Source organism: Cupressus sempervirens, chromosome 2, assembly GCF_028749045.1.
Source record: "Cupressus sempervirens isolate cs-2001-9-10 chromosome 2, ASM2874904v1, whole genome shotgun sequence".
NCBI classification, from domain to species: Eukaryota; Viridiplantae; Streptophyta; class Pinopsida; order Cupressales; family Cupressaceae; genus Cupressus; species Cupressus sempervirens.
Genome location: NC_143119.1, coordinates 414,641,399 through 414,713,487, shown reverse-complemented (window position 1 = coordinate 414,713,487; position 72,089 = coordinate 414,641,399). Strand labels below are relative to the sequence as shown.

The 72,089-nt window shown below is 34.0% G+C and overlaps 1 protein-coding gene and 1 pseudogene across 1 annotated transcript; one reads left to right on the top strand and one right to left on the bottom strand.

Moving 5' to 3' along the window:
• LOC149572865 (polyubiquitin-like) overlaps positions 1-28,156 on the bottom strand; it is a 34,901-nt pseudogene extending 6,745 nt beyond the window's left edge.
• Positions 28,157-60,608: 32,452 nt separating this feature from the next.
• LOC149572864 (uncharacterized) lies at positions 60,609-62,940 on the top strand. The gene is made up of 2 exons (XM_089812001.1): positions 60,609-60,962; positions 62,541-62,940. The coding sequence occupies exons 1-2, from the start codon at positions 60,785-60,787 to the stop codon at positions 62,798-62,800; spliced, it is 438 nt and encodes a 145-aa protein (XP_089668127.1). The 5' UTR covers positions 60,609-60,784; the 3' UTR covers positions 62,801-62,940.
• Positions 62,941-72,089: the final 9,149 nt, after the last annotated feature.

Sequence of the window (72,089 nt, the reverse complement as noted above, 5' to 3'; positions counted from 1 at the left end):
GATCATAGGACCACTTAAGACCCATTATGACCCCTTTGGACCCTTATTACACATAAGGTCTCATTAGGACCCATTAGGTATCATAAATGTTGTAATGGATCTAAGTGGCCCTAATGGGTCCTAAGACCACTTAGGACCCATTATGACCCCTTACAATACATTCATACCATTTATGTATCATGTAAATGTTGTATAATAGGTAATGTGTTCTATGATATCCTAAGGGATTCTAAGATGTTCTAACGTGACCTAATAATGTGTCCAAATGGATCTTAAGTTGTTGAAATGGGTACTAATGTGTCCTCATAAGTATTAATTGGTCATAATGTTGTGATCTCTTAGTACAAATTAGTTCTCAATTAGGACTCCTTAGGATACTTATTGTATGTTAGGACCCATTAAGACCCACTATAGACATTAAGACCTATTCAAACACATTAGGTCCCATTAAGACCCATTAAAACCCATTAGCACCCTTATCACACATAATGGTTCCTAACATATAATAAGTGTTGTAAGGGGTCCTAATTGAGAACTAATTTGTAAACCCCTTAAGATCCATTAGGACCAATTAAAATCTATTAGGACACATTATGGCCCATTTTGATAAATTGTGATTGAATGGGTATAAATGAGCATAATGGTTCTTAGTATCCATTATGATCCCTTAGGACCCTTATTATGCATTAGGACCAATTAGGTATCACAAGGGTCTTAATGAGTCTTAAGAGGTCATAATGGGTCTTAGGAGGACTTAGGACTCATTATGACCCCTTATGATATGCTAGGACTACTTATGTATCATAACAATGTTATACAATAGATAATGTGTTCTATGAGGTCCTAGGGTATTCAATGGTACCTAATCTGGCCTAATGAGTCTTATTTTTTGGATTCATTTTCATGGTCTTAATTTATTGTAATGAATTTTAATTTGTCAATGTGTCTTAGTGGGTCCTAATGGGTCTTAATGAGTCATAGGATTACTTAGGACCCATTAGAACTCCTTAGAACCCTAAAAGTATCATAATGGTCTTGATAGCTCATAAGGGGTCCTAATGGGGACCACTTAGGACCCATTATGACTCATTATGATATGTTAGAACCACATGTATATCACAAGGGTTATGTACATTACTTAATGTATCCTATGGTCCAAAGGTGTTTTAATGGTACATAATGTGTCTGAATGGATATTAGGACCACTTAGGACCCATTATGACACCTTACGATATGATTGGACCACTTCTGTATTATGACAATGTCATATAATAGGTAATATTTTCTATGAGGTCCTAAGAGGCCCTAGGGTGTTCTAGTGGTACCTATTGTGTTTTAATGGGTCTTAATTTGTCTTGCTAGGTCCTAATGTGCCTTAATGGGTATTAACTATTCCTACTAGGTCTTAAAGGGTCATAAGACCACTTAGTACTAATTAGGACCCTTTAACACAATTATTGTGTATTAGGACCCATTATGAATCAAAAGGGTGCTAATGAGTTTTAATGGGTCCTAATGTGACCTAATGTGTTCGAATAGGTCTTAATGCATCATAATGGGTCCTAATGGGTTTTAATGTATTTTGATGGGTCCTAATGACTTCTAGGACACCTTAAGGCCCTTATTACACACTAAATCCTAATGTGCCCTGATAAGTGTTAGAAAGTAAAGTCCACCAAGATAACTGAGAGGGGGTGAATTAGTTATACAATTAAACAACTCTCAATATCCTCATTAATTCTAAAACATGTAAATAGTAGATGCAACAACCATGGAAAGATCAACATACAGAATAACACTAGATTTGTTAATTAGGGAAACCCTTGATCAAAGGGAAAACCCTAATAGGGATGATACCCATAAAATGATGTAATAAAATATAAGTTCATTGTAAGAGGATGGACCCTGTTAGGAGTCAATTAAATACTTTTAGTACATATTAGTCCTTGTTAGGAGACTTTGAATCCCTATTTGAAGATTCTAACCCTGTCAGGAGTTGTGGAAGATAGAAGGACCCACTATCCAAACAACTAAAGACAAGACCACCAAACTCACTATCCAATTGGTCTTAGTACTGTACTTCTCAAAATAATATAAATATACAACTATCTATAGAAACTTCTTTTCCAAATATAGTCTCTTTGTTCACTCACTATGCCTGAACTCCACCAAACACTTCTCTAATAAAAACATATTCAATATTAGGTTCACTGGATCTCACTTACAAGTTCCCATACTTGTATCTCACAAATATCCATACAATACAGACTCTACCTCAAGGAAAACATCTTTCTTTTATACCAAGTTCTAAAAAAAACTATTGAGTCAGACTCAAGGATTTCCCAATTTAAAATATTAATTTAGGACCATCTTAAGATATTACATTTACACATTTTGTCACAGTATTACAAATTGTCTACTCACATTCTTCATAACTCTTCACTTATTTCTCATTGGGATGTGTGCATTTGAACACAACATCTTCATGTCTTCTACCTCTGTTCAAGTCCACATAACTAGATTATAACTCTATTAGGAGATACAATCCAAACAATAGTAACTACTACACAGGAACTATATCTAAACACTCCCTTCAATAAAACTTGAATAACTCTATATTGTCTTCTTATTTCAACATGCACTCTTAATAATAGCATCAAAAAACTCTATAGAATGTTATATCAAGTTTGAATAAGATCAGATTCATTCCTTGATCCTCGCAAAACTAATCTTTTTTTGCTACTTTATTTGTCTCACAGAATAACAAAAATGTTGACATTAATGACAAACTCTATCATGAATGCAACACACAACAAAGATACAGAGGTCCAACAATGCTAGGATACTTTCCCATAGAAATATCATTACATTCATGCTAACAAAATCCCTTTTTGGAATTGATGGAAATATAGATGAAAAACATCTAAGTTCCATGAATACCAAATGTCTCTGCTTCTTGTTCTCCCCCATTCATGTTGTCCATGAATGTCCTTTGTACTGTAATCAACATCTTTTCAAATCCTCTTCATCAATCCTTTTTCAAATCCTCTTCATCAATCAATCAATCTCTTAGGAACATCAATCCCACCTCTATTGACATTAATCAATATGCAAGGATTTTTTTCATGCAATATTCTCTCCTCCATTGGCATTAATGATAAAGGTATCATTATGGCATTTTACTTATAAGATATGTAATATGCTCAAGTGTCCACGACACTATTGAATTCTAGTTACCAAGAGTCCTTAATGACTTATCTCAAATGCAGATACTCCCGCATAGAGGAAGAATCAAGAATCCAGTCTAGATAAAAAAATATTGCTCTATTACCACTGGACTAATGTAATCTCTACATCAACTTCCTAAAAGTAAGTTGGGGCATAACCCCAATCATTCCTCTCAAGTACTCAAAAGTATCCTTCGAAAAATATTTTGTAAATATATATGCTATCTTCTCCTTTGTACTAACATACTTCAATTTGATTTCTTTCTCTACAACTTTATCTCTTAAAAGTGATACCTAATATATATGCTTTGTCTTATAATGTAAAAATGGATTCTTTGACATACTCACTATACTAGTGTTATCACAATGTATAATATTATGCTCTATAAACTCAAATCCAATGCCCTTCAATATTTGTTTCATCCAAATGATCTGATTACAATTGTTTTTTGTTGATACATACTCTACTTTTACCATATTTTGTGAAATAATGTCATATTTCTTGCTTAGACAAGAAACTAATATTCCTCCCAAGAAAAATGCTCCACCACTTGTACATTTTCTGTCATCCACATAGCCTTCCCAATCTACATTAGTGTATGCACATAAAGTAAATTCATTTTATCTAACATACCATAATCCAAACTCAAGTGTACCCTTCAAATATCTAAAAATTCTTTTCATTGTTGCATAATGTGATTCTTTAGGATCAACTTAAAATCCTTCCACAATACCAACTACATTAGTTATATCTGGTCTAGTGTGTGTTAGATATTGCAATCCTCCAATCATAGACCTATAATTTTTCTATTTAACAATAGGTGTTTCAACTTTGCTAGACAACGTAAATCTAGTTATCACAGGTGTTTCAACAAGTTTACAACTTTCTAAACCAAATATTTTCAAAAAATCTTTTAGATACTCAGCTTGAGATATGAAGATACCATCTTGATTTTGAACAATCTGAAATTCTAATAAATACTTCATCTCACCAATCATGCTCATCTTCTTCATCTTTGTTGTAAATGCTTCACTTGCTTCATCATCACCTCCAAACATTATATCACCCACAAAAACTTCAACAATTAGTAAGCCATAGTCAATCTTCTTCAAATAAATATTACTATCTGCACTACTTTTAGGAAATCTCAATTTTGACAAATACTTATCCAATCTTCCATACCAGGCTATAGGTGCTTGTTTCAATCCATACAATTCTTTCTTCAACTCACAAACCATATCTCCATGATTTTTCAAAGGTAAACCTTCAAACTATTCAATGTATACTTCTTCTAGTTCACCATTGAGAAATGTTCATTTGACATCCATCTAATACACTTTGAATTTCTTATTAGTTGCATATGCCAAAAATATTCTAACTGCTTCTATTCTAGCAATAGGTGCAAATACTTCCTCATAACCTATACCTTCTTTTTATCAATAGCTTTTACATACCACTCTTTCTTTGTTTCTCACAACCTCACCTTGTTCATTCATCTTATTTCTTAATACTCACTTAGTTCTAATAATATTCTTATCTTTAGGTCTAGGAACCAATTCCCAAGTGTTATTCTTTTCAATTTGATCTAGTTCTTCTTTCAAATCTTTAATCCAAAAGCCATCTTTACTAGCGTCATCAACATTTTTAGGTTCAACTCGAGAAATCAAACACAATTCTTCATGTACCTTATTCCTTGTCATGACTCCTTTATCTTTGCTTCCAATTATTAGATCAACAAGATGATTATTTATCAAATTCTTGTTAGGTTTCATTGGTTCAACTCTAATTTCTTCTCTAGGCTTAGTACTAGGCTCTTCTCTCTATTCCACCACTTGTATCACATTCTACAAGTTAGTGTCAATCTCACAAAATGACAAGAATGTTAACATCAATGACAAACTCTATCATGAATGTAACATAGAACCAAGATACAAAGTCCCAGCAACACTAGGATACTCCCCCCATAGGAATGTCATTAGAATTCATGCTAATAATAGGTACTAGGGGGTCCTAGGACCACTTATGACTAATTAGTTCCCATTTGGTACCCCTAAAGATACTTATTATGTAATATGACCCATTAGGATCTATTGTGTATCATAAGGGGTGTAATGGGTCCTAAGGGGTTTTAATGGATCCTTAGAGGTCCTGATGGGTTCTAGGACCACTTAGGACCCATTATGACCACCTATTATATGTTAATACCACTTAAGATCCATTAATGACTTGTAGAACCATAAAGGACCCCTTATAATACATAACTGGTTTTGAGGGGTCCTAATTTTCACACTGAGGGATCTGAGGAAAAACTTATGGGTCCTAATATACCATCAGGGTCCTAAGGAGTCCCAATACCCCTTAAAGCCCAATATGGCCCCTTATGATACATTAAGACCCATTACTATGTGTACGATAATTAATGCATTCTAAGGGGTCATAGTGTGTCCTACTAGGTCTTACTAGGTTCTAATGTGTACTAATGTGTAGTAATGGGTCTTAATGTGTCCTAAAATATCCTAGAACCACTTGGGACCCATTAAGTTCCCTTGTGATACACTAGGATCAAGTATATAACCCTTGAGGACCTATTAGTGTGTCCTACATTGGTTAATGTGTTCAAAGGGGTTATAATGTGTCCTAAGGGATACCAATGGGTATTAAGGGATATTAAGAGCCTCTCAGGGGCCATAAGAACCATGAATGACTCACAAGGTTGTAAATGGTCTTAGGACACATTAAAAGGTTATAAAGAGTGCTAAATTGTTGTATGACCCAATAATAGCTCATTTGAACCCTTAGGACTCCTTATGATACATAGTGGCTCGTAAGGGAATGTAATAAATACTAAGGGGTTCTAAGGACCCATTATTGAGGCATAATAGGTCATAAATGATCTTAGAAATCACTATTGGTTCATAAGGGGTGCTAAATTGTCTTATGACCCATTAGTGGGTCTTGTGATCACTTAAGATTCCCCATCATACATAATGGATCCTAGGGGGTCCTAATACATAGTAAGGGGTCATATGACCCATTAGTGAGTCCTTGATGGTTTTACAACTTATTAATGGGTCCTACACCTGCTAAGGATCTCTTATGATACATGATAGTATTAATAGCTTACTTTGCATACTATGGGGTACCATGACACAATGATGGGTCCTAAGGGGTCCTAATGCATTATAAGGGATTACAAGGGTCCTGAAATGGTCTCAAGATCCATTAGAACCCCTTATGGTATGTGGTGGGCCCTTAAGGGTCTTGATGTATAATAAGGGTCTTAAGGGGTCATAGGACCCATCAATGAGTCCTAAGACCCCCATTACCCATTATGATACATTATAGGTAATATGGGTTCCTAATGTGTATTAAGGGATCCTAAGGGATACTAATAAGTCTTGATGTGTATTAAGTGTGAGTGAGAAATGTGGGCCTCTGTGATTCACACACACTTCAACATGATCATTATCTGAGGAATCATCTTGAAATGAACATGGGATTGTTCATATGAAACAACCAATAGGTCAATCTATCGCCTCCTAACTAGAATGATTTTTCTATTTCGCTCTTAGATCGAGAAGCTAGCAACCAAACATCTAGAATGGAGGATTTAATCTATATGATAATGAAAGATTAATCTATATGAGAATGCAATATTAATCTAGAAAAGGAAAGAATATTTAATATAAATGAGTGCATATTTAAACTATATGAGATTAATATGCAAGATTTAATGAAATTATGAGTGCAAGAAATGAGTAATTACTCCAGCATAAGTTTGATACAATTCAATTTGCAACCTCTTAAATGATGAATTGAGGGCTTCTTAAATAGAATTCCAGAATTTGATGAACGATCAAGATCATTTTGGATGAACAGTTGAGATTAGAAATGAGATTCAGTTAGAATGGAAACTTCCTTGTGGAAATGAAGTTAATTGATTACTTTTGAGTGGAATAAAGAGTTAACTGGTTTAATTTCTTTTCTAATTTCAATCAACTCAAAATTTCCATTTCTAAACTAAATAGAGGATTTGGAGAGTATATTTAATTTAATAAAATTGAATATGACCTCATAAATGTATAACCTTTATTAATTAAATAATTAAATTCAATAAGTTAAAATGAGGATATATTTAATTAAATTAAACACAAAAGGGGTAAATTTAATTTAATTTAAGTGTTAGGACTCATAATTAAATTAAATTAATTAAAAGGTTTACCTTTGCTAATTCGATTAGACTTAGGAATTAAATAGAATATGTAATTAATGTAAATTAGGTATTTTCTACACTTGACACTTAGGTCAAGTAGTGATTATCAGGATTCAGAATTGCCTAGTAAAATAGGACTTTAAGATTGATTAATAGACCAGAATTGGTTTAGCATGGCAATGTGCTAATTTTGGGGTATTACATTTGCCCCTCTTTAAATGAATGTGTGAGTAGCACATTTGATTCAAAGAAATCAAAAGTATGAAGTATAAATCAAGAAATGAGATTGATTCCGAAATTGATGATATGGAGACCAATCGTGCACATTCGATTCAAAGAAATCAAAAGTATGAAGTATAAATCAAGAAATGAGATTGATTCAAAAATTGACGATACGGAGACCAATCAATAAGCTTTTTAAGGTTATCTCCAGAATGAAGTTTAGCCTTAGGGAATCTAGATAGAACACCTAGATACCAAAATTGATAAGTTTTTAAAGGTTATCTCTAGAACGAAGCAAAATCATAGGGAATCCAAAAAGAACACCTAGATACCAAAATTGATAGAATAAATATTGTCAAACTTCATAGAATTATTCCCAAAATGAGACTCAATTCTCAGGAGTCAAGGTTAGACTGTCTCAATACCTATCCTTTAGAAGATGATAAGATTAATCATGATTCATAAAATTATCCCTAGAATGAGACTTAATCCTTAGGATTGAAGGTTAGACTATCCCGATACCTGTCCATTAAATAGTGATTGAAAGGAAGAGTTTAGAATTATCTCCTAAATGAATCTTAATTCTAAGTAAGAATTAGGATTCTCTGCATAACAAAGCTTAATCCTTACCAAGAATTTGGAATTATCTCTAGAACGGAGCTTAATACCTAGAGTCTAGAGAGAACACCTAAATACTGGTCCATAAAAGATAACAAGACCTATCATGAGTCATAGAATCATCCCCAGAACAAGGCTTGATCCTCAAGAGTCTAGGTTAGATTTTCGTAATGCCTGTCCATTGAACTAAGACAAGAACTGTTATAAGATTGATCGACTGATCAAAAGACAAGATATATGACATATGATGGTAGATAGAGGGCAACAAGATGCCCCAAGTGATGAGATGCCTTGAGTGATGAGGACATAAGATTCAGCTTGAATTGAAGTCAGTTTTGAAAGATTCAATGATGTAACCGTCCTGCCCCCTTCGAGAGTGAAATCAAAAGATGACACACCAAAACAATGATGCAGAGCATTATATTGAGAGATACTAAAGAAATCAAAGATTTAGATGAATGTAGAATAGATTAAAAGAGTCTAAAGACAATATGGAGTCGATTCAAAGTGATTTTAAGGTCCAAAGACCAAGTTTGACCAAAGTTGACCAGATTTGAAGAGTGTTGACTTTTTCCTAAATAAAGTTAGAAATGTTGCAAAAAATATGATTTGAACATATCTCAAGACTCACAAAGCATCAAAAAAATGGACTGCATAAGCATTTGATCACGTCAGTCCTAAAAATTTAAAATGCGATTTTGATTTGTTGAAGCATGTTAGATTTCAAAGTTGATCCTGAAAATCAGTTCAGAGCAGCCAAATTAGCTAGCAGTTTGATTTTCATGCCAATTGGAGCACTTTGAAAAATTAGGTCAAAACCTATGTAAGGGCCCAAAGGGTCATTTTCAATTCATTTGTGCATGTCTTTTGTGAAGAAGAGAGCTCTGAGGAGAAAGATGGTGGTCCCCATGTGTTTGCATCAATTCAAGCGTTCCAGGTGACATAGCCAACCGATGGACTATGGATCTTCGGTGAGTAGTTAATTATCCTACTTTACATTTGAAAATTTATGCATTTTGATGTGTTTTTCATCAGTTCTTAGTTGTTTAAAGTGTTGTTGTCCATGGGTTTTTTGTGAAGGCTTCATTCTTCATGCAAGCCTGCATTCTATTTCATGCAAGAAAGTACCAAACTGGTACTTTTTTGCATGGTGTACTGGTTTTCTCACATGGGAGATACCCATCTCTCGTGCGAGAAACTGTTGCAAGAGTATCCAGAGGTATAAGGGCAATCCTGTATCACCCCAAAAAAATGTACTTAGACTTAGTTTCTGTTTCATGTGTTTTCATTTTTGGACACCCATTTGGGTCAAATAAAGGTTCCAACTCTCACAGTTCCACTATTAGTGTGCTAGTAAATCCTGAAAAAATAGGAGTATGTAATTGGGCCATCATTTTGGTGAACTAAGAGGTGTAAATTGGCTAGATGAATGTAATTGTGATTTAGAGCATTCCAGAAAAAGAATCAGGTCAAAAGGCCCCACGGTTTGAAAGTTATTGCAATTTTTTGAGTTGTGGAGACCTCCTAAGAATGCTTCAAAGTTATGTTAGAGGCATTAAATGACCTTGAAAAGGGCCAAAAAATGGGGGACAAGCAAAGCTTGTCCATAGGGCTATAGAGTGCTTCGAGAGCTTTTCGAAAATGTAAACAATTCGTCAATCGGAGCTACGGTTCAAAAGTTATGCCTCCCGAAAGTTCAGTTACCATTTCTGGATTATTCTAGATTTGCGCCAACTTCTAACACAGCTTCTGGAACCTTCTATTTGGTCGGTGGATGCCTACTAGCACTTTCTAGAATGTATTCCTAGTCCTTAACCCTCCGGGGTCTATTTAAGGAGATTTTTGGCATTGTAAAAGGCAGTTCGAAGTGGAGTTTGACAGGAGGTACTGAAAGGAGAAATTATCTCCACATTTATGCTATTGTAAGCCCTTAGGGCATGTTTTGAAGTTTATTTTCTCTATACTGAATGTACTATCTTGTTTTCCCTTTTCTGTTGTGTCCATTCGGTTCTTGGGTTGTGTCCCCATCAAAAACCCTATAAATAGCAAGTTTTTTGCTTCCCATTGTGAAATTTCTCATGCAAAAACTTTTAATATCACACAAAGAAGTGCAATCTTGCACGAGAAAGCACAATCTCATGTGAAAATTTGGTGTTGTGCAAAAAAAATTGTTTGAAAATTAGATTTTTCATTTTTGTTTTGCGCTCTTGTTCTTTATGTTTGTCTTTTTTATACTGATTATGTTCATGGTGTTTGTGTGTTTTCAGGTTAGCTTTATGGACGTCTCATTTAGATCACACTATCTCCCTTACAGAGCACTAGTTAGAAAGTTAGATGATGTAGACATGGCACACATTGACATCCTAGGTCTCTTATAGCTTTTTTGAATTCCTACATTGGTGATGAATCATAGTTTACTAATGGTACTGGTTGAGAATTTCCATTCGAGGATGAACACTTTTCACTTGCCCCTGGGAGAGATGACCATCACATTGAAGGATATATATAAGATACTCTGAATACCATTCCATAAGCCATGAGTGGTGTATGACACATAGCCACAGACAGGTACAACGACACTGAGGGCCATCTTTTAGGAGGATCTCATCATGGGTTGTGCCATCACATGGGATGAGATAGTGCATATATATGGTCCCACCCATACGTTGGCAGCAGTGCTCAGAGTTTTTATCAACTACTTTTTGATGTCTAACAAAGGCCAACACGGCCTTGAGTGCAAATGGGGATGGATGTTGTAGCAGATTCTAGATGAGCTAGTACACTTTATATAGGGTCAATACATGCTGGCATACATGTACCACAAGATGCATGAGATTGTGTATCACGAGAGTAAGAGCATGGTTGTAGGGTTCTATATTCTTTAGGTGTGGGTATGGGAGTACTTTCTCGTCACAAGGTTGACTTGTCTTGATGGGAAACAGGACCATGAGCCATACATCTATAGGTACCATGGATAGATGACCCAAATAGTTCTAGGTAAGACTAAGTAGTGGAGAGGTTGATTGGATGACCTAGTAGTTGTAGTATAGAAGCCATTTATAGAGATGGAGGCATGGGATGATGCATATGTGGAGCTAGGGTACATGTTTGCATCTCAACCACTAATTGGTTGCTTGGTCCAGGTGATCAAGAGATTCTCACTGACTCACGTGTGGAAATAGTATGATCAACCATAGGATATCCCATAAGAGTATTGCACATATGTTCACTTTTCCATAGACCTAGATCATGGGTGGTCTGTTAGATTGGACCAGGGAAGATTAATGCTCGATGTGTGTTCCATTGTTGCAACATAGTGGGACTATATGACAGCAGTTGCAAATGGGGGGATGACTCCAGCATACCAAGCAAATTTTGTGAGTCATCATTTCCCTTGATTTATAGACCTCGTAGGGATGGCAGTGCCAATGTAGCTAGTATAGGAATGATAGTCACCACCACATAAAGCATCATAGCTACCATAGCAAGAGAGACCCAGGCAATGCACATTATAGAGACAGATCCCTCCTTGTTAGATGGGAGAGGATCTAGGTGCTGGAGGTAGTGATATAGGACATAGAAATCCTTTAGGTGAGATGGGTACCTAAGGTGTAATCAGAGGAGGTGCATAGAGGGCATGTACAGAGGAGAAGCCACCTCAGTAGGCTAAGTACAGAGTGGGTGATGAGGAAATGTAGGATCAGCCTACTCCTAAGCCACAAGGTGGAGATATCCTAGCACAGACATAGGATGCCCTTAGGAGATCTAGAGATCGAGTTTGGATAGTGCAGTGATTGTTGGGAGAGCTACAAATATAGTTTGCCATTAGCAATACCAAGATATCAGAGTGAGATTGAAAACTTTGTGACTTGCAAGAGCAAATGGAGCAAGAGATTTGTTCATCATGAGAGCAGTTAGAGTGATAGCAAAATGAGATTTGGCTTCAGTCAGCAAGAGCAATGTATTACTATGCAACGTATGTTGTAGTAGTTTCATCTAAGGTAGAGCAGGTGCTAGGATTCTCCTAGTATGCAAGAGAGTCAGGAGGTGACGGCCTCTAACAAGACTAGATATGCCCCTTCCTCCTCCACCTAGAGGTGAGGGAGAGGGATAGAACTAGCTCACTTTCTTCTGATCTTGCTCTGGTTATGTATCAATTGGTGTGCCAGCATCATATCATTTTTTAGAATGACAGTGCTCGAGTAACATGCATTATTTGTACCAATTATATAGTTGACTCCACACACACACACACACATATATGAGATCTTTTGATTTGAGTATCATTGCATGTGTCATCTTTTCTCTTTCATATATTTTTGTACATGAGATGTTTAATGATATTATTAAGAATGCAAATTTGATATGATGTATGAATGTAGTGTAAATGAGATGAATAATAAAATTATTTATGTGAAATGCAAAATGTCAATGAACTAACATCTCATGCAATGTTCCATTTTGTTGATAATGACAAGTATCTCATGAAGATCAAGAGGATGAACCAAAGAACTAAATGCTTGTGCAGCCATGCAAAAATGTGATACTTTGAAGAAACCAACAATACCTTATCACAAAGGATGCAAGTAAATTAGTGATCAAACCATGTATTTATGCAATGCAGCCCTATGCTAGATGCAACCCTAGGTCTGGTTACCAAGCTTGTACAATTATCATCACTGAGTGTTTAGCTAAACCCACAAATTTCATATAATTCCCACTACCACTGCAATCATGAGAATATGAATATGACGCATGTTCTAGTTTTGTCAGGATTAAATGTAAGCATTTGAGGCACAAGAAGCCAGAATGGTGAGAACATTTGTCCCTTTTGATATAGCAAGCAAACATAAGCATCAGAGCATAAACGATAGAATGACCAGAATGTTTCTTGTGTGAAGACACGCCAGACACATAAGAGATCCTTCTTGTGCTAAGAAATCAGTAAGTATTATGTTTGCAATGACCCTTGTGTTTGTGACCTGAGATAGAAGTGTGCTAAGTATACTTGTAGTGAGCCATACATGCACTTAGCAAGACAAGTATCAATATTTGTTGTAGCATAGAAAATTCACTCAAACAAGTAAGGAAAAGAACCAACTTTAGTGAAGAGTCCATATAAAATGAGTTGAGGTACACACAACCATCCAATATGAGATGGAGGCTCTTATATTTGACACCCCTTTTATATAGATATTTCAGATCATTGGAACTAAACTAGAAAATAGAAAGAAAAGAAAAGATCATGCCACTAGTCCTTGCTTCTCTAATCAAAAGAGACATCATTGAGTTTCTCAAAGAGACATGACGAAGGAAAAAATAGATCAAAGAAAAGCTTAGCATATCCCAAACAAATTCAACATTTTTAGTTCAGTGTTTGATAAGATTGTCAAGTGTCAATGTTCAGAACATATATGCAAGAAATATGTTTAGTAGGAGGACAATAGTAGACAGACTTAGTTAGGACAACTAGTGACTAACGTCATAGAGAAATCTTGATTGATAAGAATCTTAGTAAGAAACTAAGTGACAGTAGATAGACACGGTTAGAACAACTAGTGATTGGAGTGACACAAGCGACAGTAGAAAGATGTAGTTAGAACAACTAGTGACTAAATTGAAAGAGATCTTCTTTGAGAGGAATCTTTGTAGTGACACAAGAGGTAGTTGGCAGATATAGTTAGAACAATTGGTGACTATCATGAAAGAGATCTTCTATGAGAGGAATCTTTGTAATGACACAAGCAACAGTAGGTAGACATAGTTAGAATAACTGGTGACTTTCATGAAAGAGATCTTCCATGAGAGGAATCTCTATAGTGACACAAGTGATAGTAGGCAGACATAGTTAGAACAATTGGTGACTAACACGAAAGAGATTCCTATGATACTATAGGGTGTTACCCCTCAGTTATGACAAGATTCAATCCAGGGATGAATGAGTGGAAGTAGAAAACTAAAGCAGGAAAGCAACCATATAAGAGCCAGAAGATGCACTGCAAGATGTAGCATTTGGAACAATAGGTACCTATTTACCAAGTTTTCACCTTCTTGGCAGAGATTCTTTTTTTTTGCTACCATGATTCCTATTTGCCAGGTTTTCATCAATGGTGATTTTTTTTGTTTTTCAATTTTTTTGTATTTATTCTCTTTTTTATTTTTTTGTTATTTTGTATTTTTTACTTTTTTTTGGTATTACCAAGGTGCATAATGCTAGGTTTTCACCAAGATAATTTTAGGACTTTTAAGTATGTACAAAGAGCTTTAGAAAGCATGTCAGTTGTAGAACCTCTTCAAATGAAGAGTTTTGATCAGCTCCTTGAGTGATTCTCCCTCAATTGTTGAAAGTTGGTAAGCACCAGATCCAAACACTACAATAACTATGTATGGAACAAGCTAGTTGGGTTCAAACTAACCTTTATGCACCCTTTTTTGTTGATTTTTAGGGTTCTCCCTCAAGACAAGATCACCCATTTGGAAGTCATGTGGCTTGACTTTCTTTTTGTAGCTCTTAGACATGCATTTTTCTTAAGCTTCAAGATGATCACACACCACTTCTTGATGTTCATCTAACAATTCTAGCTCTTGAAGCCAAGATATTATGTAGTCATCATCAATAATGAGGCCTTTAATAGAGATTCTCAAAGTAGGAAAATTGACCTCAATTGGAAGCACACCATTCGCTCCATATACCAAAGCAAAAGGGCATTGTCCATGTTGGATTTCTAATACTAGTTTTGTAATCCCATAAAGCTAGATTAATTTGAAGGTGCTAGTCCCTTCTAGATTTGTTGATTGTGTGATGTAAGATAGGGGTAATAAATAGAATACCAATGTTGCATGATTATGAACTTTTTGCACAACTCTTTAAGATCCTTTTTTTTCAAACTATCCTCCATTATCAGTAATAATGGAGGAAGGTACACCATACCTACATATGATGTAATTCAGAATGAACAAAGCTATAGTTTTTCCATTTTTTGTAGAGAGTGGGACTGCCTCTATCTATTTGGTGAAGTACTTTGTGGCTATAATAATGAACTTATGTCCATTTGAAGAAGATAGGTGAATCTAACCCACTAGATTGAAGGCCCATTGTTGAAATGGCCATAGAGTGATCGATGGAATTAGCTCCCTAGTTGGAGTGTGAATTAGATTTCCATGGAGCTAGCATTGTTTGCAAGACTCGGCATATTTGATTACCTCTTACTCCATATTTGGCCAATAGTAACTAACTCGAATAAGTTTATCCGCTAGTGTCAAGCCATTAGAGTCTGCAAATGCCCTCATGTACATCAATCAATGCATGTTTGGACTCATCAGGCTTTAGAAACCTAAGGAGTGTTTCATCAAAACCTCTCCTAAATAAGTCATCAATAATAATAACATGCAGCAAAGCATTACAGATAAGGTGATGTTTTTCATTTTGGGTTAGATTGTCTAGAATTGTTTGTTAGCAGGATGAATTATGTCCTACAATAGAATAGATCATTTAAGATTTAGGGGAATTATAGGTAGGGTAGAGTAACGTCTCCACCAAGAACTCATGTCCAAGATCATTCTCTAACATTTGTAGTGTGGAAGAAAGAGTATTTATTGGATCAGCCACTTTGTTGTCTACCCAAGGAATTTGTTGAAAAGTGACATGAGAAAAGTATTTCTTTAGATCATCAACCATTCACTTATAAGGTATCAACTTCTCATCCTTTATCTGATACACACCATTGACTTGGTTGATTACGAGTTGTGAATCCCCAAAGATATTCAATTCATCTACTCTCCATTCAACTACAATCTTCATGCCATTGATTAGGGCTTCATATCCTACAATATTGTTCATACAAGGAAATAGAATCTTGTACACCTTAGGCAATGAATACTTCTATGGTGTTATGAGTAAGAGCCTAGCACCAGACCCTTGTTGTGTAAAAGGACCATCAAAGAAAATTGCCTAGGTTTGATGTGTTAGTGTTAAAATGGACTCATATTGAAAGTCAATATTTAGTGGAAGAAGACTTTGCATTGGTACTTCTACTAATTGGTCAAAAACTACTGGTCCTTTGATAGCCTTTCTCTCAACATACTAAATATTAAACTCACTTAGTATCATGACACACTTAGCTAACCTTCATGTTACAGCTTCCTTGTCAAGTAAGTATTTTAGTGGATCAATTTTAGCAACTAGTCATGTAGTATGAGCAAGCATATAGTGTCTCAATTTTTGGGAAGCAAATATGACTACCAAGCAAGCTTTCTCAATGATGCTATAGTTCATTTCATAAGAAATCAATGCGTGACTCAAATAGTATATATCTTATTCCTTGTTATCATTGTCCTCCTAAGCTAGCAAGATACCCAGAGATGATTATGTCACTAAAATGTACAAAATGAGAGGCTTCTCGTAGATTGGAGGCATCAAGATCGGTGGATTAGAAAGGTATTCCTTTATCTTTGTTAAACTCTGATCATAGTTTTTATTCCAATCATATTTCATGCCTTTATGCAGAGTCTTAGTAAAAGGTTGTGATCTATTATCCAACCATGAGATGAATTTGTGAATGGATTGAAGTCTTCCTTGCAAGCCCCTCATTTGACTAATGTTACGAGGTGGAGTCATGTCCATGATTTCTTGAACTTTCTCTGGATCTACCTTGATTCCTTTTACAGAGACAATGTAGCCAAGTGGTTTCCCAGAATTTACACCAGATGCACATTTCTTGGGATTGAGTCTCAAACTAAATTTCTTCATATGATTTAGGATGGGTCCCAAATCTTGAAGGTGAGTGTTGCATTTTGTGCTCTTAACCAAGGTATCATCAACATAGTCCTCCATTATATTATGCATCATATTATGAAATATGGTTGTAACTACCATCTAATATGTGGAACCAACATTTTTCAGACCAAATGGCATCACATTTCAACAAAAAGTTCCCCATGTGCAAGTGAAAGCAGTTTTCTCCATGTCTTCTGGTGCAATTTTCATCTTATTATAACTAGAAAAGCCATCCATGAGCGAGTACATTCCATATCATGTTGGCATGTCCACTATCATATCAATTTTGGGAAGTGGAAAATCATCCTTCGGACATGCTAAATTCAGATCTTGGAAGTTTGTACAAACTTGAATAGATTTATCATACTTGGAGACTAGAAAAATGTTTGAAATTCATTCAACATAATCAATAGCATGGATGAAACCAGCCTTGAGAATATTTTCCAATTCATCTTTAACAAGTAATGCCACATGAGGATGCACTTTTTGAAGCTTCTATTTGACTGGTTTTACTCCTGGTACAATAGATAAATGATGCATTATGAGATTAGGATCTAAGCCTTACATGTCTGAGTATGTCCACACGAAATTTATCTTTCTCTCTTGAAAGAAGGAAATGAATTCATCTTTTTCTTCTACATATAAAGATTTTGTAAGGTGTATAATGTGAGGTTGTTCCTCTATTCCCAAGTTGATTGGTTGTGTTGTCTCTATCAACACTGATGATCTCTTTTGAAAATGACTAGAAGTGCATCAAATATCTCATCCTCAAGTGCCTCAGAGAGGTTTTCACCTCTGGATACATCTTTTATATTTACTATTTTAGGTTCTGATACTGCCATAATGTGGTTTTCACCATCATATCTTCTATTTCTTTTACTTTTTATTGTGTGACTAAGATATTTGATGCTATCTTCAGTCATGTTGACACTCTATTTATTGGTGGAAGACGTACTAGTTCAAAAATATTTAAGTAGCAAGCAAGAGCATAGTCATTCTAGAATGTAGGGACTTCATTAGATGCATTGGAATTCTAGTCTATGAGCTCAGGATAGGTGAGTGAAAGAGATGTGGTGGGTTCAATGGTGTCCATAGTATAGTCACCGAATGCTTGGACAAGTAATTTGAGACCTAGAGAGGCTTCATCCATAGGTGTGTTTGAATGCCTCTGAGTTATAACAACATTAATTGAGGACTGGATGACACTAGTTAGATGAGACTCATCCAACCTAACCCTAGACAATTTATCTACTTCGAGCTGATTTTCATAATCATGAACTTAATCTATATCTTTGTCTTTAGTTGCTTTTGAGAAAGAATAAAATTCATACTCTCGAGAATCTATGCTACATGGAGACAAATTATAGAACTCCCCAGTAGTAATAGGGACCCATTCTCCTTCATCATATGGATTTTTAATAAGTCACTCAATGACTAAAGCATGACTTGACTCTCCTTGTTCTTGTTGAATATGGGGAGAATCAGTAGTGTTCTCAGAAGAATCACTACCAACATCCACAGTGGTGACAAATGGTACAAAGTCATCTAGTTCTATGAAGAATGTAACAAGATCAAAAGGAATTGGATAAGGATAAGGATCCTTATCATCAACATCATCCTTAGGATCATCTGACTTAGTGTGTGACTCATGCTTAGATGAACTCTTAGATTTTGGTATAAATATGTTAATCCCTAGATGAAAGGGAATCTTCTTAAAACCTAGGCCTATTGTATCTCGAGACCTTCTAGAAATTGCTTTGATAGGATCAATCAAGTCATTTTTTTTACATCCAATTGGACCATTCCCCTTGTATCCAAAGTGTTTCATGAGTTTAAGACCTGAGCCATACTTTTCAGGAGTAATCTCACAAGACTATTCTGTGAGGTCCATTGGAGTTTCCTCTCTATATATCCATGCAACGATAGCTCTGTTTTCTTCTTCCTCCTCCATAGGTATAGTAGATTTGACAAAGGTACTATTTTATTTAGTTTGGGGTGATAGTACAAAAGGCCTCTTCATTTTAGATAGTCTCCCATAATGATGGGGAGACTTAGGAAGAGATTTCAAAGATAGAATAGGTTCTATGTGATAGTCACCCATCCCAGTTTCTTTCAACTTGAGTGACTTCACAATTTCTTTAAGTTTATCATCATGATGATCTGTGCAAAGCTTTCAGTAGATTTTAGCATGTTACAAGTATAACTACTATCGGCAAGTATGGTGACTTCAGAGCCATCGTATGGAAACTTGATGCATTGATGATACGTTGAAGGCACAACTTGCATCTCATGTATCCATGGTCTCCCTAGCAAGATATTGTACACTAATGGAATTTCAAGGACTTGACAAGTACCATCCCTTTCTTCAAGGCCAACTCAAAGAGGCAACACAACAAGACCTAGGGATTTATGCTCAACTTCATCATATGACTTGATGGTTATTTTGTGATGCAAAACAATAGACTCTTCAAAATAGCTCAATTTCCTAAGAAAATTAGTAGAGAATATGTTTAAACTAGCTCCATTATCAATGAGGACATCATAGACATGCTTTTTATGTGTCATGACTTCAATGTGAAATGGTTGATTATGTGGATGACTTGGTGAAGTATCATCCTCTTCAAAAAAGGAAAAGTAATGAGGTGAAGTCAGGTGACCCACTATAGATTGAAACCTATCAAGATCAAGATCTTGAGGTACATTTTCCTCATTGAGGGCTTTTTTGAGAATCTTCCTATGAGAATGCAAGATTTTGAGTAATTCAAAGATCATTATTTGAGCACTTGTCCATTGCAATTGGTCAAGGATACTATAGTTGGTAGACACGAAAGGTGTTGTAATTTTTGTACCTTTGATAGATGGACCAGCAAGGGGTTTGTCTTTGTATTGATCTAACTAAGGAGTAAAAGGCACAGGGCCTTTGAGTACTATCTTGGCATGAGAACACGTAACAACATTAGCAGAAGATTATAATGGCTATTTATCAGATAAAGTAGATGTAGCACCTCTCAAGACAAATGGTGTCTTAGGTTTCATGTTATCTTGTTTTCCCTTAATTGTGAAGATGTCATAATATTTGAAATCCACAAGTTCAACAATGTTGATCACATCATTTTCATTAGTGTATGTATAGTTGACCTTGTTATGAGCTTTCGGTTTAGAGTTTTCTCCTTTCTAGTAATGTGGAAATGGATCCTTAAAAGCCTTGTGGTTTGAATTCTTGTTGTTGTCATCCACAATGATTTCACCATCGTCAATTAAGTCTTAGACTTTGTGACGTAGATTGATGCAATTATTGGTTTTGTGACCTTTGTTCTGATGGTATTTGAAAAATTTAGTCTCATTCCACCATGAAAGTTGTGGTTTTAGGTCATAAGGATGAGAATTATCCAATAGAGAAATGAGCTTGTTTTGTAGCAAGGTCTTATAGACCACATCCAGAAGTTCACCAAGAGGTGTATATTAACATTTTTGGTGTGTAAACCAAGATGAGTTCATCATTTTGTTTCCAAATGTCTTGTCTTTAGTAGGAGGTTTGTCAACATTTTTAGATGCTTTAAGATTGCTTGTGAGATTGAATGTTGTTTTGACAGGTTTAGGATTAATGTTATCAACTACTCCATCATGTACTACCTCTTGATTCTTGTTCACATACTTGGATTTATCCTTACTAGAGGTTGATCCTTGCTTAGTGTCTTTTTGAAGGGATATCTCACCCTTTTTTACTATAAATTCCTCTATTTAGATAGCTTGTGTAACCATGTCTTCAAAGGTGCATGTACCTTGAAGTTGTACTTTATACCTAAAATCAAGTAAATGATTATCTATGATAATGTCAAGTTTTTCATTTTCAGGAATCTTTCATGAGTATTTGGTGTATAATTGTCACTACCTGTGAAGGAATGTGAGGAAAGGTTACCTGACTTTTTGTTTGAGGTTACACAAGTCACGTATGTTAACTAGATGTTGTATGTTGTGTAAGTGTTGTTGAAAAAATAGGTTAGCAATCTCATCAAATGTTTTGATACCAGAAGGAAACCATGAGAACCATTCCATGGCCTGACCACTTAAACTTTGTGGGAATAAATGCATAAGATATGTTTGATTGTGCATGAACTCCATAGACAAAGCACCGAATTCCCTCAAATGATCTTGTGGATCAGAGGTTTCGAAGTATTTTTTGTATTTGGGCAACTCAACTCCTTTTGGAAAAGGAGGCATGTCTAAACTCTTGTCAAAAGGAAATGGACAAAGAGTGTCTAAGGTGTATGTTTTGGTTGGTTTGTCCTCATCACGCATCACTTGGGTCAATTGCTCTTGCATGACTTGAAGTTGTTTGCACAACTTGGAAGTTTTAGTTTCTTCTTCTTGTGTGACAATTGTTTCAACATTAAAGTGATGAGGTAGTTTTGCTCCTTCTTGAGCGAGTTTGAGAAAGTATTTATCTTTCTCTTCATTAAGCATGATTTCCATGACTTTTTGAAAGTGTTTACCCTTTCGACATTTTTCTATGTCTTCGTAAAGTATTTCTTCAGTTTCCTCATTCTCATCAGTAAAGGGTCCTTTATGTCTTTCATTTGCTTAGTGATCTTGTCTTCTACTATGTTCTCCATTTTCTTGGTCTTGATCATCCATTTTAGGAATGCGGTAAGTTTTAGTGTACATTGGTTGAAAAGGTCTTATGAATAAGAAGTCAACTATTTTTCTGGAGATTTAGGTATTCTACTAGTTTCAAGATTCTCTTGATACAATGGATTCTAAGTTTGAAGAAATTTTATGGAAATGTTCTTTGAGCATGAGGTGGTCTAACAGGGGAAGGATATTATGAAGCCTCCTCACTAGTTTCACTGGATTCAAATAGTGTATAAGCTGGGCAAAAACCTCTACCATGATTCTAATCCCTAGCTCTACCTAATCTAAGTCTATGGGGAGGAAACACATTTCCACTCCTTGTTGTAGCAATCATAGACAATGATGAAAGGAAAATTTTAGACAAGGACCACACTAGGACATAGCCTCAAAGTGAGATAAGCATGATGCATACCTAGGTATGAGTCATCTGAGAAATGGATAGAAGAGCCAAGAGTTATGACTATCATGATGCAAGGTATGACAAACACAAGAGAATAGAATAAGATAACCAAGTGAGGAGACTAGTTCATGTGTAAATTACAAGTTGTCAACTAAGAAAGAAGTCAAAGTTTGACACAGTTGTAGACAGAGGAATGACCAAGTGTTCCAGAGATAGATCAAACTTGGATCAGATTTTGAAGAGGGAGCTTAAAATAGCTCATTACCTTTGAAATATTTTGATAGACTCGCACGAGGAAATGACTCCAAGGCAACAAAATACAGATAACCAGGTGAGAAGACACAACTGGTAGAATAGGTTTGACAACTTTAGGACATGATCTCACATGAAGTTTCTCACAAAGCCATGTAAGGGAGTACAAAGAAAAAAGAAAAATTTTAGAACAATAATTTTAGAGTAGCTTCCTCACGCGAGAACTTGCACAGAGTCGCATGAGGAAATAATCGTTTGATTGAAAAAGATGGGATTTTGACTCAAAAGATAACAATGTTTTGGAAATGTCTCACACAAAGATTTGTAGATAGTAACACAAGGAACTACAAAGAACCCCATGAGGAAGTACAAAGAGACAGTTTTCTTGCATGAAGTTTTGTAGAACTAGACGTGAGAAAAGTACAAAATTGACAGGTTTTGACTAAACTTGAAGATATTTTCAATGGTTTTGATAGTTTTTGAATAGAGGACGAACAATGTTTACAAGTTTCAGGTAGATATCAGCATTATTTTCAAATTTTGGATGACATTTTGGTTTACAAGTAGATAGTTATTTTCAGACACGAGAAGCAAGTAGTAGTCACAAACAATCCAATCGAGGAAAAAGCAACTTGGAGGGATGGGGGAACCTTGACCTTTTTTTTGTTTGAAATATTTGGATAAGTTTAAAGACTCAAAAAAGACACTCTTTATCCCTATAACCAAAAATGTTAGAGGAAGAAAAACATTTGTCTCACAACTTATGTGCATGTGTTCACCTCACATAGTCTTGTCACTCCACTAGAGAGAACCCATTTTTTTGGTGTATTCTAAGGACTCAATAACATATACATTGAATGAGAACCCTTGTGGTAGGGTTCAAGTGCATATACCACCTTCCAGCATCCAAGTACATGCCTATGGTGAGTATCTATAGGAGAGATTCTTTCCCCTCCTTGCACAAAGATTATGCCCCCTTTCAGAGATGAATCAGGTAGCAACTATCTAAAAAAATTTACTTGACTTTAGTTCACATTAATCCATGGTGGCTTCATGAATGAATTTGAGGACAGCAGCCCACACCAACAGCTGAAAGTGCACACACTTGACTAGCAAGACTAGGGGCAACATCACTCAGTGCAATAGATAGAGCCTCCTCTTGACATACAATATTAGGAATCAAGAGGAAGAAATTGACATGGATTTGGATTTTTTCTCTACAAAGCTTCTCTATTATAGTGAGTTGGAATCATTGGTGAAACATGTGTGCTCACTTGGGTCATTCTCAAAGGTTGGATCACTCTGGTAGGTCCTTTAAAGGTTGACTCAAACTGGTGGTTTGGATCTAAGGGTCCAAGTTTTTTATTTCCCTCAAAGGGAAAGAGCATACTCCTCTATCTCATCACCTTATCCAAACACACAGAACATGTTCATCACCAAGTTAGCTTATCAATACCAACTTGTCTTTTCTCAAGATTTTGATTCCCTAAAAGGAAACCATCATATCTTCATAAAAAAGACTCATACAGGAGAACCACTAACTTTCTTGGCTCCTTCAGGTACCATCTTCCAAATGCATCTAGGTTTTTTATTTACTCTTGGGCATCACTTCCAAGTAGCAAAGAGCATACTCTCATATTCATTTTTCCAAAGCCCTACGAAGTTCATAAGCTCTATTAAACTATGTGTAAGAAAGCAGTAAAAAGACATGTTGTTTCAATGGGTTTGAATTCATTCTTTGACATGTGTATCTTTGACTAAGCATCCTACAATCAAACGGTCAATATTGTTTATGAGTTTGTAACAGGGTGTCTTTGACAAATGATCTACATGCCATTGTTAGGCTATTGAAAATTAAAAACCAAAAATAAAATGTTTCAAAAAAAAACATTAGATCAAATCAACATGATAAAAATACAATCTAAAAAATTTATTTTACATTTATTGATGCCAGATATCATGCAAGATTCTTCATAGGCTTGCATGAGAAAATTGAGTATACCACATGAGAAATTGTGCAATTATATAGTTTTCGTGTGAGCAAGTACAGAAGAGGGAGCAAAATTTCAATTTCTTTGTGTGAGAATGAGATTTTTCACGTGAGAAATTAAGGAATTGTACAAATCGGAGTGATAGAACATTAAAAACTTATAGAATAAAGAATAGATGAGGCCAAAAACTTGATTTCTCGACCCCATAGTGGGCTCCAGAAATGTGAGTGAGAAATGTGGGCCTCTATGATTCACACACACTTCAACATGATCATTATCTAAGGAATCATCCTGAAATGAACATGGGATTGTTCATCCAAAACAACCAACAAGTCAATATGTTGCCTCCTAAATAGAATGATTTTGTTATTCACTCTCATATTGAGAAGCTAGCAACCATACATCTAGAACGAAGGATTTAATCTTGATGAGAATGCAAGATTAATCTAGAAAAAGAAAGAACAATTTAATCTAAATGAGTGCATATTTAAACTATATGAGATTAATATGCAAGATTTAATGAAATGATGAGTGCAATAAATGAGTAATTATTCCAGCATAAGTTTGATACAATTCAATTTACAACCTCTGAAATGAGGAATTGAGAGCTTCTTAAATAGAATTCTAGGATTTGATCAATGGTCAAGATCAATTTGGATGAACAGTCAAGATTAGAAATGAGTTTTAGTTAGAATGGAAACTTGTTGAGCTGTCATTTTGCATGATGCTTAACAATGGGAATCCTTTCGAACTCCTCTCTTGAAAAGCTAATATAGGATCAACTCCAAGGTTCTAGGCAATCTTGCAACCTAGTAGAATCCACTTAGTAGAAGATAAATGTGAGTGTTCACAAAGAGGCATTTTCCTAGTTTGACCAATTTTGAATAAAACATTGAATTTTCTTGCTATCTCAAAAAGTAACCACACAAAAAGAAATATATTTTTTTTATTTTTCTATTTATAATGAATGCACTTTTAACTGTGCAACTATATGAATTCTTAAATTACCCAAGTGTTTGAATAGAAAATAACAAAGATAGGGTAACAAGAATTTTAAGCAAATGACTTGAAAAGTAAATCCCTAACAGACATAAGCCATGGAAACAACACGTCTATGAATTAAGCCATTCAAAAGATCGAGAGGTAACCAATAAAAATAGGAGCATGGATTCCTTAATTCTATTGATGCAATCATCAATGGGAATTTAGTAACTATAAGATGTTTCACTTTTCATCAAATTGCAAGGCCACCAAAATTGTGCTCGTGCAAGATAAAAAGCTATGTAGGAATAATAGGTGATCTCTTCTCCAACTAAGTACATCAATGGAATTTGTAAACATGTGGAAAACACCAAAATTAAAAGATCTTTTAGTCAAATCAACACAACAAAACTATTGGTTCCATTACACTCCATGAACATATGTTCACAAAATATAACACACTCTAGCAACAATATCTATGCTTAGAATGAGAGCACCAATAACATATATTATTGCATCAAAAGACTTGGAATACATATTCAATTCCTCAATCTATAGGAAATCTTCTCCTCAATTTTTTTTGAGAGTGAGAGATTCCTTTATGCAAATATATGCTTAAAACTAATAAAATAAATCCAAATATATACAAACTAACTCTCTAAGAGGTGTTAAGTAGGACTCCACCCTTGTTTATATTATTTAATGGGTGCATGAGCCTTTACATGTCTTAGAACAAAAAAAGCATGAGAAAACAAGAAGAAGAAAGTTTTCAAATGATGTAGGAGTCTCTAGAGATGCCAAAAATAGAAACTCAACCTTCTCTAGATGTTTGCAGGAGTTGAACTACCATCATAATGCATTTCCTATGCATGGAAAGCTCTAAATTTGGAACTAGCAGTTAACTATCAACGCACCTTGGGCTTCTTCAAAACTTTTGACACACCTTTGGAGAAGTGCACCTTGGGAGTGGTGCACCTTGTGCACTGCACACCTTTGGAGAGGCTGACCTTAGTGACAGAGCTCAAAAAATGCAAAATTTTCCCCCAAGTGTCAAAATTGAAATTCTAGCTTCTGGGTTTTGTTCCCCTTTATACCAGAGCTATGTCTGGATGTTTTCTCTTAAATTTCTCTATAATCTCCATCACTTGGGTTGCATCTAGAAAATATAAAGTGTCATACTTATCTTTTACTACTTGTCAATAGTTTCCCACTTCTATGCGAGTCTCTGCAAAGTCTTCAAGCTTTACATCCAATTCTAGTAATGCCTCCTCCATCTTAAATGCTTGTCTAATATCTTCATCAGTAGAAGTTTCTTCAAAGACCTTTCAAAACTGTTCGACAACTATTTGCACTTGTAGGATTTTATCTATTGACTCATCTTCAAAAATGTCAAGGCACGCATCACTATAATATTTCTTTGCTTCCAAAATTTGCTCTTGGGTTTGATCCTTGAGCTTACGAATATCTGCATGAAATTTCTCTATTACTTTATCACCATCCCTAATCTTCTCAATCTAATTATCTATTTTATCTAACTCATCCCCCGTACATACATCCATTAGCATACGATACCTCTAACCTTTTATTGACTGCAATGCTCGAAGGTCGTTTCCTTAGGTATGTACCTCGTCCATCAATCCAAAATCCCAGTTTAAAATAGCAACCAATTTATTTGCATTATTAAGCATATGGTGCAATAACTTGAGGTTCCCTTTTATTATCTACACATCCTCTTCCTCAAAACTTTCTTGCCATGAATGACAAGCCTTCAAAAATAGATCCACCTATATAACTGCTCCCTCTTTATTTTTCTTATTTAAAGCTACTTAAAGAGTGGCCTCTGGATTATCTGGGTCAATATGACCTATTAACTCATGCAAAAATCCCCTCATGACTTCATTCTATTTTCAAAGTCTCAACAATTCTTTTTCCAAGTGGTTAAACACTTCTTTTATTACTGTGGTGACCATCAATTTAGTTGTGTCCATAGTTGGCTTTCCAAGCAAGACCTCTTTAATCTAATCATCTTTTGTGATCAAATCTTTAGCATCTGCATGTAGAGGAGGGATGGAAATGTGAGCAAACAAGTCTTGATTTTGGTTCCTCATAATAAAGGCCAATGTGCATGCATCACCCTTAGATAACCCAAGTTTCTTGAGGGCTTCAACTAATTCTCTCGTTTCCTCATCCTCACTACAATATATCTACCTTTTATGCCTAACCATCACATCTTTATTCAACCATCTTGGAGTAGTTTCCATCAAAGACTTAGATGAAGAGGGGGTTTTTTCTACTAGACCCTTTCCCTTATCACTCCTCTCTAGAATCATTTCTTTCTATGAAGGATCTACATCAGGCATCTTTGTGTCTATTGAGTCCATAGTCCTCACCTTTGTATCTTGGGAAGTTTACTAAGATTCTTCATATATCTACCCCTCTTCTGGTACTTCATCAGTGGATCTCTATTGTGGTTCTTCTTCCTGCACTGGTTGCACCTGTTCTTCATTAACTGAAGGGAGAGGAGTGGTTGAACCTTTATCCAAGAAAGATAAATCTTGACTTGGTGATGGCAAGGCACCTTGAAATCCTTGTGTTTGAGGTGGTGATTGACTCCAATCCCCTCCCAAAGGTTGATTTTTTTGTGTATCCCTTATCTTATCACCAACAAATTCAATGGCCACAAGCATGAAGTCAAAATCTGATATATTGAATTCATCATTTCCTTGATTCTCTTGCTCTTCAATCCATTGGTGTAGCTCATCCTTAGAAGTAGTAATCTTAATAGGTTGTGTAGGAATGGATGGTGGTGTTACAATGGAGCTCCTTCTCTGCTCTTCCTCCATGGCTCCTTCTCTGCTCTTCCTCCATGGCCCTAGAAAGATGAGTCATTTGACTCAAGGGATGGTCATCCTCTTTATCTTCTTCATCCTCTTTGGGAATAGTTTTTGGAACTAAGGGAATAGTAATAACCCTTCTTATCACCTTTTGTCTCCTAGTTCTTCTTACTAGAGTCTTTTTCTTCTTAGCTTTCTTAGCTAGTGATGGGGAAGCCTCTTGACTAGGCAGAGACACTTCTTGTGCTTCTTCTTGGTTAACTAGAGATTCTTCTTGTTCTCTTTCTTCTGATCCTTACCCTTGTTCTAGTGGTGGAACTTGTGGATTGTCCTAGACTTGTGTAGCTTCTACATTTCCTAACGCTTGATTCTTAGGGGCTTGAATTGCCTCCTAGGCTTGAGTCCCTTCAGCTCTAAGCTTAGCTTGTTGAGGAGAATCCCTCTTCCTCTTATTCTTTCCTTTTTGTGCCTTGAAGTATCCAACTTCCGTATCATGTTGATACACCATTTTTGACCTAATTGGAGATTGGGCTATAAATTTTGGTACTATAAACTTCACCCTCTTCCCTTTACTAGGCGGGTTGTGGCCTATAAAACAATTGTTTTAGGAACCGAGTCCAACTTGAAAGGCTTCTTGATCCAATCTTTGGTTAATTAGATAATATGTCTTTCCCTATAGTTGATAGTTGTGTTCTCCCTATCAATCTCTACATTCATGATCGATTGATCAAATATCTTATCTTGATTGTACAAAGGATCCAAGACCTCTTTTGTATCTTGTTGAACTGATTTCAATGGGACTTTAACCTCCAAGACCTTCTCTAGCAGATAAAGAGTCATCCTACAATAATCCTTGATTTGGTTGTCATAGTCATCTACCACATTCATCCAGTGATACTCTATGGCATCTTCATGCTCCAATTTTTTTCCTACCAAATATTGGACTCTACCAATATTGTCGAAACATGGACAAGGGGAGTTATAAGCCTCAAAGGGATATTGATCCCATTCTAAACCAAAAGTCATTATATCCTAGTTTTTCTTAACTCCAAAAGGACCTATGGGGATGGGCCATACCCAAATCTTCATATGTAGTTTTCTCACTCTTCCATACATAGATGTGAGTTGCCTTACTATCTCCAACAAAATGAGTCTATCAAACAGATACCTAAGTAGCTTCTTAGGATTTACCATTGTGCCCGTTACCCTTAGGTAAGTGAATGTCTTAAATTGGATGTAGTAGGTGCTTATTTCTGCAATTCTTGTGGTTTCCTCTATTGACATCCTTTTTGCATAATCACCTTCAATGAATTTGATTATTGCAAAAATAAAAGCATCATTCACAATACGATACTCTTTACTTTGATCTAACAATTTCTTCTTTACCATCTCAGGGTATACCACATATGGCCAAGCATTAGAATCTTGCATGCTTCCCCTCTTAAACAACCCTAGATAAATAGTAGTCCTTGTTGCTAATAGATATACCAAGTATAAGGTCATATAGAATCTTGAATTAGTTTTGATGGCCACCAGTTGTTCATCCAAGTTCTCACTAAGCATTATAGCCTAGTCAATTGGCATCTTTGTTGTTCTAATGGTTTCGATGAAGTGTACCATCCATATTTTTAAGTTTCCTACTAGTGGTAATCCCATGATCCTGCTTAGGAGCACTATGATGATAACCTCTTTTCATATCTACTTTTCCAACTTTTCTTCCCAAAGGTGTCCTATGAATCAAATATGATGATTGAATAATTTTTGTAGCTTCTTGTTCATGATCCCTATACTGCCTTTCTGCTTGATGATATGCCATTCTTATGTATTGATCTTCCCTTGGAAGATGGATTAATTTCTCTATATTCTTGGGTCTTAGATTGAGAATGATCTCTCCATTTATGCTTTTGACTACCCTCTCCTCTGAAACATAATTCTTAGCCAAAGCCATGATCAACTCATAAGATTATACTAAAATTGGGTGTGAAGCTGCATTTACTAATCCTTATCTTATAAGTGTACACACCATTAGGTACCTCTCATTTGGTATTTTGTATAGAACCAAGAATGCATTCTATTCAATATGACCCATTTCTGTATCTCTAATCTCAGAATGTGCATCCTGAAAACGTGATTTGGATGGTACACCCTAGAACTTGAAAACAACTGGCTTAGGAGCAATCTTTTTTGTGAGGGAGGACAAAGAATAAGCCATTATATATTCTCAAAAACAAAAACCTATTAGTCTAGAAGGTAGAAAAATAAATTTTAAACAAACCTTAATTGCTAAGAAAACTGACCCAGAACCATAAAAACTCATAAAACATCTTAAAACCCTATTGCTAGCTTTGTTATGAAAAATGTGGCACACCTTGTGCACCTTGAAGGTGTGCTAGGTGCACCTCAACTCTTAAATAATTTTAACAACAAAGGGTGTGCATATTGTGCACCTTGCGGGGTATGCAATGTGCGCACCATTATATTGTAGAAAAATTAAGGGAATGAATAATAGGGTTTGCACCTTGTGAGGTGCACAATGTGCACAACCTAATACTACTAAGTTGAGAGTTGTTTAACAAAATGATGCACAAGTGTGTACCTTGGGAAGGTGTGCACCTATGCACCCTTCACCCTTAGTTTAGTCTTAAGTGATTTAAAATGGTGAAGATGTGCAACCACGCACCATTCTCTCTTAGTTTTTTAGAGTTTAGTATATGTGAAAGGTGGACATATGCAAACCTTGTATAGGTGTGCATTTCAAGTTTAGTTGAGTTTTAAATTAAGTTTTACAAAATAAAAAGGCGCACACCTTGGGCACCTTGGATAGTTGTGTAATGTGTGCACCTTTATTCTTAACTTAGTGTTTGTGTGTGTAGGTTGAGGTTTATAGCACACCTCTATGGGTGTGGAGGTGTGCCGCCAGAGTATTGAAAGCATGGAGTGTGAGGAAAGGAGGTGAGGCCCCAGGCTTTTATAGGCCTAGGGAAGAGTGCACCCTTTCAAGTGCGCATGTGCACACTTCCAAAGGGAAGTGCTTGCCACTTAGCCACCAAGCACACTAGCATACCTTGGAAGGTGTGCATGTGCACTAGGTTTGCTAGTGTGAACTTGTACTTATAAAAAAATCACTATTACAATCAAAATATTTAGTTTCTAGGATCTGGGTTTCTCAGGTAGAAGGCCATGCTAATCCTAGACACTGCGTAGAGCCCTGAAAAAGACTCAAACCCCAAACTAGGGATCTGGAAAAGAAAAAATTAAAATTGGGGATCCCCATTCCTAATAGAAATGGGGTGTGTGTTGTAAAAACCACAATAAAAATTCCTTGTGAAAATGAAGTTAACTAATTGCCTTTAAGTGGAATAAGGAGTTCACTGATTTAATTCCTTTTCTAATTTTAGTCAACTCAGAGTTTCCATTTCTGAACTGAAGAGAGGATTTGGAGAGTATATTTAATTTAATAAAATTGATTATGACCTCATAAATGCATAATCTTAATTAATTGAATAATTAAATTCAATAAATTAAAATGGGGATATATTAGTTAAATTATACACATTTAATTCCTTAATGTGTATTTTAGCAAAAGGGGTAAATTTAATTTAATTAAAGTGCTAGGACTCATACTTAAATTAAATTAATTAATAGGTTTACCTTTGCTAATTCAAGTAGACATGGGAATTAAATAGAATATGTAATTAATGCATATTAGGGATTTTCTACATTTAACACTTAGGTCAAGTAGTGATTATCAAAATTCAGAATTGCCTAGTAAAATAGGACATTAAGATTGATTAATAGACTAGAATTGGTTTAGCATGGCAATGTGCCAATTTTGGGGTATTAGATTAAGGATTACTAATGTGTACTCATAAGTGATTAATGGTCCTAGGATATATTTTATGGGTGCTAAGCTAGGGTCCTATAATACATTATGAGCCCTAAAGGGGTAGTAAGGGGTGGACATTAATGGGTTCTAAGGGGTCATAGTTGTTGACTAAGGAGTACTAACATGGTTCCTAAGATACATTATAGATCATAAGGGGCCTCAAATACATAATAGATCCTTACAAATGGTAATTAAAAATTGTACAATTGTAAATGGTCTGAGGACACATACCAAATTTCAACTATACAAACCCTCTATGATATAAAAATTTTATCTTAAGATCTAATGGTTGGTTTAATTTGACCTCTATTCCTAAAGTTAATTATTTATTTTATGTCAATTTGACATATAAAGGAATTTAATTCTAGATGTTAGGTTTCTATATTGTTGGTCAATTATTGGTTTACAATTTCTATATTTAAAATTATTCAATTCTAGGGTTTCTAGTGCACAAGTTATTTGTTTAGGCTTTCAATTGTGAGTTCTTAATTTAGGGCTATGATTCCAAGTTTTTAGTTTATGGTTTATATTTTAGGTTGTTAATTTTTTATAATTATTTCATTGTCAGTACATACATGCAACTATTACATTTTTCAAGAAAAAATTGTAATAAAAATTACATCTATATACACACAAAAATAACATTTTAACATTTCTATAGTAAAATTATATGGAAAAACTAAATACACTATTTTTTTAACATTTCTATAATAAAAATAAATGATACTTCTTTTCCCACATTTATAGAATACAAATATATGAAAGAACTAAATAAAAGGAGAAATCTATTTTTTAGTTTTTTTACAATACAAATATATAGAAAAATATATATGAAAAAAACCTAATTTTTTTTTGCATATTTCTACAATAAAAGTAAGAAAATCTAACATGAAAATTCAATCTTTTGTAATAAAACTGAAAAATACAAACATAAATAAAATTTATTTAAACATTCATCCCACATTAAACAAAACACATTCAAAAAATGGGGCCCCTCTTATGAACAAGGTCAGCTATAAATGTCACCTTATTTGTAAACACGGTGGCATTTACAGCGGGGCCCTGTTTTCAAAAAATATTAGTTTGGAGTCTCATAGTTCACAGAGTCTTGTTTAAATTTAGACTAAAGATCCTCACCCATAACATCACCCTATTTTTTGGAAGCGAGGCCCCATTTATAAAAATCCCTTTTCACCAAATTGACCAAGTGTAAAAGTTCCATGAAAAGTGGACTCATCTTCTTGCTTTTATCCAAAATTCTAATCTATAGGCCTTCATCTTCTTGATCTAATCTCAAGTTTATGTCTTATAAACTCTCCACATACTCACAAAAGAGAGGGAAATATTGGGTTTATGGGTATTTGCCTAGGTCAAACCCCAAATTTGAAAGTAATCATATAATGAAATTGAAAGTGTATTGTAGTGTGACAAAGGCTAGATCTAAAATTAAAATATTTGAATCTTATGCATTACTAATGTGCATCTTTGAATGTGATCATAAGTGTTGATGCAAATAACATGACTTGACCTATAGGAAATCTATGATAAAAACATGTTTTTATGGAGGTTGTAATTGTAACTTGCCACAATGCTTAGATCTAAAGGATGTGGTTGAATGAAATGTCACATTAATTGTTTTGTATTGATGATATAGTTGGATAAGATGATGTTAGATGATGACATTTCAAACAAGAAAGGTGAACTTGTTTTTATACCTCTCCCTATGAAATGTATTCAAATTTTCCAAGCCAACCAACTTGGAGAAAAATTACTTTCTCTTGTAATGTAGTTGTTAGATTATTTGAATTGGGTATTTTTTGATGAGCCAAGGTTGCCTTTAGCATCCCTACCTTGGGTTAAAGTCACCTAGAGGCCTTAACATAGGCCAAGAACACCGCAATATGCCTTGACCTGCCAATGTTGATAGAGTCAAGGATGAAAATTCCAAAATGTGACAAAGATACAATTCTTGAGAAAATGTAAGCAAAATTAGAGGCGATCACTCATGAAAGGCCAAAATTTGTCAAACAAGGCTTAGCTAGGCATGAAGTTGTATAGGGATATGATTTATAATGTTATATTCAGCATCCACTTTAGCGAGAGTATGAGTCTACATACATATGGTAAATTGTGAGAGAGAAAGAGAGAGAGAGAGAGAGAGTGAGAGGACTACAAAGCAACAAGACATCATTGAGATGAAGGGAAAAGGGAAGATGAAAAAGACAAACAAAGATAAAAGATAAAAGAAAGAGAAACAAAACTTTAGTACTATAAATAAAAGTTAGAAGTCAAATAGTTAAAAATACCTAAATATTCAAAATGTTTCAATTACTAATATCATTCTTAGAATGTTACTACAAGAGAACAAGTGGTCACATGGAAAGTGCAAGAGAAGATTAAAAAGATAAAATAATAAATTGTGATTTAACCAACTAGAAACAAGATCAAGATCTAGTCACTAGTTCTAGTCTTGTTTAGCTTAAACTAGTCATTAACACTTTAAATGTAAGACATGTTGAACACATAAAATGAGCTCTAAAAGAGAGGCACACATATTTGTGTGTGTGTTTACACATCAAAGGGTATATTTGATTAGAGATAAGATGGACACCACTTTATAAGCAATTTTTTCCATAATATTGTAATATTGTTTTACGAGTTATTGCATTGTATCTACTATATATTGTGTGCAAGATGCAGAGTATGTGTTAAGGGCATGAGATGGAAAGCATCTATAGAAATTGTATAGTTTTTTCAATTGTTTCTAGATCTTTGGTTTGTAATACTCCTAAGAGAAGCTTTATCAGAAAGTATATTGGTTATTGATTTTTGAATAACAAATTTGGCAACTTTTGGAGTGTAAGATTTTTCTCTTGAAGGATTTTTCCCCACATAAATCATTATTTTGTGGTATGCATGTTTTTTTGGATTCATGTTAAAATAGGTATTGAGGGGACCCAAAACCCTATACAAAAACCATCATGAAATAAGCATTTAGTCTATATTATCAAAGTAGCAAATGAAACCAGATTTTACAAGGACCTAAAGCCTTAGTACATAAAACATTAGAGAACATATCAAAATCCCACAAAATGAGATACCCAAAAAAAATTTAAAAAAACAAGGACTAGCAGACATGACCAGGACCAAAGACCAAAACCAATGACCAAAATCTAGACAACTAGGAATAGAAAACCAAAAAGCCAAAAAAAAAAGCAAAGAACTATACTAGCTCTTTTACTACCTTAGCCAGATTCTTCCCAAGGTTGGCCACTTCTTCAATCAATTACTTCATAGTTGAGGTAGGAGTCCCCTCAATCACCCTCTTTGTACTCATTCTAGTACTCTTTCTTGGACCTTTGCTTAAAGAGACAGTAATAGGGGACACAATTTCCTCTGCACTTCTCTTACCCAAACTAGCAGCAGCAACACAAAGACTTGAAATCACCATATCAATATTTTTCACACTATTTTTAACAAGTTTCCAAAGTTTGGAATCATTATCTAGAATTTTACCTCGTATGTCTCCAATCTTAGCCTCCAACTCCATCCTTTTATTTTTCTCTATGTCACGGCTTGCCTACATATCCCTTACCATTCTTTCCAAATAATTTACTTTTTTATACATATAATTATCAACCATGATATAAATATTAGCTCATATTTTAGCTTTTTGAAGGAATTCAAGGTTTTCCTCATGTTCCTCCCTAACCATTTCATCAAGTTTATCAATTACATAGTTACCCTACTCTGGGATTTTCTCTATACTAATTTCTTCCATCCTAGTGTCATCTGGAACCATAAATGGATTATTTTTCTCCATTGCATTCATGCCTTCATCTAGCTCACCAATAGTTTGGTTCTTATTTGGTGGGTTTTCATTTTGTTTGTCAAATTGGCCAACCAAGATTTCCTTCAACTCTTTGTCCTTGTCATTACATAGGGCCTCCTCCTTCCTTAATTCATTCTCCATAACAATCTCCTTCACATGGCCCTCTTTATTATATGTGGTCCCTTCCTCCTCCACTTTTCTAATATTTTTAGTTGAACATTATCTTTTTTACCCTGGCTCTTAGTCTTCTTGAGGTTTTTTTCCTCATTAGCTTCCATTTTCTTTTTCTCAATTTTACAAGATTTAGTAGTATCATCCTTTTTATCAAATATCACCTTCGAACCCTCACCAATTTTGTTCATAGATCTAGTAGAGGTATCACTTTGGATACTAGAATAACCCTCATTGTTGGAGTTACACCCTCTACTATCAGTAATATTTTTTGGTGGTATCTCTAAATTTTGTTGTCTATTTGTGTTAAACACTTAGTCATATATAAGGCGAAGTTAGTTGGTCATCACTATGGCTGAGTTACTCTATATAGGCCAAGCCATGTAAAGACTTGCAAATAATCATGTATAATCCAAGCTCTATAGGAGCTGAGAAAGTCTTTGGGTGCTGAGTACTTCCATACAATATGATTTCAATGAATGGCAAGAAAGAAGAGCACATAGATGTTGAGTTATATAGAAGGAGTTGAGTCAGTTAAGGCTAAGCAACAGCAGAAAGAAAAATTATGACTGAGCATCAGAAATAGCATGTGTCAAGTAACACAGAGAGAAAAAAAAAATGTCTAAAATGCTATAAAATTTGAGGTAAACCATTTTGAGTTGACACGTAAATAAAATTTAATGATCGTAGAGTTTTTTGCAATGGTTGTTATGCATTTTAACGTGAACCATTGATCCCTATGAAGAGAGGACAATCAATCAAATGAAGAGGCAAAAAGGGAAATGTCTAGAAGACTGTATAGATTTCTTTAAATATGTAGATACAAACCCTATTTTCATACAACATAGATGATAATGTGTATTGTGTGAAGGAAGCAAAGTATTATGCAAAGGAATTAGGTTTTGGAGGTTGCATGCAAAAGTTGTGAAGCAATAAAGTTAGCGATCAAATGAAGCAATGAAGGGAAAAGTAAAGACATATTAGATAAGAGATCATATCAAATATTGGATGGAGGAGATCTATAATCATCAATTGTAAGTGTAGACTGAAGGATCGGGTACTCAATTAGTTTTGACATATTGAATCAAGGTAAATCTCTTAACAAAGAGGTTTTAACAGACCTTTGTAAATATCTTAATAGAGTCTTTACTTCATTGTATGGGTCAAATCCTATAATCAAGGTAAACCTAAAAATCTTATAAATATTTTAATAGAACAGATCCCTCACGAGGTAGATCATCATAAGTGATCAAATTTGTAGTCCTAATAGGCTAACTTTGTTACTACAATAATGAAGATTTGCAGGTGTCATCCCCACCCCTATTTTACCTTCAACTTGGAGGGTTTCTAGGTTACCAAAATCTTATGTGTTATGTGTTTATATTTTATGGATGTGATGCATAGTAGATTTATTTTAGCATTTGATATTTCAAGTTATGGTATGCATAAGCTAGATAAGAGATGGTTAATATGGTGAATGCATTCAAGATGCTTTGAAAGATAAAAGATTTATAGATCTTGATTGACACTCCCCCCCCCTCTTACTATCTTAGTTTCCCACTAAGACTTCAAATAACTAGTATTAGAGCATAGTTCTCATGAAATAAGTTTAACATCTTAAGTGTTCAGATCTTGGAGGGAGGCTTACAAATTGGGAAATATTATTGACATCTATCTCACACTGCAATAACTTGAAGCAACAAGAGAGGAACTGAGGAAATCCCTATGAAAGAGAAAATATATGGTCATTCAACAGAATGACACACTTTATCAATAAGTTGATACACAAGGATTGCTTGACACTTGAAACTCAAATGAAAGTGATGCAACAATTGCAGATCTATTAGAGAAGAATAATATTCAAAATGAAGAAGTCAAAAGATTGAAAAGAGAACATGAAATCCAATTAGTAAGTCTATGTGACGTGATCAAACAAAAGAAGAAAGCTAAAGAATACAAAGTCATGGCCAAAGAAGATAAAAGAAAAATGGCTATCAGACTTGAAGAAAGGTTGTCTGATGTACAAAATCTTACAAACACTCAGCTAGACATGATGAATCAACTTATGCTTCCAAATTAGGATCTTAATAGAAAAGACATGGAGATAGAAAATTTGAGATCACAGAGTGACCTACTAAGGAATGAGTTAAGATTTAAGAAAGAACTTGTGGAAACGATGAACAAGCCCAGTAGAGAAATAAGAAATTTTGAAAAAAAATTGAGATCACCTAGATCATTTGGTAGCACCTCTAGAGTAGGACATTGTTGGTTATTTTCACCACCATTCAGCCCGACATTGATAACCAATCCGAGAGATTTTTCAGTGGGCTAGATTTTTTACAGAGGGTTGACATATCATGTAGGTTTAAAACTAACATTTCATGTTGGTTCAATTTATTTATTGACCAAGTTGACTCAGTTTATTGTTTTACTAAGCTATAGTTTCTTCTTTTTCTAAGTTGTCTTAGGTTTTTCTTGGTCAGGTTGACTCTAGCTTGCAGATCCGATGGCTCTCATGTTTTTGTAAGCTATCTACCCATCTTTTATGAAGATACAAGATGATACCATGTGCCCATTCTTGGGTTGGATCATGCTGTGAAGATTTAACAACCCTCATATTTTTGTGATATACTTGCTCATCTTCATGAAAATGTGAGATTCCACTATACGCACCCTAAAATGGTTGCCTAGACTATGGGCCCCAATTCTTCAATTTATCAATTTCCTGAATCAATGCATCACAATATTTTATTGAATCAATTCAAAACATTTTCCTTGATCAAATTGCAATTAATTTAATTATTTCAATATTTCCTAAGGTTTGATCATTTCATCAATAATCTTATTTAATTAAAAGAAAACATCCATTTTAAATAAATAAAATAATCTTATTTAATTAAAAGAAAATATCTCTTTTAATTAAATAATTTTATCTTATTTAATTAAAATCTCTCTTTTTATTAAATAATCTTATCTTAATTTTTAAAAAATGTCATTTTAAATAGATAAAATAATCTTATTTAATTAAAAGAAAATCTTTCTTTTAATTAAATAGTTTTATCTTATTTAATCAAAATCTCCCTTTTAATTAAATAATATTATCTTATTTAATTTTAAAAAAATCTCTTTTTTAATTAAATAAATAAATCCCCACTAAAGCTCTGTTTTTGATGAAAAATGAAATAAATCAAATCAAATCTTATAAAGATTCCTTTTTTTTTGCACATATCTCTAAGTGGTGGGTTTTTTTCCTCTTACTTGTCTTTTTAGGGATTTATCCCACATTTCTCTTGAGGGTGCATTCCTCTCCACAGTTTCCTTTATAAGGAGCCCTCTCCTTCTCATTTAGATAGATGTTAGTTGCTATAGTACTGTTATGTTGCAGGTTTGGAGAGCAATTTTAGAGAAGGAATTTGAGCATTAGCGTTTGGACATTGGAGCTTCATTACAATTTATCTCTCCTTGTCTTCTTCTCTCATGCATCCATGACTTCTATCATCATTCTTCAACCTGGCATTTTCATATCATCTTAGAACTTCATATTTCCTTTCATAGATTAGATTTCATTTCTTGCATTTCTTTGCATTGTTATCATTTAGATTAGCTTGCATCTTTATTTGGATGCATAATTGATGATCATGGAGACTAGCACTCTTGATTTTCCTCTTTGAATCTCTCATTTTATGGTGTACTTGCATGGGCACAAACTGGATCAAACTGAGGGCGTCTATTACAAACCCTTGCACTCCATGAATAGAGAGCTATGAGTCACCATTTGAGATCTCATTCTTGAGCAATCTTGGATAAAATGACTCATAGAAGTGTGTCAACATTTTAGTACACATGCACCACATATGATGAGTGCTTCAAATAAGTTGGCTCTATGGATCCATGGTTAGCAAAGTTGTGTCAATGTTGATTCATCAATGTGTGCTAGTTCAACTTTGTGGTTCTATGGGTTGCAAAGTTTTGTTTTATGTGATTGGTCAACGTACTTCCAACATGATGATGTCATGCATCACCTTTCTAAAGTTTCCTCACTCCGCAGTGTCTCCCTGAGGCTCTGAGGTTGGGAACTGTGTAACATGGAAGGGGTCCCCACCATTCATACTATTTACTTCCTTCATTAAGAAGAATCTCTTTGTTGCATCTCAGCCATCCAGTGGGAATAAAGGATCTACATCAATGGCCCACATATTTTTGTGAGATGATCTTCTCATCTAACAAAAGTGTGAGATGTTGGCATGCATCACCATTCTGGCGCTTCCTCATACTGCAAATCTTTCTTAGGCTCCAAAATCTATAATTCTACCATGTAGTAAAGGGTCCCATCTCTGGTGCTTAAGTTTTCCCAATATGCACATGCATAGATCGACGATAAAGATTCAATAGAAGATTAAAAGATCACTATTTGTTTTATCAAACAACAAAACACATCGACAACTCTCACATTTTTGCAAGAAATCTTGCCATCCTCCTGAAAGTGTGAGATGTCAACACATGTCACCATTCTAGTGTTTCTTCATACTATAGAGTCTCTATGAGGCTCTAAAGCTCAAAATTACAAAATAGTCATTGGATCCAGCACATCTTGGGGGTTTCCTCCCTGCATCTTAGTCATCCATCTCAGAGAGAGGATCTGCATCAACGATTGCATTTTATTCCTTCATTGGGAGATTCTCGTTGTCTCTAGGCCATTCATTTGAAAGAGAAGATCTATCTTGATAGCTTGCATTTGTTTTCAGGGAAATCAGATTTTCCCCTGTGGTCAACCCTACATGTTATGGGCGAATAATATGTCATATTATCTCTTCCTATGGTTTTCTACCAATGGCATGAATCAGCTTCATGTGGCCATGACACACCATTAGGACCTATTCTTTAATGTCCAATGACTTCTTGGGCCTTGTTTCCACTATACCAATGCACTCAATGCCTCTTTAATGCACTTCATGATCAAATCCTTTTGGATTTGACCTCTTATGGTTTGATACACCATTCTTGTCTCTTCCTGTCACTTCCAGCATCAGATTGCACTCCATGATCAGAATTCTTCTGATTCTCTGTTATTGTTCTCGTCTGTAACTTGACTCCACCCTAGTTGGGGTTTGAACTCAATGTAAACATTAGACTTATGCCTGAACTCTATAAAGACAAGTTATAAATATTTTTTACAAGTTCTTCTCTAGTGGTGTCTTTGTAGTAGCCTTATGCTCTGCAATTGTATTCCTTTTTCCTTCCATTAATGAAATTCCTACTTTTACCTCTTCTTGCCATTCATGATTTATGCATGTCTCTTGCCTAGTTTTGAATGTTTCTTTCCTACTACTTAGAGTTATATTTGTGTTTAATCTATTTATAATTGATGTATTTTGAAAATATCCTTCCTTTCAATGCCCAATCAATTCCAAACTTGCATGTGAATTCTTAGGAAATAGAATAGAGTTGAGATCTATGTTTTTTGGGTTTTCATTGAAGGTTTTTTGCAGTTGTAGGAAAGGTTGTAACCATAGTTCTATCTTGTTCCATTATACCCCTTTCCATTTTTTGCATATTTAATTCTAGTTCTCCTTCTCCCTTTTCCTCTCAAGTTGTAGTTTAGGTGCACCCTAATACTGAGGAATCAGCCTTCTTTGGAGACTCAACCTTAAAGTGCAAGTCCTACACTTGGAGGTTGTTTCCATGTAACACAAGGTTGATTTATGGTCATACCTCAAGCAAGGGTGAGGAATTTTGTGTCAACAAGTTTTGGCACACTCTATGGGACACAGATTCAACTACATAAGTTCATCGGTAATCTAGTTAAGAGCTATTCATTGAGAAATTGAGTGTTTTCTCAACATAATCAGCCCTTCGAGGCACTCATTCAACACCGTGGTGACTCTATGCATCTTTTGGTTCAAGAGACCAAGTGATGGTATGATTTTCAATTTCTAATATTTCTTCAGGATTTCTACGAAGTTGTTTGTTTAAATGCTTTATCATGGACCCACTGCATAGAGATTCCTCCCACTTTCCCCCATATCATGAAGAGGCCAATTTTACCATGAAACTTCGTATTATTTTTGGCCATGAATGTGTTGAGATTTCCCCCTCCAAGCTCATCTCAATCTAGGAGTTTCAAGAGAAATAAGAAAGGAAGAGAAAATTAGGCCCATATGTTGATCCCTCCTTAGGTTCAGTCTCCCCTACAACATCAAATGACTAGCCTACTGAGTCTTCCATAGAACCCTACAATGATCCCAAGGCAAAGGTATGATATCTTTATGACCGCATAAATAATTTGGGCCTTGGATTTTCTGACATAGATAATATTTTTTAATACATTAATAATCCTTATGAGGATACAGACTCTGGGGGGTTTTGTTTATGTTATTCTCATTATGACTTCTTGGCTTAATGATTTGCATAATGAGAGAGAGATGTGGAAGAATGATCCTCATGTTTGTAGCATGGTGTCTAAGGCCCTTGATATTTTTAATGAGGCTCACCAAGCCCTCCTCAAGTTACAGTAAGAGGAAGAAATAAGATAGAGGCAATTTGAGGAGGATCTTAAAAGAAGATTGGCTATTGCAGAAGAAAAGACAAGGCTCAAGTTTGCTCAAGTGCAAGTAGATGAAGCACAAGATCCTCCAAGGAGAAAATTTTCTAGCTTCAGACAAAGTAACCCTCCCGTCCTACAAAGTAGCACACAAGATCCAAAGGCCCACTCATAAGAAAAATTTCCAAATCCATATGAAGAAGAGCCACCCAAACACAAGTTTGCTAGCTTCAGAAGGAGTGAGCCTCCCCATATTTTCATTCCTTGTTGTAATAATAAAGAGCCTACACTTCCTCAGCTTACTGTTGACCAGATGCCAATGGAGAGGAAGGAGATAGAGGACAATGAGTTGCTTCCTATCCTTGAGGGACCAAAGATAGTTGATGAAGCTTTAGATGCGGAAGAAAGATTGACCTACTGTAGGAACAAGAAAAGCAAGACCATGAGTTGCAGCAAGAAGATAAGCATGAGCAGAAGGAAGAAGAAAAAATAAATGTCAGTTATGATCTAGAGGATGATTTTTCTACCATCATAAAATATTTCTTCTCAAGGATTGACACCATATCGGCAACTCTTGAGGAGATGGTTCATAAACATTGTCGAGATATTTTCTTCACAACAAAAGGAGGAGCCACTTTCAAACCAGTTGGATACCAAGGTTACAAAACATAATAGCATGGTCAAGGATGACTACTTAGACTAAGTTCCATCAAGAGGATGCCCCTTAGGTATCTAGCTTTGCAGTAATGCAAGTTGTCCCCAGTCATGCTTATTCCAGAGCCTAAGGGTGAAGATAACGAGAAGGAGAAATGATGACTTGCTCAAAAGGATAGTGTCCCAATGCTAGAGAGATTCTTTTTTCTCAGCATTGGGAAGGTGTTCCAAAGTGGAGTAGCATGCTTTTTATGCTTGCTGCTATTTTTAGTTACCCATGTGCATAGAAGGAGAAATCAGCTTGTCAATAGATTTGTTAAATTTTTTGCATTGAAAATGCTTGTACATAGTAGATAGGTGTCTTTTGTGATTTCCAACAATTTCACAAGCACAACTATTCCTTCCTGGATATAACAATTTTTGTAATTTTGCAAGCTGTAGAGGTAGATTTTTTGTCAAGTTGCAGGTGGAATGGCATCTTTTTCTTTTGGTGAGTCAATGCCCAATGGATTGCTTAAGGCAACTAATCTATGCTTAGCAAGCAAGCATCCCGTTGAGTCACCAAGAATGTTGGCTATTATCGCCCCCATTCTACCTAGCATTGATAACTAATATGAGAGTTTTTTTAGTGGATTGAATTTTTTGCAGAGGGTTGACATATCACGTAGGTTGGTAGCTAACATTTCATGTTGACTCGATTTCTTCATTGACCAAGTTGACTTGATTTTTTCCTTTAATGAGCTATAGTTTCCTCTTTTGTCGAGCTAACTCAATTTATTCTTGGTCAGGTTGACTCTGGCATGTAGATCCAATGGCTCTCATCTTTTTGTGAGCTATTTTCCCATCATTTACAAAGATATGAGATATCACCACGTGCCCAGTCTTGGGTTGGCTCATGCTGCGAAGATCTAATGACACTCGTATTTTTATGATATAGCTACTCATTTTCACAAAAATGTAAGATCGCACCACTTATGATGAGTGCTCCAAATGATTTGGCTTCATGGGTCCACAGTTAGTAGAATTATGTCAATATTGATTCATCCACAAATGTCATCTCAACTTTTGTGGGTCTACAGGTGGTAGAGTTTTTTTGTCTATAATTGGTCCACATAATTCCAACATGATGTTGCCATGTGTCACCTTTCTAATGTTTCCTCACTCTATAGTGTCTTTGTGGGGTGATGAGGTCTAAAACTATGCCATGTGGTGAGGGTCCCTATCCTTCATGCTATATGTGTCCTTCGTTGGGAGGAATATCTTCCCTCCATCTCAGTCATCCATTGGGAATAAAGGATCTACATCAATAGCCTATTTGTTTTTGTGAGATGATCTTCTCATCTCACAAAAGTGTGAGATGTTTCCATGAATCACCATCCTAGCACTTCCTCATACTACAAATCTTTCTCAGGCTCTGAAATTTGGAATTCTTCCATGTGGAAAAGGGTCCCATACCCACTGCTTAAGTTATCCCACTATGCACAAGCATCGATTGATGATAGAGATTCAATAGAAGATTTAAAGATAACCATTCATTCTATCAAATAGAAAAACACATTGAGGACTTGTGAATTTTCGCATGATATTTGTCCATCTTCCCAGAAGTGTGAGATGCTGACATGTGTTTCCATTCTAGCATTTCTTCATACTATGGAGTCTCTATTCTCATAATTGCATGATAGTTGTTGGATCCAATGCATCTTGGGGGTTTCATTGCTACATCTTAGTCATCTATCTTGAAGAGAGGATTTGCATTGGTAGTTGCATTTTATTCCTTCATTGGGGAGATTCTCATTGCCTCTAGTCCATTCATCTCAAAGTGAAGATCTATCTCAATGGCCAGTGTTTGTTTTTAGGGAAATAACATTTTCTCCCACGGTCAACCCTACATGTTGCAGATGGATAACACGTCATGTTATCACTTCCCGTGGTTCTCTACTAGTGGCATGAATCGGCTTTGCACAGCCATGACATGCCATCGAGGCATGTTCTTCAATTCCCAATGACTTATTGGGCCTTATTTCCATAGTGCCAATGCACTCTATGCCTCTTTATTGCACTTTATGATCAAATCCTTGGGAATTTGACCTCTTATGGCTAGATGCATCATTCTTAGATCTTTTTTGTCACTTCCAGCATTGGATTGCACTCCGTGATCAGATTTCTTCTAATTCTCACTTATTTCTCTCCTCTACAACTTGACTCCTCCCCAATTGGGGTTTGAACTCAATGTAAATATCAGAGTTATGCCTGAACTCTATAAAGGAAAGTTGTAAATATGTTTTCCAAGTTCTTCTCTAGTGGTATCTTTGCAGTAGCCTAATGCTCTGCCACTGTATTCATTTTTTCGTCCATTAATGAAATTCCTTCTTTTACCTCTTCTTGCCATTCATGATTTGTGCATGTCTCTTGCTTTTTTTGAATGTTTCTTTCCTACTACTTAGAGTTATATGTTGTGTTTAATCTATTGATAATTTTCATATTGTGAAAATATTCTTCCTTTCAGCACCCAATCAATTCCAAACTTGCATGTGAATTCTTAGGAAATAGAATAGAGTTGAGATCTATGTATTTTGGGTTTTCATTGATGATTTGTGCAGTTGTAGGCAAAGTTATAATTACTGTTCTATCTTGGTGCATCACCCCCCTTTCCCTTTCTACATATTTAATTACAGTTCTTTGTCTCCCTTTTCCTCTCAAGTTGTAGTTTAGGTGCACCATGATAGTGATGAAGTCAGCCTTCTCCATAGATTCAACCTTAGAGAAAGTCCCACACTTGGAGGTTGTCTCCATGTTACACAAGGTCACTTAAGGGTCATACCTCAAGAAAGGGTGCAAACTTTTGTGTCAAAGGGAACATAAAGCAATATTCTTCTACTAAAATAGGAGAATCATCCAAGAGTGGAGAGCTAAGGAATGCAAAATCAAAAGGAAAACCTACATGTTATCATTGTGGTAAACTTGGACATAGTGCAAACATTTGCAGAAGCAAGAATGGTATGCAAAACCCTAAACCTAGGTTTACTAGTAACTATTTTTATTAAAATAAGTAAGGACATCAAGTACATGAGTGTAGATCAAAGATGACCAATATACCTACTGCGCCTAGATTTGTGGGATATTGTTATAATTGTCAAAAATATGGACATAGAGCATATGAATGCAGATCACAAGCCAAATCTAACAAGACAACTAGACGGAAGGATAATGCACCTAAGAAAGTTTGGTCTATCTATTACAAGATTGGACATGTGAGAAAGTATTGCAGGACCCGAGCACCAATACCAATCAATGAACACATCAAAGGTAAAGGCAAAGTGAATGTTGAACACATAAATAAGGAGATGAATCAAACATGGAAGAAAAAGGTGGAAGCTGGAAGCAGTGGAATAAATGAAGTTAAGATCACCCAATCTAATAGAGAAGGTGATCACACTACCTCAAACTGATCAAGAAATATATGTAAGGAACTTTATATTTAATGACTTATCTTACATCAGTTCCTAACATAAAATGTGTAAAAGTTCATATCTGCATGAGATAAGATGCATCAGAATAGATTTATGGAAAGAACAGTACAACATAATTAATTACATTTTGGGTATCAAGCATTAGTAAAACTATCTATATTGACTGAGTATTACAATATGGACTGAGTACCCCAAATGACCAAGCTGATGTATAAGTCAACTTAGATGGGATCGACCAAGTTGTATCATTAAAACTAAGTTTAAAATTTTAATGAAGAGCGAGATAGCTAGATTCCACCTAACAAAGGACACAATATTTATGTGAACCCCAATTTGAATGAAGGTATGTATCAACAATTTAAAGGCATTTTACAAACTTTGCATTTAGATTTTGAGAGCAGAGAGCCATTTGAGCATTTTGTGAAGAAATTTTAAGGCAATTGAAAGAAAATCTATTGTTGGAGTGCGATCAAGTATTGGTCTTAAGTGTTGTCGAGTTGTTCAAAAAGAAAAGTTTAAAAAAACCTAAATACGAAAATGGCATCATCATTATCATTAGTAGTGAAGAATCAAGAAGAAGAGGTAAGAAATGCTCAATTGGTGAAGAATGACACTTGTCCTCCACCTAATTATTGTGTTATACCTAAAATTTCTATGAAAGGAGATTCAGTGGGTACATTATCATCGATACCACCTAAGTTTATAATTATTCAAGATTTACAAAGTTGTTAATGTGTAAGATTGGCAAAGTTGGAGATTATAAAATTCATGTGGCATATTAGAAATTATGTGATGAAGGGGTACTAAAAGATGAATTAAAGATTATTAAGAGGAAAGGGTTAACCTGTGCCCTAGACTTTTTGAGAAATTTAAAAATTGAATGGATCAAGGTTATGTTAAGCAGAATTCATGATATGGAATTATGGCTAGAGAATGGGCCGCTCAAGATTACAAAGAAGATGATTCATGTTGTTACTAGTTACCCAACATTTGACAAGAAGAAGACCATGTGTTATCAAGGAAAGAAGCTATCGAGGAAAATACCAAGGCCGAGTGGAATGGACGTGGCATGTCTATTTCAACCATCACTGATCCATTGATTGAGTTTGTAGTGAGAGTGATTTTGCATAAATTCTATCAATCAAGTTGACTAAATAGTGTGTCATGTATGGTTGTTTATAAGAGGTGGAAAATTGTGATGAAAGATCGTGAATATGATCTTTTTGAGCTACAATGCTTGCAACTGGTAGAGAACCTAGTATCAATCACAAAAGTGAAGAATTCAAAGTGTAAGTTTGGATCATTGATCATGTGTATTTTATTTTACACTCAGAGTTATTTTTCTACTATTGAAAATATTGTATGGGAATAAGGAAAACCTACTACAAGGCATATCAATGAATATATTACAAATTTGGGAGAGAATTTTGAGAATGTTCTAGATGGATATTTTGAAGAATTCAAGCAGAAAATGAGAAAGTGATTAAGGATTCTTGATTCTTTAGTTAAGAAGCATTATAATGATGTGTGTTTTCTAGTTGACATAGATTACACATATGTACAATTAGTTAATTCAAGGGTAGCCTGGCTTAAACCTTTTGGTTACAAAATTGAGATTGATGATGTGAGTGTAGCCATTACTGCACTACTTAATGAATAAATTAATGCAAAGGTCAAGTCCTTAGGAAAATATGAAGAAGCAAAAGCTAGAATAATTGTATACATCAAGATTTCTTCTACTGATAAGAAAAGAAAGAAAATGATTGAAGACCTAGAAGGGAAACTTAGCACATAAACCAAAGGAAAAGAACCTTTAATGCTAACATAAGGTCTTAGAGAAGATCAAGACAATGACAAAGAAGGTGAGGAAGGATGCAAAGAAGGTAACATCTAAGCCCCTCCCTCCTTCTACACCAAAAAGACTAAGAACTAGGGCAACATTAGAATCAATCAGTGTCAAGCCACTAGCGAAGAAATGTGTGGGAAAGATTACAAAAATGAGTAAAATTTCAAGTGGTACAAGTGTAGTTAAGAGGAAAATGCTAGCCACTAAAGATCAAGCAAAGAGAAGAAGGTTAGTGAAGCAAAGAGATGTTGAAGAGGAAGATGCAGAGAGAACCAAATTTGATGAACCTAGTCACCACCGAGTCATAGTGCATACAAAGCACAAAAATATTGATGAGATATGTGACAACATTAGGAATTCTACAGGCTTGTCAGGTTTTAGATATGTCAAGTATGAAATATTGAGTGATGTTAAGAAGTATAAGGTAGAAGAGGCCATGTTAGAAATGATGGCTAAGACCAAGCTAGCACCTATAGAGTTGGAAAATAAGATTTCAAGTGATTTGTATAGTAGACTTGATGGCAAGTGGCAATAGGCAATTGTAATTGAAAGACAAATAAGAGAATGCACATTAGCCAAAATTATGCCTAAGTTAACAAATAAGAAAAAGACAACATTTTTGGAGAAATATAGGAAATGATTTGTTCCTAAATTTAGAACATTCATGATTTTATAAAATAAAGTTGAGCTTGTTGTACAGCAAAATGAATTGTTGTGGAAAAGAATTTTTGGACTAACTATAGGAGGAGATAAATAGGAGAAAGAACTGGACACTGTAACTATTGAAGATAATCATAGTGATGAAGAATATTTAGGTGTGTCAAGTCCACAAGGCAATATATCTCATATTAATGCCACCACATGTAACACTCCTGTAATACAAAAGATAAAGGATTATCCTAAGGAAGGAGAAACACAAGCCCAAGTGGTTGATTTTAATGAACAAAGAAAAGAGATGGAGCAACAACTCCAACAGCCCTCACAAATAAAAACTTTGTTAATAGAGGTCGAGGAATCAGAAAAGGAGGCAAAATAGGATAAGCAAAACAAGGAATTAAATGTAGACAAATCTACTACAATTAAAGAAGGACCACTAGTCTTAGGACCTCTAAATGAGGGAAACAAAGAGACTATATAGACATAAGAGGAGAAAGAAAGAGTGAATGTAGATTCACAAGCAATGCTGACTGTACTAGTGCACACTCTAATCCCAACATTGATAGATTATGCACAACAGGAGTAGGATCCTTTAGATAAACTTATGTCAAGTGCTACTATTTTTGTTTCTAGCAATGAAACACAAGTTAGACCAAGTGGTGAAACCCCTTCACCTACTCTAACTCTAGATTGGCCAAGTAGCAACACTCTAAAGAAGGGAAAAACAAAGAAGAGGAAGAAGGATAATTCTCAGGTACTATTGTTACTCTAGATGAAGTTATTGAGATGTCAAATTGGGATTTAAGAAATCTCACATTTGAAGAAACTATCATCTTGCAAGATATATTTGTTGACACTTTTGATATAAAAACAATTAATGAGAAAGGCCCCATTATCTCTCAATTAGTACAAATAGTTTAAAAAGTTTAACACTAAGAATATTGAAGCAAATGAAAAACTAATGGCCTTGTCTAAGAAAAAGTTTGAAAATAAAATATTGGAAAATTTTGAAGAACTTGTTTAGAAAAAAATATATGTACAATACTCTTTGTGACGTGCCAAGATTTACAAATGAGTTTCAGACAAACATTCAGATGGTCCAAGATGATATGAAATTATTAAGAAATTGTATCTCTTAGTCAACTGAATCAATCTCAATGCATTACAATAGGTTATATTTTGGATAAGGAAGTTTGGTCAAGTTACATAAAATAGACAACTGAATAAGGGCCAAGCTTATCTTCATCCAGTCAATGTTGATACCTCACTTGGAGGTTATGCAATGAGAGATGACTTCAACAAAGGATCTAGTTCATAGAGATCACAATCTTTCTTTTGTTGATATCTTAATTGACTTAGTTGCAAATCTGGAGATCAAGATTCATATTTTGGAATCAATAAGAACCACATGGGATCATGCTCTTGCAATGATTATTCAAACCCATAAACCATTCATTGACAAATATGGTTTTATTCCATCAACTCAGCCCCAACAACATACATAAGTGACAAAATTAAGGGGGATAGATGATGTAAAAGAAAATTGAAAGAGGATAAGATGATAAGCAATTGATTAATCAGAGATACAGAGCTAAGAATGACAAAAGTCAAAACAAAGGTATGACAAGTTACATCAAACTATTTTGAGTCATGTCAAATATGTATTATAGAATATGTTGTAAAAGAAATTTTTGAAGTTCTATAAGAATAGAGTCATGGGCATAGGGGGAGTACTATTATGTAAAGATGTAATCATGACAAAAAAAATTCACCACTAATGTCAAAGGAGGAGGTTGTTGGTATCTCTATTTTGAGTCATGTAAAATAGTATTATAGACTATGTTGTAAAAGAAAGTTTTGAAGTTCTATAAGAACCAAGTCATAGGCATATGGGGGGTACTATTATGTAAAGATGTAGTCATTAAAAAGTGTTTTTTCCACTAATGTCGAAGGGGGAGATTGTTGGTATCTCTAAGTTTTGTTGTCTATTAGTTTCAAACACTTAGTCATATATAAGGAAAAGTCAGTTGGTCATCACTACGATCGAGTTACTCTATATTGGTTGAGTCATTTAAAGACTTGTAAATAATCATGTATAAGCCAAGCTCTATAGGAGTTGAGAAAGTAATTGGTCACCGAGTACTTTCATACAAGCTAAGTTCATTGAATTTTGCGAAAGTAGAGCACAGAGATGTTGAGTTATATAGAAGGAGTCAAGTCAGTTAAGGCTGAGAAACAGCAGGAAGAACAATTACAACCGAGCATTAGAGAGAACATGTGCCAAGTAACATAGAGAGAACAAAAATGTCTAAAATGGTACAAACTTTGAGGTAAACCGTTCCAAGCCAACAAGTAAATAACATTTAATGATCGTAGAGTTTGTTACAATGGTTGTTATGTATTTTGACGTGGATAACTAATCACTATGAAGGGAGGACAACTAATCAAATGAAGAGGCAAAAGGGGAAATATCTAGAAGAATCTATGTATGTGTTTAAATAGGAATATCCAAACCCTATTTTTATATAGTGTGGATGATAATGTGAATTGTGCAAAGGAAGCAAAGTGTTATGTGAAGCAATTAGGTTTTGGAGGTTGCATGCAAAAGTTGTGAAGCAACAAAGTTATAGACCAAATGAAGAAGTGAAGGAAAGAGTAAAGATATATTAGATAAGAGATCATATTAGAGATTAGAAGGAGGAGATCTGTAATCAGCAATTTTAAGTGCAAATTGAAGGATCAAATATTGAATTGGTTTTGATAGATTGAATTAGGGTAAATCTCTTAACATAGTGGTTGTAATAGACCTTTGTAAATATCTTAACAAAGATCTTACTTCATTGTAAGTATTAAATCCTTTAATCAAGGTAGACCTAACAATCTTATAAAGCTTTTAACAGAGCAAACCCCTCACAGGGTAGATCATCAGAAGTGATCAAATTTGTAATCTTAACATGCTAACTTTGTTACTGCAATAGTGAAGATTTATGGGTGTCATCCCCACCACAATTTCACCCTCACCTTGGAGGGTTTTTGGGTTACCAAAATATTATGTGTTCTGTGTTTACATTTCATGGATGTGATACATAGTTAGATTTATTTTAACATTTGATATTTCAATTTATGTTATGCATAAGCTAGATAGCAGATGGTTAATATGGTGAATGCAGTAAAGATGTTTTGAAGAATAATTTTTTTATAGATCCTAATTCACCCCCCCCCCCCCCCCCCCACCCTCTTAGTATCTCAGTTTTCCAATAAGAATTCCAACAATTTTCTTTACCCTAACCACCATTGTGATCCTTCTTCTTGTCTTCTCCATATTCTAAGTCATTCTCTGATTCAATTTCCTTTTTCTTCTTCTCGACCTTCTTCTCTCCCATACTAGAAACCAACTTCCCCTTTTTCTGAGGCCTTTTCCTACTCATCCTCAATTTCAAACTCTATCTCCATGCCCTGAGCCTCCATAAATTTTTTGCCATCTTTGGATCCCACCTTTCCCTTTTTAACATAATTCTTCTTCGTCAAATCCTTAAGGGATTTTTTTTTATTCTTTATTGAAGACACCAACACCCCCCGAGATGTATCCCTACAATACTCTACAATTAACAAAATTGAACCTTCCTGATGAACAAGCTGACTTTCTTTTTTGCAGTGAGCCCAAAGCCCTTGTAAAAGGGAATTCTTGAGAGAGTAGGGAAAAGAGATCTTGCCCTTCTACCAAAAATGGTTAAGAAAAACAAAATGATAATTATGCACCCTTTTAGATCCATTATCCAAAATAAAGTACTCCCTAACACAAGACAAAAGTTCTTGCCATAAATCCTTCATCTGCTTTAGGTCAAGAAAATCCCCCACACATACTAATTTCTTCTCCTCCTTCAGTGTCTTAGGAAATTTCTTTTATGTTGCATTTGAAATCTTCATTTCCTTGTTAAATTTTATACCAGTATTAGGAAGCCCCATTATACCAGCTAAAAATTCCTCATTAATTGTTATAATAACCCCATAAAGACAAACTTTACCTCCAATCTAGCTCCTAAAGAAATCCACAATAACATGATGTTTGAATCCATGGAGTTTCTTGTGGTAACAAGTAACCTTAACCTCTTTTTTTAAAGCCAAAGTGGACTGGCCACCATAATTATATTAATAATAACTGATTCAATGACTCATCCGTGGAAGAATTAGGAAGTAACCCTGGAATCATTGTCGTATACATGTATAGTAATGATATTGATCTTTACATTTTACAAACAAAAAAACCCACTTATAGGGTACATACAAAAGGGATATCAATTTCTAATCTTTCCCACAAAAATTTGTTGTACATAATACATACAAATGTAATGTACTTAAGATGGGATGAAAACTAACAATGGTGATTCACAACTAAAAATTGTTGATTCAAATTAATGATCCTATGATTTCATATTCACATTATCACATAAATCCTCCACATTCCTAGGCATAAGTAGTACCCTACCATTTGGACAATTGTTGTGTTGTAACAATATCTACCAAGTGACAAGCACATCACAAACCAATGAGGGCCAATATGACAGTTTACATATGGGAGTAACCAGCAACATCCTTTCTCAAATCTACAAATTTGAACATATCCCATCACTTGTTGTCTTGTCCAAACAAGTAATTCGTGTAATTTTGCATCCTGTTGAATGATTTTGTTAGGTATAAACATCGTCTCCTCATGAACATCACACCCCTTGTTGGCAAGGTGGCCTGCCAACTCATTGCCTTTCTGCAATGTGTGGGAGATGAGTACTTCTGGAAAGGAATCTAATAAGTGCCATATTTGTTGAAAGATATATGTTAGCCTCCAATTATGTGATACACAATTGATACATGCATTAATTATTACCATCGAATCACCTTCTATATGGATATGGTGAAATCCACTAGTTTTAGCCAATACTAAGCTTTTTTGTAAGGCCTAAGTCTTTGCCATATTATTTGAACCTTGTGGGAGTGGACAACACTTTAATGCCAACAGTGAGCCTTGGTGATCATAGATGCACAAACCTGCTCCTGAATTCCTTGGATTGCCTCTAGAAGAACCGTCAAAGTTTATTTTAACAACCCCTTGAGAGGGTGGAACCCACTTGACTAAAGCTCTATTTTGTGCCTTATTAGATATGGTTTGTTGACACCAACCAAAAGGCACATGTATGTTTCCCCATCCATGCAAGATAGAGTTGTCCCAACTTGTCATGACTAAATTATATTTGAGCTTTTTGTGGCTAGCATTCACTATTTCAGATGTTGATCTTTCCAAGTCCGAGGTAACTACTTGAATGGGTGAGGATATCCTACGAAAAATTCTTTTGTTCTGTTCCCACCATATTGCCCACACTACTAACGTTGGGATGCATTTCTAAAAGTAGAGAAAATAGATGTGGAATAAAGCTCTAGGCATTACTCAAATGAGTCCCATAATTTGGATGGAAGTGGTGTAGAATAATGCAATTTCTCAAGGAAAAATAACCAACAATCCTGTGCAAATGGGAAATTTAAAATAAATGATTTGCATCTTCCTGCTGGCTATCACACACTAGGAAATTGAACAGTTGTGCAATGTTTAATATGTATAATTGATCATTGGTTAGTGTATTGTTCTTTAAACCTATTCGAGCAAAACATTCGGCTTTAGGCAGAGTCAAATGATTCCAGCAAAATGAGTAAGCATAGGATGGTTTTTTATTGGTATCCCACTGATGGATAAGTTTGTATCCTTCTTTGATGGTGAAGTTCTCATCTTTCCTTGGAGCCCAAATTAGTTTATTCCCCAAATCTGAGAGGTAGACCATTTTTTTCAAAAACATACTTTCCAAACGTTGTATTTCCCGATGGGATACTAGTAGATCATTAGGATCTTTTCAGATCACCTTCCTTAAGAATAAGCATATTGCTGAAACGTAGTCACACAAAAAAGAACCCCATACATTTTCCAAGGTAGCAACAATGATCTCTATATCATCCAGTTTGGATAGGGGTGGTGCACCATTCCATGAGTCATGCCAGAATTTAACTGACAAGTCATTATTCACTTCCCAAGTTATGAAGTTAATTACTATTTCTCTAGAAGAAATCATGAAATCCTAGATAATTGAACCTTTGGGGGGGGTCTAATAAAGTGATAATTCTCTTTAGATTGGCATCATCTAGGTACTTCTTTTTCATTATTTGGCACCAAGTGTTTTGAGGTTTGGTGTACATTTGCCACATTAATTTTTCCCCAAAAGCCTAATTTCATTTTTGCAGATCATGAATCCCTGCACCACCTAATTGTTTGACCTGAGCCACATTCTCTAGAGAGACCAAAGGTATTTTCTTCTCTCCATTCATATTACATGTCCATAAGAATTCTCTCAACAAATTTTGAATGCTTTGGATTACTGAAGGTGGCACTTTGAGAACTGATAAGTAATAGTTTGGAATTGCAAACAGTAGTGTTTTAATAAGTAATATTCTGCTTGGTAGAAATAGCCATCTTCCTTTCCATGCTACTACTCTGGATTTGATTCTATCGGTGATTGGTGTCCAATAACTAATTTTATTTTCCCCCATGAAGAATGGAATGCTAAGATATACAGATGGAAGAAAGTCAACTGTGAATCCTAGAAGGTTGACAATCCTATTGGATATAATCTGATAGGTATTAAGCAAATATATTTTTTATTTTAGGGGGTTAACTTTTTGGTTTGAGGCGGTCGTGTAAAGGCCCAACATTTGTTTGATGTGACTAGCCTCCAAGATTTTGGAAGCTCCAAAAAGAAAAGTATCATCTACAAAGAAGGAATTTGTCACTGAAATGTATGTCTGATCTATCTGAACTCCTTGCCAGTTGCCTAAAGCCTGCTTTTTCTACATGAGGCTACTAAAAGATTCTTCCATGAGGATGAATAACACTGGTGACAAGGGGTCACCTTGCCTAATCCCTTGTGTGGATGAAAAGAAACTAGCAGGCAACCCATTTATCAATACTGAGAATCCAGCACCCAATATGTAATCTCTTATCCATTTACACCATCCTTTTGCAAAGCCAAATTTATGCAAGACTTTGAGTAGAAAGTCCCAAATTTACCCTATCATATGCCTTCATCATGTCCATCTTGATGACAAAATGTGATGATTTGCTACAATTAATAGAATGTAGTGCTTCATGTGTCTTAAGAGCCCCTTCCATTGCTTCTCTTCTTGGGATAAATCTACCTTGAGGCTATGATACAAGTCTTGGAATCAAATGTTGCATTATGAGATATATAGCCTTTGTGATAATCTTATAAATAATGTTGCATAAAGAAATCAGGCAGAATTCTACAATTGATTTAGCTTTCTTAACTTTAGGAATGATGGTTATGTTTGTGGTGTTGAAATACTTTAACATGGATTTACTGGCCCTAGATTCTTCTATTACACCCAGGAAGAATAAATCAGTAAAGCCATCAGGGCTAGGTGTTTGTCTGGAGGTAAAGAAAAGGCTACCTTTTTGAGTTCTTGAATTGTGAACGGAGCCATTAGTTTCAAATTATTAGCTTCTGTGACTAATGAAGGAATTGCCTCTAGGAGTTCATCCATTAGAGGTTCTACTAATCCAAGCATAGATGGGAGGGCTAGCAAACTTTGGAAATATCTGACTCCATCCTCTTGTATGCTTTGAGGTTCAGAAAGTAGAATGCTAGTTTTAGCATTAGTGATAGAGAAAATGCGAGTAACAGTTGTTTTTTATTTTTCTAAAGCATGGAAATATTTCATATTTCTATCCCCTCCCATAGCCATAATTCCCTCAATTTTTGTCTCTAGTATTCCTCTTCTCTGCTACATATTTCTTCTCATTCCTACAAGAGGTTCAAATAACAAGTAACCTTAACTTTAGAAAGTTGTTCCCATATCTATTTCTTCTTCTTCTAGAAGTTGTAGGTCAATGACTCATGTTTTCTTGGCACACCCCACATCATAGGCAGTTGATTCAAATTGATCTTGAGCAAAGAAATGAAAAAACTAGAGGTAGTTTCATTCATGAGAAGAAATAACCTTTTCAACCCACAAAAAGCCCTCAGCGAGACCTAGAATACATGCCAAATTAAGATGGAAATTATGGAAAGGTACCACCTCAAAATTTGATATTTCCCCTAATAATTACCACAGCACCCACAAATTAAAAGAAAATAATTAACAAATCCTCCCCATAGCTGCATTAGTCACATCAATATTAATTAACTCTTTAAGCTTCAATCGGACACTTATGTCATCCTCCCATGTCATCTACTTACATGAGCTAACAACCACGTTGGCAATCGAATCTGTCATCCTATTTGTTTCCTTATAATTATGGGAATTTTGAACTTTATTACAGTTTTAGAGGTGCTCCTTAATTTCTGAGATAATTAATTATATAGTCCAAGAGGCAACATTTTTATTATTTAAAGTGTTACTAATATTCAAAGAATCCCCTTCTAGCTAGAGATTCTCATAACCAGCTTTCACTACCATTTTGACTACAAACAACGCACCAGAGCCCTCTGCAATGTGGCTAGAAGTGATACCAAGGGGCACTACTTGTGGTATGCATGTTGTTTTATGTTACTTTTGTTAATTTTATATATCTAAAAGATCTAATAAAGTTTTTACATTACCTTTCCCTCAAGGTTCATATAGGAATTTTTTTTGCTACTTATACTTTTTGAGACAATATTTTAGTTGTTTCACTATTTACACTCTTTTTTTGACTTTATAAGCCCTAGGATGGGCACCTATCATTCTCTTGTGTTGTACAATTTTATCATATATATCCGAAAATACAAAAAAAAAAAAGTGTTTCCTTTCCATGCTCATTAAGTTTTAGGTTTGTTTTAAGTTTTAGTTGAAGGTTAAAATTATCTTCACTCAAGTCTCTAATGTCTAAAAATCAAGGGATATAGCCAAATCCACTTGAAACTTGGACGTTCTTCTAATTTCATATGTTGAGAGCTCATATGTTTCAAATACCCATTTGAGAAGAATTAGGATGACAAGGGTATTGATAAGGATGCATCTACCTATGTTAATAAAGCCTAGAGTGTAGAGGATTTTGATCAATTTAGTTTCATTGATCAAATCTTGTCAAGTTCTCCATTGACCTAAGTGTTTGTTGGTTGAAATTGCCTACTTCATAGAGATAACTTGGAAAATTAGTTGGAACTAATAATAGAGGTTTGAGGAAAATTAATAAAATTATACATTTATTTGAAAAGCTATAAAATTATCTATGTACATAAAAGCCACAAAGTACATGGAAATGAAACCCTATACAATATATTTGGAATTAGTAGAGCTAAACAAAAACCTATTCCAAATAAAATTGTAATTATTTCACAACATAATGAAACCCTACACATTCCTATAGTGATTCAAAAATGACAAAGTAAGTAGATAAAAATATATTTAGTTGTATCATTGAATGCAAAAATGTAAGACAAGATGATGGGTCAATGTTTTTAGAAACCTAGAGAGCATAGATGATGTGTAGTCCTGAAACCACTCAAAACTTGAGACATTAGGGGAAAGGCACCAATAGTGGCTTGAGGCCAGATAACCTCCCACTTTTGTCATAGTGACCCCCTAATAATTGTTCACTTAAATACTCTGGCACATAGCAATAATGGATCATTTATGTACAAATAGTTGATCATTCTTTTTCTTTTCTATGCTTTTTTATTCATGATTGTTGGAGATTTCTGAACTATTACTAGGACATTTGTGCACCAATACTGGGACATTTTTCCACAAGTACTAGTATTTTGAGTGAATGGCTATTGGTGCATTGGGGGTCATGTATCAGTCAACACTTTGAAATAACCACTTTTTGACACTGTCACGCATAACACCTACAACATGCATTGTTGGTACCCGGAATATGAAACCTTAGTTTTAGACATACAAAGTCAACTAAAAAATCATCGTAATCCAAATATATCCTTATATAAATGCATGAAGTTAGCCATAGTCACCACTAATGCCTTTCCCTTGATCATAATGCCCATAAAACATTAGAACCACGTATTCATAATAAAACACACAATGTTCTATTTATTTCATATCTATATAATGATTTCATAGTATAAATTGAAACAAAACATTTCAATGAAATGCTCAATGTCATACAACTAAATGATGAAAAATATAATAAAGTGCAAGAATGACAACAAATCGCTTATTGTTGACAACGAACTACAAGGAAGAAGGAAAAGTCAACATTGCCTACAACCTAGAGAGAATGTCGACTTCGAGAGGATGAGTGTAGAACACAAAATGGTTGGAGAGGAGGGTGACAAGTTGGTTACATGGAAAATAATTCCAAAACATGATGAGAGCAATGAAAATTGGGACAAAAAATGTCCTTTTGCCTATCTAAATATTGAAGTTTATTAGGCCACTAGCTCCACATGTTGCAACACACTAAATTCAATATTTTTATTTATTTATTTAGTTCTGATTTGGTTATTTTGGTTTGATTTGATTTGACTTTTTCTAACCAAATAGGTAGTAGTGCAAACGATGTCACATTTTGGGTGACATTTTGAAATGGCCACTTTTGTTTTTATGCTTGAGTACATATAGATCCCAAAATTACCACTTTTGACTGGTGTGTATATGAAAGATTGCACAACTTGTATTGTTACTATCCAAAAGTCAAAATATTGATTATAAGTAGTTAAGTTGCATATAAAGACAACCAAAAGAATCATTGAAATCCAATTTACCATTTACAATATATAAATACATAAAATAAGTTATAATACTTTTAATGTGCTTTCTAAAATTGATAAAATCGAAAATACAACAGATTTTGCTGAAATTTTCAACTTCGTGATCTCTATATGTTTAGTAATCGAAAACAACAACAAAAATTGAGAAAAAAGACCCTGAAGAAAAAGGAAAAAAAAAATTGACTTATGATACATTCTGTGCCCAACTTATATGGCATTGGTAGGTGGTTTCGATGCGTTGCAATTAAAAACACTTGTCGTAATTCATTTCTTGAGCTCTGAAACAAAGATTGAATGCATTCACATGTAAGAAACAACTTCTGTAACAGTGCATTTATAAAATTCTTTGAATCTGCTTTAAAAAATCTGAAGAAGTTACCCTATTAAATTCCTTTCTCCGCCTCATCGCTGAATTGAGCACATACATGAACACCATGTGACCACCTCAGTTCGACTGACACAAACAATTATAAAACACCCCAAATTCTGCTTCAGATTCCAACGATATATTGCTTTTCACCAAATAATATTATCCTTGAAATGAATGCTTCTACTGCAAATCTGTTAATTTTAAAACACCCCAAATTCTGCTTCAGATTTCAACGATATATTGATTTTCACTGAATAATATTATCTTTGAAATGAATGCTTCTATTGCAAATCTTTGTGCCGTTAACGGAACGTAGTCCGTCATCTGGGATTCTGTGATCTGATCTGGCTGATTATGCCCTGCAAAAATTATCTGAAGAGGGGAGGGAAGGTGTATAAATACATGGATTGCCCTTTGATTTCTCTGTGACTGAAAACTGCAATGGGAGGTTTTGAGGGCTTTTTCTGTCTGTTGGCGGTGATCCTTCTCTGCTCTGCGCATGTTGAATCTGGTGGTGGCAGAAACATCAGTGTGGGAGGAAGTGAAGGATGGCGTTATGGTTTCAATTACACCGACTGGATCTCTAAGGCCGGCAAGATTTATGTCGATGATGTGCTTGGTAAGACTTCCATGGCTAACTTTCATTTTTAGGGTTTGGAGATTTTGTTCTTGGTAATGTTTTTTGGGATTTTATTCTTTGAAATGGTTTAGGGCGGGATACTTTATAAGTTATTTATGTTTGTGAGATTGTGATAATTAGCTGTGTAGTTAAATTTAAGTTGGGAAGAAGATATTGTCAAATGTAACATTGTTAAGAAGATTTAACTCGAAGTTTTTTTAATCAAATTCATTGAGATATGTTTTATGAGTAGTCGTCAACAAGAATTCATTTCTTATGGGCATGAATAGAATAGTTAGCACTCATTGTATCTATGTGATGTTCAATTTACCAATATCGCATTATGTAATTCATCAATATTCTTAAATTAGAATGTTTTGTATTTACTTGTGTTTTGGTTAACTTATAATTGTAGTACCTCAAACTCAATGTTTCTGATTATACAATTCATCAAATATTCTTAAATTAGAAGGCTTTGTATTTACTTGTGTTTTGGTTAACTTCTAGCTATAATACCTCAAACTCAATGTTTCTAAAATTGAAATATCTTGTCTTTATTTGTGTTGGAAGTATGTTTAGTTGCAATATGGAAAGCCTATCAATGTTTTGGATCATATTCCATAATCTATAGAGGCTTGTGAAAATGGAATACTTCTTGTTTTCTTTTGTTGTAATTAACTTCTAGTCACAAAATTTTTAATTTTTAATTTGAAGCATTTGAGTCAACATTTTAGAATTTCAATATTTTGTATGTGTCTGTGTGGTAGTTAAGTTATAGTCACAACACCATTTAATCTATCAATATTTCAGATCATACCCCAAGATTTTAAGATTTTGAAATACTTTATATTTGTTTGTGTTTTTAACCTCTAGTCATGACACCACAATATGTCAATGTTTCAGATCAAATCTTATAATTCTTCAACTTTTGTCAAAACCAAATACTTTGTCCTTTTTTGTGTTGTAGCTATGTCCCATTCATGACACCATTATCTATCATTATCTCAAATCATTTACATCACACTATTATCTATCATTATCTCAAATCATTTACATCGTCATTTTACAGTCATTTGTAAAATTTGAGAACAATGCACGTGTTTGTATAGTAGTTAAGTTCTAGTCTCAACATCATTAATCTATCCATGCTTTGGATTGCATTCCATAATCCATCATTATTTGTGAAATTGAAATACTTTATATTTGTTTGTGTTGTAGTTAAGTGCTAGTCATGATGCAATTAAATCTATTAATGTTTTAAGTCATATTCTATAATACATCATCATTTATGAATTTTAAATACTTCACATTTATGTATATGATGATTAAATTGTAATCAAAATGCCATTAATCTACAAATATTTTGAATTATATTCTATAATCCATCAATATTTATAATGTTAGAATACTTTATCATGACACCGTTAATTTAGAAGGAAATTTAATCTTAGTAAAAAAACACTTGTTCATTATAATGAGGGTATCCATATTAGATTCTTCTCCAACATGTACATTGACTAAAACTATATGAATTGTTATGTCATTTATAGCTGATTTTTTTGTTATGTTTTTTAATAGTGTTCAAGTACTCATTTCCAACATCAAGCTCGGTGCCACACAATGTGATGTTGATGAAGGACAAATCGAGTTACAAGAAATGCAATGTGAGCAGTGGAATGAAATTGGCAGATCCCACTCAAGGAATTGGAGAGGGATTCTCTTTTAAATTAAAGAAGGTTACCAATTACTATTTTGCTTGTGGTGTAGGTAATGGAAGGCATTGTGATGTTGGACTAATGAAGTTTTACGTTAAGCCAGTGGTTAACAAAGGATGTTAATCATTGTGTTTGGGGATAATGCCAGGCAAGATGTAGTGCAATATGTTTGCTTAAATATATAAGTGAACGATAGTTTTTCCTACTATTGAACGAAACTTTTTTTTTAAATAAATAAAGCACTTGTTTTATGTCACTCCTAATATGGGGTTTGCATTCATGATAAAGATACATCTATTTACAATATTTGAGGAAATGGTCTAAATTACTTTTTCACTTCATTTTAGAAGAATAAGTATTTTTGAGAAGATATGAAGCATGCCCATCATGTCTATAGTAATTATTATTATTTAGCTTTTCTCAATTGTAAGTGATTGGTTCAACATAAAGATCATTCACATCTAAATAGAATGCAGTTAACTTCACATCTCGTTAGAGTTCAATGTGGGAAGACCTCTAATATTGTCATGGTATATATGAAGAACCACTTATATTTTCTTTATTATAAGATAGTACATTATGAATGTTAAAGCCTATATACTTCTTTTAATTATTACAATTACATTAATAAGCAAATATTTTACAATTTTCCTTTCAACTATTCATAATAACAGTGTAACTCAAAGTGAGCACCAAGTCACAAGATATAGAGCCTGAGAACCCTCAAATGGGAAGATTTTAAAACCCTGGTTTTGTTCATAGAAGACTAGGATCAATGCTTGCAACTGAGTCAAATCATGTGAAAACGATAATGCATGAAGCTTGGACCATTAACAAGACCTATATTCTATAATAGGTCTACCTAATCTCTACTTGGGTGGATGTGTGCAGACTGCAAGGGATTTTTGGATTTTCGAAGGAGCATAGCCAAGGCATCCCAAAGAAAAATGCATCTTTCTCAAATTACATCTCTCTTAGGACTTCTAAAGGAGTGTTGAGTACACACCCTTCTTTCTCTCGTGCCCTTTGTTTCCCTTCTTCCTTCCCTAATGGTATCTCATTCTCAACTATCTTCACCTCATCTCTCTTCTAATCTCTCTCTCATCAAGAAAGAGAGTTTAAGGGGAGTTTGTTTCTATATTCCTTGGCAACATACTAATTTACTCTAAGACTGAGGAGGAACATCTACAACATCTACACCATATCTTACAATGTCTCAGAGAGCATTAGTTATTTGGTAAATTGTCCAAGTGTGCCTCTTCCATAAGGAAATTTAGTATTTGGGCCACATAATCTCTAGAGATGGAATAGTAGTAGACCCTATGAAGATCAAGGCAATATTTGAATGACTAGTTCCCAAAGATGTTCAAGAAGTTAGAAGCTTTATGAGATTGACAGGATATTATAGGAAATATGTCCTAAATTCCTCATGTATCGCTCACCCCATTACTTCATTGGAGCACAAAGAGAAAAGGTTTGAATGGGCTAGTAAATTTCAACAAGCCTTTAAGTTATTCAAAGAAAAATTAACCACAACACTAATTCCAAAATAACTAGATACGAAGGGACGATTTCTAGTAGGGCTTGATGTGGTACTAGTGCAACATGGGCATGTGATTGCATATGAATCATGAAGGCTCAAGAACTATGAGATAAATTATCCCCCGCGTGATTTAGAATTGGTTGCAATTGTTCATGCCTTGCAAAAATGGTATTACTGCCTACTAGGAAAACCATTTAAACGGATATATCAGATCATCAAGGGTTGAAATACATCTTCACCCAACCTAATTTCAATGCTTAATAAAGAAGGTGGTTGGAGTTGATATCAGATTAAGTTTTTGAGATCAACTATATTAGGGGGAAATAAAATCAAGTAGCTAATGTATTAAGCAAAATAGGACATATTGTTGCAATAACAACTATGCATACCAATTTTAGATAGGGTGAACCCACAATAATGGGTTCCACTTTAGTGGAAGGAAGAAACTTGAAAAAGCTAGCAAATTTTTGGATCCCGATTTACCATACGTTCGCTCAAACATGTACAATGCGCATGTTCGTGCGAACATATGTGTGTGTATGCACGTATTGTAGTGCCTGCCCCTGGTTTGCATTTTGTTACCATTGTTGAACTCTTTTAGAGCTAGTTTTATGTTGTTGGTTAGCAGCATTCTTTTGAGATTATCAAATATTGTGCTATGGATTCAGTTTATTATGTGATGAGATTACTTAGATTTTGCATTTCATGTATGCATGATGATTATTTTCAGTGTTTGCAGTTATTAATGATGATTAGTAAGATGATTTATTATCATATCTGTTTTCTTATGGATACTTACCCCATACTTGCATGTGTATGGTGTGTGTGTTTTCTTTTGTATGGCGTGTCTGATGTGGTTAAAGAAGGGAGTCGTAGTCACCTGCTAGTCGAGATCTACACGATGCACCACTTCCTGCCATTGCCTATTTAGTTTAGTATATATTGTGTTTGTACATGCATGGTTTTTATGCAGGTTGCAGGTACCAGGTATCGACTTCCCTGAATTGTCAGGATGAGCGTACCCTATCACATCATCTCAATGATAAGAGAGGGGAGATAAATTCTCAAGTCCAAATCCCAACCCTTTAAGCCATTTGTCCTAATTGAAAAATTAGGACAAGTATCTGAGTGGAGTACCTTCCGAATATATTGGATAACGTAATTCGTGATATAAACCCTTGGTTTGATTTTGTATGTATTTTGGCTATGATGGGTTTTCATATTTTTACCTTATGAGTCTTTGATGTATTTTCTATTAATTAAGCCTAATTAAAAGATTTAATTAATGGTTTAATTTAATGGAAAATTAATATGCTATTTTAATATTTATTTTATTTAATTAATTGAAAAAATAATTAAATTTGAAAATAAAAGTTAAAAATTTAAAGTTAGTGCCAATAGTGGCATGTTGTGATGGTTAAGTTGTTGTGTTGTTATCCTTGCCATCAAGGTTCAAATCTCATGGGGATGAGGTCCCCCATTTGTAGCCTCACTGATTCATAGCTCCAGGTCAAAGCGTTTACCCCTCTTTAAAAAAAAAAAAGTTTAAAGTTAGAATGTGACAATATTTATTTTAATAATAATAATATATTTGGAGCTCATTTTTAAATAAATGACTAAATAATATTATTATTAAAGCTAATAAATATTTTAGCAATAAAGTTTTGGAAAATAAAATTTAAAAATGAAAAATATATTTTAAATTATTAAAAGATTCTAAATCTCATGTGATTAAAATATAAATATATTAAGATTGAAAAGTGGAATTATAAAAATTAGTGCATGAGATTTAATAAATAAATGAATTAAATTGGAAAGAGTAAATTAAATATTATATTAATTAATGTGCATTATTTTTATTATTTGCTCACATAGGAGTTTGCAAATTTTCGAGAGTTGTCATGTAGACAACACTGGAGTTTGCACTCTAAGAATGCACTAGTTGTCTACACTTAGAAGTTAGCATTTTATTTGAGCGCATGGTGTCTACAACTTTAAGACTTATCTAGAAGGTTGGAGAAGACCCATGTTTGCTTGTCATGCTTCTCTTCCAGTTGTTTCTAGAGACACTCTAGATGCATCTTAGAGGCCTCTAAATAGAGGCTCTCCTAGTGTGTTTGGACAAGCTTAAATGAAAGCCTCAAGCTTAAATGGAAGTTACAAGCTACAAGCTTAAAATGGAAGCTTCAAAACTTACATGCATTGGAGAAGTTCATATGCTCATATATTTTCTACATGCTTCTATGTTCCTTCCAGCTCTTCTAGTCAGTTGGAAGATTTGGTTGACTTGGATCTTGGAGGAATTGCGAATGATGGAGAAGAAAGGGATTTTCTATGGACTTCTAAGGCATGGCAGATTAGCATCAGTGTCCAGATGCACTCGTGATATTCGCATATTCTCTTTGCACAATTTCTCTTCCTATCTTCATCATGTTTGTTATATGTGTCTGAATACTCTTTGTGATTGAATCTACAATTAAATTGGAATCTACATATGTATGGTTGCAAAGAAAACAATAGAAAAACCCTAGATCCAATTAAGGAAGAAATTAGATCTAAACGGGTTTGGGTTCGAATTAGAATCAAATTGAAATAGATTTGAAAATGGTTTCAAGATTTATGGCCAAATCCATTAGTGAAATTATTGGATAAATTTAGAGAACAATTACCTTTTAAGAGAAAATTTTTAATTCATCACAAATTGTCCTGTCGCTGCCCCTTGGATAGACCCGAACTCAGTCATTCATAACTTTTTATCGAGAACGAATTTATTTGATCGCTCTGGTCAGAATTGGCACAACTTGGCCCTCTCCAACATATTTCAATTTCAGCCTGATCCAACGATTCATTAGGGAGATATGGCCGTCGTACTAAGACTGTTTTATTCAAGGACAGATATTTTTTCATTTCCCATAACCAAGAGTTCTTTATGCTTAAACTTCACAAAAATAATATATATCAAAGCATGGAATGAATTAAAAATATTATTGTAATCTTTCCTTATTAGAATCTTATTAATATGCATTAGTTTTATATGGTTTATTATCTAATCTAATTAAATCAAATTTAATTAAGATTAGTTAATAGTAGAAGAAGTGTAATTAAGAGAAAATTAAAAGAAAAGAGATTTTAATATAGTTTATATAGTGGAATTTTTATAATGTATATTAAATACTATTTAATAAATATTAAATAATTTAGATATGGTAATTTTATATTACGTTTTTAAATGAGGAGACTTTAATGATAATGGATTAAGATTTAATTGACATGGAGTCACTGTTATAACATTGTTATAATTTGAATTACTATGGTATTATTAATACGTTATATATTATTAACTAAATTATTGATATACCTTAATGGTATTAAGAGTTAGCTAATGAGGCTTATGTAAAGTTTTCTAGATCGATTAATAATAGTTTTGATGAGTTTATTATTTATTAATGTTTGTTGGGTCTAACAAACTATTAATAAATAATAGTATAAATAGTTTAAATAGTTATCAATTAATACGATCAGAGTTAATCTAGAGAAAATTAGTTAATGATTGAAATACTGTAAAAGATATTAATCAAATTAAATTGGTTAATAATTTGGAGGAGTATCAATTAACTGAATCAACGTACATAGGGGAAACTTATTTGAGATAATAATATTTGGTATTGGAGATTTATTATAACTTGTTATTATTAAAATATAAATGAGAACATTGTTGCAGAGTGACGAATGTGGTCATTATAGATTCCTAATATACCTTGTTATTAAATATTAACAAGTTATTATTGAACTATGAATGTGAATATTTGTGTACTAGATTATAGTTGGCTTTTAACTTACAAAATTATAGTTAGTTATTAGTCAACTGATATTAATTGGAACGTTGTCATGGATATGTAATTATTAATTAAATTAATTAGAGTTAATTAGATTTAATTAATAATTAAGTTATGTAATAAAGTTTTAATTGATATGCTAATATCGATTCCTCTAGAAAAGTTGTGAAGTATGTATATCAAAGTTGACAAGTCGAACTCTCATGACTTGAATAATGACTTTAGATATTATATGGTTGTCAACGATGATAACGAATTAATTAAAAGGCTCAAACTTTAGTAATATTTAATTGAGAACTATTAGAATGTAATAGGTCATGGATGGTGTACCTATGTTAATTGAGTTTTTTAATAACGTTACAATTTTCTTATTCAAAGATTGATCATTGGTTCTCTTATAAACGAATAATGGTCCTTTGATTATCTCGAAAAGTTGAAGTAACATTAAAGAAGAGTCATTCAATTTGTAACATTGATCTTAGCAAAATAAAGAGAACAATTTAATTAAAGGTCAATAATGATCAGTTTAGTGAATATTTATCCTTAAGTTATTCATAGAATGTAATTCTTAATAATGGAAGGATAATGCTATCGGAGAACAATTGGGTTGACTTGTAGGTCAAATGATGAAACTTAAGACACTTGAAGTATACTTGAAATGAAAACTGGAAGCCTCTACACTTGATTCAACTATGAGATTTTAGCAAAACCAAAATATGTGTTTGCATCGTGTATTCTCTATGCTTCTTGTTTTGAGTTTTGGGTTGACTAGTGTTGACCAGTTCTAAGTTGTTACCAGAGGCTCAGGGGTTATGAGATATGATGGCATGTTGATCTTATTTGGTCTCGATCTTTATAAGCCCAACCATGGTAATGTGATTGTATGCTCTATGAAATGTTTGTATTTACTAATTGTTATAGTTGAGATTCTTCTGTATTTGAGACATTTGAGCTAATCATTTTTGAGTCATCCATCAGTTATCTTTGGATTATTTTCTAGTCATCATGATGGGACTGAAATGTTGATTTATTTCTTGATGATGTCATGTTGTGACATGTTTGACTCAACCATTTTGGAGTCTTCGATCAGTATGATTTTAAGATATTCTTGGTTGCTTGTTCAAAACCAATGGATATTGTGATATATTTTGAGATATATTTTGGTTATTGAGAACCAATGGATACTTATGATTATCAATGATACCTTCAGTTGCCAATAGAGAACTGTTGTGGTCATAATTTTTTTATGGATGCTTTTCAGATGCTCATGGAGATTTGATGATTCTTATCTTGGAGATTTGATGATTCTTATTATGGATATTTGATGCTTTTATCATGGATATTTGATGATTCTTTTTATGGATTATCTTTTGGATTTTCTTTACAGTCGCTTGTACAGGACTGTGGTGATTTTATGATTCCATGAGCTTAGGGTTCCATGAGATAATTGTTTTGATGTTCTCACCCATGCCTTGAGCGCTTGTATAGGCTAGGATGGGAGTAGTGAGAACGCATGGTTGCGACCGTGCATTCCGTAGTATGCCTCGTCAGTATGAGAGGATACTAGTGGCCGCATGAGATCAGTATGGACCCGTGGAGTTTAGCTAACTGCCAGGGTAACTTGTACGTGATAAATGCGATGACACTTTTTCGCTTGCATAGTAGGTTTTCTACATGTCATTGTGTGCCTCTAGGATTTAGATGTCAATTTTGTGTGTGTTGGAACCTTTGAGTAGTATACTTTTAGGATTCCTACACTATAGAGATTTATGCTATGTGATTTTGATATCTTGTTTGGGACTTGAGATTATCTCCTTAGCACAATGGGAGTGGACCACTTAGGTTCCACGCGATCGGGTGGTAGTGTATTTTTCACTCTTATCATTTGAGATCCGTCTGAGACACCGTGGCTGATGCTTTTTTGGTTGGTATTTATCTTCATTATGATCTTGGAGCATTATGATAGATGATATACCTTATGATGGATGTATTTATTGGTATGTTTCTTATATTGATGATTTGCATATGTTAGATGATGGTATCCTATGCTTTACTTTGCATGTTAGTAGGATGTTTTAGGAGTGACATTCCTACTATGTTAATACCGATGATCTCTTCGGTGCTTTGGAATGTTATGCACGGAGGGATGGCTAGGATCCACGATGGTCTAATGATGCTATTAACGGTTGGGAGGAACCGTGCACTTAGTTAATTATGTTTGTGATATATGGTTATCTTTTATGATGGATGTTTATATCTTTTGTGATGATGTATCATGTATGATATGTGGTTTCATTTATGTTACTGCATCATGGATTAGAGTTATTATGATGATGTAGTTTATTTACACGGATGTATATTCTTTTAAGCTTTTCATACCCTGTGATATGTACAGTAGACGATTGAGCAATCGAAAATGTAATTTATGAACATTGGATGTATCATTGTTATTTCATAAGGATGTGATGTTAGATGAATAGTTAAAATTAGATGTGATTCAACATTAAGAGATCTTTAAAGAATGTAATCTGTATGTATGTTATGTTTACTTTTAGTTGGATGTTACTAATGCTTCCGCAGATGTTATGAATGGTTTTACTTTCATGTTTAAAATAAAAAAAATGTTTGGCAAACTTAGTGATATTCTTTGGATCCTTTGGTGGGGCATTACACGTATGTTCATGCAAACATGCGCATTGTACATGTTCACGCGAACCCATGTTGGAACGATTTCCGGCGGTTTAAATCAATTTTTTAACTTTTTCAAAGTCATTTTCATGGTGAGTCCTGTTCATTGAGTGTTCGGGCGAACATGTGGTTTGTGCTACTTATGGTGACGTCATCTTGTCATTTTTCGTTATCGAGTATGTCAAAATATCTTTAATTTAATATTTTCAATGTTTTTGAAGTATTTTTTTATATTATCAAAGTAGATTTTAATGTTTTCAATGCATTTTTTTTATGTTTTGAAAATATATTTGAATGTTATTTACATTTGTAATAGTTTTGAAAACATATCTAATTGTTAATTTAATATTTTTATTGTTTATTTATATTAATTTAGAAAACAGAAAAATATTATATAGAAAACATTAAAAAACATTAGCAAAAATAGTAAAAAATTTAGGAAAAATATTAGAAACCAAATTTAGAAAAAACATTACGAAAACATTAGAGAATTTATAATTTAATATAAAATTTAGAAAACAAATTTAGAAAAAAAAAAGCAAAAAAACATTAAATAAATATTTAAAATTTTAGAAAAAAAAATAACAAAAATATTAGAAAATTTAGAAAAAAACCATTACAAAAACATTAGAAAATTTATAATTTAATATGAAATTTAGAAAATAAATTTATAAAAAAATATTTTTAAAAATTAGAAAATTAAAAAAAACATTAAAAAAATTAGAAAATTTAGAAAAAAACATTTTAAAAAATTATAAAATTTAGAAAAAAAAATATTGCAAAAACATTAGAAATTTTAGAAAAACAAATTTAGAAAAAAATATTACAAAAATATTAGAGAATTTATAATTTAATATAAAATTTAGAAAAAATATTTTTAAAAATATTTAAAAATAAATTTAAAAAAACATTAGAAAAAATATTAGAAAATTTATAATTTAATATAAAATTTAGAAAACAATTTTTTAAAAAAAATTGCAAAAACATTAGAAAAACGTTAGAAAATTTATTATAATATAAATTTTAGAAAACAAATTTTAAAAAACATTAAAAAAAATTAGAAAATTTATAAAAATATTAGAAAAATATTTTTAAAAAAATAGAAAAACATTACAAAATTTATAATAATATAAATTTTAGAAAACAAATTATATATATATATATATATATATATATATATATATATATATATATATATATATATATATATATATATATATATATATATATATATATATATATATATATATATATATATATATATATATATATATATATATATATATATATATATATATATATATATATATATATATGTCAAATTCACTTTAATGTCTTTATTTCA

Bases quoted from the DNA above. Each gene is read 5' to 3' on its own strand.
- LOC149572864 (XM_089812001.1), top strand. From the start codon at position 60,785: ATGGGAGGTTTTGAGGGCTTTTTCTGTCTGTTGGCGGTGATCCTTCTC. The intron at 60,963-62,540 runs GTAAGACTTCCA...GTTTTTTAATAG, and splicing joins TTATGTCGATGATGTGCTTG to TGTTCAAGTACTCATTTCCA.